This window comes from Nerophis ophidion, linkage group LG06 (genome assembly GCF_033978795.1).
Source record: "Nerophis ophidion isolate RoL-2023_Sa linkage group LG06, RoL_Noph_v1.0, whole genome shotgun sequence".
NCBI lineage: Eukaryota > Metazoa > Chordata > Actinopteri > Syngnathiformes > Syngnathidae > Nerophis > Nerophis ophidion.
Window position 1 is genome coordinate 35,162,391 of NC_084616.1, and position 72,089 is coordinate 35,234,479.

A 72,089-nucleotide genomic window follows, 5' to 3' on the forward strand; every position below is an offset into this window, starting at 1 on the left:
AATTAACACGTTAATGCATGTCTTTATTCACAGAAAAACATCTCATTCATCAGGTATAAATGCAGACTAACTAAAACAAAAATGGGTATCTATAATGACATGTGTTTCAAAATATTGTTTTGTTTTGTTTTTAGTTAATTTAAGTAATTCATGTAATTCCATCCATCCATTTCTACCGCTAATTCCCTTTGGGGTCACGGGGGGCGCTGGAGCTCTCAGCTACAATCGGGCGGAAGGCGGGGTACACACTGGACAAGTCGCCACCTCATCACAGGGCCAACACAGATAGACAGACAACATTCACAGTCACATTCACACACTAGGGCCAATTTAGTGTTACCAATCAACCTATCCCCAGGTGCATGTTTTTGGAGGTGGGAGGAAGCCGGGGTACCCGGAGGGAAACCACTCAGTCACGGGGAAAATTTGCAAACTCCACACAGAAAAATCCAGAGCCCGGGATTGAACCCAGGACTACTCAGGACCTTTGTATTGTGAGGCACATGCACTAACCCCTGTACTACCGTGCTGCCCAATTCATGTAATTGACTTTGGTTAATCAAAATTGTGATTAATCTTGTTTGTTTCATCAATTTTTCTTTCTACAAATTCTATTAACACTATTACACTTTTGTGTAAGATTACACTTTACAAAATTCATAATCTGGCACATGGGGTACCAAGACCATGGGAGACCGGCTCCACTCGCAGCCACCTGACTCTACCAAGCAAGCTGCCTTTTAACTTCTTGTACAGCCTTGTACCATCTGGAATCCCTAATACCCAAGCGGTACAGGCGGTCATGATCCCTCATGATTGTTTGGCCTGGGTTATTACTTACCTGTGTTTTGTGATCGTTTCCTTGTCAGTGCTCCTTCCTCCCTTGTTTCCCACTTTCTTTTGGAGCGCTGATTCTGCACACCTGTCCTGGCTTGGAGATTAGACTAAGGCTAATTACCATATTTCCTTGAATTGCCGCTGGTTATATATTATGCGCCTGCCTAGAATTACTGCCGGGTCAAACTCGTTTCGCAAAATAATTAGCGCATGCTTAGCATTACCACCGGCTCAGGATTAACACCGGGTCAAACTCGTTTTGCAAAATATTATTTTTATTAGCGCATGTCTAGAATTTCCGCCGGGTCAAACTCGTTTCGCCAAATTTTAACATATGCCTAGAATTTCCGCCGGGTCAAACTCGTCACGTCACGAGTGTCAGGACTTGGACTATGACTTCGATTGTTTCTCCGATGCAAAGGAAAATTGGCACGAGCGAGATGTGAATGAAAGTACATTTTTATTTAATACTCTAATAAACTACAAAAAGGCAAACAAATGGCGCGCACAATGGCGGAGAACAAACTTGACTACTGAAAACAAAAAACACTAGCACGAAGGCATGACTATGAACGAAAGAACAAAAAATACTAACTGTGGCATAAAACAAACCAAAAACTTACGTGGCATGGACAGAATAATAAACAGCATAGCATGGCATGAAGGCAATTAAGGAATATGTAAAGTCGCCAGACTGACTTCCTGGCAACTTCCGGTTTAAATGATAGCTATGATGATTACAAACAGGTGTGAGAACTGAGGACAGAGACTTGACATGAGGGCAAGGTGAAAATTAATGAGTTGGCATGGTAACGAAGAAAACAAGGAAGTGCAAGAACAGGAACTGAGTTTCCAAAAAATAAAACCAAACATGACAAAAACAAAACATGATCCCATGGGCGTGACAACGAGTGACACTTCACCTGTCATCATTTTCAAAATGGAGGAGGCTAATTTCAATCATTTGAAATCACATAAAGGGAAGACGATTAAGAGCTAATCAGTAGGATTTAAGGTCCAAGCTATTGAATATGCTAAAAAGAACAGTAAGCAGCTATGTTTTAATAATATACCGTAGTGCGTGTGTCAAATATGAGTCATTTAATGACTACCTCCTCCTGGTGGTAGAGGGCGCTAGTGATCCTTCTTGCGACTACTCGGCTGCAGAAAAGTGACAGCAAGCAGTAGGAGTGAGCAGCGATCTTTTATTTTTTCCTCTCGCTTGCACTTTTAACATGGAGGATTACATATCCAAAATAAAACAGTTTTCTAAGCTGAGATAGGCACCAGCGCCCCCCGCCACCCCAAAAGGAATAAGCGGTAGAAAATGGATGGATGGATAAACTGGACTTTCAATCGAAGCAGGAGGTAATAAAGGAAGATCTCCATCGAGACAGAGAGACTTTTAAAACTGAAGAAAGATAAGGAAGACTTCTATAAACAAGTTATCGATGCTTTTGATCAGAAGTAGCTGAGGATGGACTTCATTTATAAGTAAAGGTAAGACCATAATAAAGTTGTTTTTATTAAATATGCTTTTCATGGTGGTATCCTTACATCACACTCAAATTTGTAAGCACAGGCCTAAATTTACCGCATGCCTTTGGTAAGCGCTGGAGTAAGAAAAGGTTTTAAAATAATTAGCGCATGCTTGCCTTTACCGCATGCCTTCGGTAAACGCCGAAGTAAGAAGAAGTTTTAAATTAATTAGCGCCCCGGCGGTAATTCAAGGAAATACGGTACTGTTATGCCTGCACACATATGATGTTTAGTTCCAGTATCTTCTGTATGCCACAGTGTTACGTTTGTATTGCCTGAGTTCCTACACAACCTACATTATCGTATACTGCCTTGTACCTAATTACCTAATGACCTTCTTGTCTGCACTTCCCCCACCGTCTGTCTCTGCATCCTGGAGTCACGCAAACAGCCGCAATGTGCCGCCATTAAAATTACATTTTAAACACGGAAAGTAATTGCTGAGACATGGAAATGGGCTCAAATAGGCTCTTCTTCTCGTAAGCTTTTCAGACATGTTAAATTGTGCAAGAGTCATAAACATGTAGTGTACTTCACTGTATTATTTGTTAAACATTTTCGAAATGAACTAAAGTACCAATGATTGTCACACACACACTAGTTGTGGCAAAATTATTCCCTGCATTTGACCCATCACCCTTGATCATCCCCTGGTAGGTGAGGGGAGCAGTGGGCAACAGCGGTGGCCGCGCCCGGGAATCATTTTTGGTGATTTAACACCCAATTCCAACTCTTGATGCTGAGTGCCAAGCAGGGAGGTAATGGGTCCCATTTTTATAGTCTTTGGTATGACTCGGCCGGGATTTGAACTCACAACCTACCGATCTTAGGGCGGACACTGTAGCCACTCCCATTAGCTCAGTGGCCTTGTGGTTAGAGTGTCCGCCCTGAGACTGGGAAGTTGTGAGTTCAAACCCCGGTTGAGTCCTACCAAAGACAACAAGAATAGGACCCATTGCCTCCCTGCTTGGCACTAAGCATCAGATGTTGGAATTGGGGGTCAAATCACCAAATGATTCCCGAGCGTGGCGCACGCTGCTGCTCACTGCTTCCCTCACTTCCAAGGGGGTGAACATGGGGATGGGTCAAATGCAGAGGTCATATTTCACCACACCTAGTGTGTGTGTGTGACAATCATTGGAACTTTAACTTTTAATGATGAGGAATACTTCAAAACTCAAGAATGAGCACACTATAAACACCAATGTGAAAAAAGTTGCTGCAAATATACTGCAAAGTAAGTTCCCAGAACCCAGGATGTGACATACAAACTGGGCTAATATTGGCTCCACATCAAACACTGGCGTGTGTGTGTGTAAGTGCATGGTCACTGTGTCCTACCGCAGTCATTATTAAAATTTAAGAAAAACAGCACTGCTGAGGATGCAAGCCAATGACCCACAACAGCTATGGCGGACAGGAAGTGATTTTGTTCTTAAGAAGTGCTTACAACAAACTAACACTTTACTTTTATAGTGTGGTTGTAACATTAAATCATGCAAGTCACTCATTTACTGCATGAACAAAGTGAGGGCGAATTAGGAGAATGTATGTGGGGAGAATGCAGTACTAAAACTTCTGCATCCATGTAGTACATCAGGCAAATCAAAATTGAGAAAAACAACTTTTTCTATGACGTACGTGTCTTTACAGTTTTATGGTTGCTTAATCATATGCATTCTACCCACATACATTTTGAGGAAGTCACTCCTCTGCTATGATATTCTCCAGCTCAGTGATGACGCAGTTGGCCTCGTCTTGAGTGTGTTTTAGGAAGAATGTCGCGCAATAGTGTAGTGTGTCTTTTTCTGTCTTTTTTTTTTACCCCAGACATGTTTTGGGGAGAAAAAAGATTTCAAAGCCAGATGAATTGTGGTATTTTTTTTTTTACATTTGTGGAGCCGTCTTCATTAAGTCTTTGACGCCACGTACAATCTGGGGCAGATGTTTTTAAAGCAGGCCTGGAGATCCTGCGTGGAGCCACATATAAACAGAAATAGCCTTAAATAGTATAACAACTGTGTTGAATTAAATATAAATTACACGGGATGCTTGTGTGACCAACATGTGTAAAATCTGAGTATGTAAGTCATAAAATTCATGATGTACAAATATGCGCGGTAAAGTGCATTTTAATTTGGGTAAAGGATGTATTTATCTGGAAACTAAACAAGAGTGTGTCAAAAGACTGTTGTATGAAGTAATAGTCAATCAAAAATAAATATTGTATGTTCTTATTGTTTTACCTTTCTGACAAAATGTCTATAATTTTCATAACTTTTCTCAATGAAAGCAATGTTTCATAGAAATTTAGAATGTTTTAGGGCAGCGGTTTTGTGATATGTGATTGTAAGGGAGTCATTACAACTTAAGAAATCTAAAGAATACCTTTTTTCAACCTGCTAAAGCTAAATTCATAATATAGCAAAGGCTATATTATTTTCTCAAGGGTACACTCACTGTTCCATAGTTTTACCTCCCAGGTTCTATAGATCATGCTAGATGTTTACCATTGGTGCAAAAATATTTTTATAGAACTTACCAAACTGAATTGTTTGCCACTTGCCAAGATTCAAAATGTTTTTTTTTCGAGAAATCTCCCATTTCATAAGTGAGCTATTTTCACTTATGTTTAGTCATTGACTTTACATCATAATCTTGATTTGGCATCCATCCATCCATCTTCTTCCGCTTATCCGAGGTCGGGTCGCGGGGGAAACAGCCTAAGCAGGGAAACCCAGACTTCCCTTTCCCCAGCCACTTCGTCTAGCTCTTCCCGGGGGATCCGGAGGCCTTCCGAGGCCAGCCGGGAGACATAGTCTTCCCAACGTGTCCTGGGTCTTCCCCGTGGCCTCCTACCGGTTGGACGTGCCCTAAACACCTCCCTAGGGAGGCGTTCGGGTGGCATCCTGACCAGATGCCCGAACCACCTCATCTGGCTCCTCTCGATGTGAAGGAGCAGCGGCTTTACTTTGAGTTCCTCTAAGGGAGAGCCCCGCCACACGGCGGAGGAAACTCATTTCGGCCGCTTGTACCCGTGATCTTATCCTTTCAGTCATGACCCAAAGCTCATGACCATAGGTGAGGATGGGAACGTAGATCGACCGGTAAATTGAGAGCTTTGCCTTCCGGCTCAGCTCCTTCTTCACCACAACGGATCGGTACAACGTCCGCATTACTGAAAACGCCGCACCGATCCGCCTGTCGATCTCACGATCCACTCTTCCCTCACTCGAGAACAAGACTGCGAGGTACTTAAACTCCTCCACTTGGGGCAGGGTCTCCTCCCCAACCTGGAGATTGCATTCCACCCTTTTCCGGGCGAGAACCATGGACTCGGACTTGGAGGTGCTGATTCTCATTCCGGTCACTTCACACTCGGCTGCAAACCGATCCAGTGAGAGCTGAAGATCCCGGTCAGATGAAGCCATCAGGACCACATCATCTGCAAAAAGCAGATACCTAATCCTGCGGTCACCAAACCGGAACCCCTCAACGCCTTAACTGCGCCTAGAAATTCTGTCCATAAAAGTTATGAACAGAATCTGTGACAAATGACAGCCTTGGCGGAGTCCAACCCTCACTGGAAATGTGTTCGACTTACTGCCGGCAATGCGGGCCAAGCTCTGGCACTGATCGTACAGGGAGCGGACCGCCACAATAAGACAGTCCGATACCCCATACTCTCTGAGCACTCCCCACAGGACTTCCCGAGGGACACGGTCGAATGCCTTCTCCAAGTCCACAAAGCACATATAGACTGGTTGGGCAAACTCCCATGCACCCTCAAGAACCCTGCCGAGAGTATAGAGCTGGTCCACAGTTCCACGACCAGGATGAAAACCACACTGTTCTCCCTGAATCTGAGGTTCGACTATCCGGCATAGCCTCCTCTCCAGTACACCTGAATAAACCTTACCGGGAAGGCTGAGGAATGTGATCCCACGATAGTTGGAACACACCCTCCGGTCCCCCTTCATAAAGAGAGGAACCACCACCCCGGTCTGCCAATCCAGAGGTACCGCCCCCGATGTCCACGCGATGCTGCAGAGTCTTGTCAACCAAGACAGCCCCACAGCATCCAGAGCCTTGAGGAACGCCGGGCGGATCTCGTCCACCCCCGGGGCGGATCTCGTCCACCCCCGCCCGGGGCCTTGCCACCAAGGAGCTTTTTAACTACCTCAGCGACCTCAGCCCCAGAAATAGGACAGTCCACCACAGATCCCCCAGGCACTGCTTCCTCATAGGAAGACGTGTTGGTGGGATTGAGGAGGTCTTCGAAGTATTCCTTCCACCTATCCACAACATCCGCAGTTGAGGTCAGCAGAACACCATCCGCACCATACACGGTGTTGATAGTGCACTGCTTCCCCTTCCTGAGGCGGCGGACGGTGGTCCAGAATCGCTTCGAAGCCGTCCGGAAGTCGTTTTCCATGGCTTCTCCGAACTCCTCCCATGTCCGAGTTTTTGCCTCAGCGACCGCTGAAGCCGCACACCGCTTGGCCTGTCGGTACCTGTCCACTGCCTCCGGAGTCCTATGAGCCAAAAGGACCCGATAGGACTCCTTCTTCAGCTTGACGGCATCCCTCACCGCTGGTGTCCACCAAGGGGTTTTAGGATTGCCGCCCCGACAGGCACCAACTACCTTGTGGCCACAGCTCCGATCAGCCGCCTCGACAATAGAGGTGCGGAACATGGTCCACTCGGACTCAATGTGACATGTTCGAAGCTCTTCCGGAGGTGGGAATTGAAACTTTCTCTGACAGGAAACTGCCAGACGTTCCCAGCAGACCCTCACAATGCGTTTGGGCCTGCTAGGTCTGTCCGGCATCCTCCCCAACCATCGCAGCCAACTCCCCACCAGGTGGTGATCGGTAGAAAGCTCCGCCCCTCTCTTCATCCGAGTGTCCAGAACATGAGGCCGCAAATCCGATGAAACAACTAGAAAGTCGATCATGGAACTGCGGCCTAGGGTATCCTGGTGCCAAGTGCACATATGGACACCCTTATGTTTGAACATGGTGCCTGTAATGGACAAACGGTGACGAGCACAAAAGTCCAAAAACAAAACACCACTCGGGTTTAGATCCGGGCGGCCATTCTTCCCAATCACGCCTCTCCAGGTTTCACTGTCGTTGCCAACATGAGCGTTGAAGTCCCCCAGTAGGACAAGGGAATCACCCGTGGGAGCACTGTCCAGTACTCCCTCGAGTGTACCCAAAATGGGTGGGTACTCTGAACTGCTGTTTGGTGCGTGAATAATCATATTTTGCCTATTCTAGTTTATAAATACACTCCCTTTTTAGATCAGTTGATCTGCCGTTTCTTTTCTTTTTCTCCTATGTCCCACTTTCCCTTGTGGAGGGGGTCCGGTCCGATCCGGTGGCCATGGATGACGTACTGGCTGTCCAGAGTCGGGACCCAGGATGGACCGCTCGTCCAGAGTCGGGACCCAGGATGGACCGCTTGCCTGTGTATCGGCTTGGGACATCCCTGCGCTGCTGATCCGCCTCCGCTTGGGATGGTTTCCTGCTGGCTCCGCTGTGAACGGGACTCTCGCTGCTGTGTTGGATCCGCTTTGGACTGGACTCTCGCGGCTGTGTTGGATACATTATGGATTGAACTTTCACAGTATCATGTTAGACCCGCTCGACATCCATTGCTTTCGTCCTCTCCAAGATTCTCATAGTCATCATTGGGTCATCATTGTCACCGATGTCCCACTGGGTGTGAGTTTTCCTTGCCCTTATGTGGGCCTACCAAGGATGTCGTAGTGGTTTGTGTTGTGGTTTGTGCAGCCCTTTGAGACACTAGTGATTTAGGGCTATATAAGTAAATATTGATTGATTGATTGATAAATCCATTCATCCATCCAATGTTGAAATTGAGAAAATAACTATTCAAATAAGATACTTTGGTTTTCCCTACATAGAAAACATTGTTTGAAAATTCTGCAACATCCCGAGGATGCTTTAAGAATTGCAAGTTAAATAATGCTTCTTTTCATAATACAATACTTATCTCTATCTTAAAAGTTCTAATGATTTCTAGATATAAACATCTTAATTTAGAATGTCTCATCATTAAAATTAACTGGCTGCATGGACAGATAATTTCACTTAGTTTTTGTATTAGTCCCATAAAAATCTAATATTTTCCTTTTACATTTTGTCAGCTCCTTTTTGCACTGCACTTTCTTGTGTCACTTCCAGCTCAAGTGCACCTATTTGAAAAATAAAGATTCTCCCTAACTCAAAGTGTAACTGAATTTTGGAATAAGAGTAAGCACATTCAACCATTGCTAGTCAAATCATAATGCAAATGCAACTAAAGTGTATGCTTGTGTGTGCATGGAGATTGTATACATTTCTCACATACGACATTAGTACATGCGTAAACAAATTTACTTAAAATGAACTGACAGTTGAGCAAAGTGTATCACAATGGAGAAGTACTGAGCAAGTCAAGATGACAACATTTCTCAGACATATCAAAAAAAAGTGAGCAAATGAATGACGTCCCACACAATGTGTCAAAATGAATGATACATCAACCACATCAGGAAATTGAACTATGAGGAAGGATATCTCCCTCATCCAACCACATCTCCAAATCATCAAGCCTCCCCTGTCTTAAGACAGTGCAGGTGAATTTGCTTTACCATATAAGGTCAATTGCAAAGAACCAGGATGTGCTGTCAGGTTTTCAAATCAAGTGGATCTTTCACAATGAAATGTTCTATTTCACTTGCTTTGTAAGACAGCAAGACGCAGAAGATCATTAACCAAGAAAGAGCTTCCTGAACTTGTTGTTGACCTCACATAGAAATGCAGTGAAAGAACTAAACTAAACATGTTTGCACAGAAATAAAAGACGTCAGCAGTGCACTCAATTAAAAAAGCTCTCCGTCTGCAGCTTTGGCAGTAAAACTGGGAACACCGAGTGAGTCAAACATGGGATTCTGATACTCTCATATCAACAAACTAACACACACGCATGAGCATAAACACAAGTGTTAACATTAGGTCTATCAAAGTCAAGTTAACTCATACAATTAATCACAAAAATTATTGTATGAATCATGTTCATACCCATATTAATCGCCAATGTATTTTGACCGTACAAATGTCACTCCAAAATAAAGTCCAACAGGACTTTACATGAAACTGTTACCAGGTTTTGAGCAAGTAAATGTGTTGAAGTTAAACACGATGAAATTCCTGTACTGTGCAATCTACAAATAAAAGTTTAAATCAATCAGACTTTCTGATGGTAAAATTGCATTTTTGTCCAAAAATTGTAGTCTTTTTGAGTTCATTTCAATCATGCAAAGCCAGTAATAACCCGTGTAATCATCCATCAATCCATTATTCTACCGCTTCTCCCTCTTGGAGTCGCGGAGCTGGCTAGAGCCTATCCCAGCTGCATTTGTGTGGAAGGCGAGTACAACCTGGATGAGTCACGACCTTTGTAATTATTATTAGTCTTAATTCAAAAGTGTGATTAATTTGAATTAATTAATTGTTTGAATGAGTCAATATTTAGGTACACTAAAATTATTGTTTGTTGTGTAATGATATGTTCATGATACTCATTACCAGATATGAGGCAAGTTTATTGTAATGCCTTGTGTCATCTGGAGATGAAGCCAGAGACGACGTTGCATCAGTGATGATGAAGTTTGTATTTCCGAATAATATTTCTTCAAATTACAAAGGACGAGGAGTAAATATTAAATTTCAAGACGCATATTAAACAACAAAAGGAATATTCAAACCTATCTCATGAAAATAAAATAACAAGAGGGTTTTTTTCATATAAGTTCAGTCCCTTGATTTTGGTTTGACCTAATTCTGGATTTTTTTTTTAGATCCAACTTTAGATGTGGAAGAAATTCACATCTATTTATGAAAAAAGTGAAGTAAATAAAATAAAGACTGACTTGTGATCCGGCTGAGTCCCATGACGCGTATGTCCTCAACAGTGGGATGAAAATACTTTTATGAGCAGCAATATTGTTATTTGAAGTGGCAATTTGCACCTTGCATTAGTCCAGTCCTTCTCAAATAATGGGGCACCGCACGATGCCAGGGAGGGGAACGTATGACATTGGGGAACATGCTTTTTTTTTCCTGTACCAGAATATAATGAAGCCTACGTAGCACTTGGCTTCACAAGGAAATACCTATATGTTATTTCCTACAATGTTACTAAGCTTACAATGTTAAGCAGAGGTATAGTTATAACAATATTATAGACCCAATATACAATATTTATATTCACTGTGGAGAGTGGGGGGGCACAACATATTTTAATATATATATATATATATATATATATATATATATATATATATATATATATATATATGTATATATATATATATATATATATATACATATTTATATATTAGTTCTGACTAAAAAGCCAATAAACCAGATTAAAAGTTTACATAGTGTCTACAATGTGAACAATTCTCTTTGAATACATAAAAATATGACATCGAAGGGCCCTGCGATGAGACGGCGACTTGTCCAGGGTGTACCCCGCCTTCCGCCCGATTGTAGCTGAGATAGGCGCCAGCGCCCCCCGCGACCCCAAAAGGGAATAAGCGGTAGAAAATGGATGGATGGATGACATCGAAGGGACCACTTGCACTTCCATGCAAAAGTTTGAATGGAGACACCTCCTCCTGCTGTTGTTTGTGTTTAAACTTTTGACTGGTACTATTATTTTCTGCATCCACAGTTTGTGCTCACATATTTTATTTAGACCACACATTTGTTGTTGGGTCAAGTTGTGGATATTTTGGAAATTCCCAGAGTCCACTGAACTGATACCATGTGTTGAGATCAGAGGGGGAGGGTTGAGGTTGGTAGAGGGCGGGGATGAGGTTAAGTGACTAAGACTTCAAATTGCATAAAAAGGTCTGCAAGTCTCAGCAAGGGCACATCTTCCAAGTAGACAACAAGAGACAGATTTCAAGTTTGAAATTTTTTTCACGGAGGAGTTCTTTTATTTTGTCCCTGTTGCCCGACGGACAGGTTCAGTAATGAGATCTTGCGCTTTACTTGTGTGTCTCCTTTGGGGGGTTAGCATGCAGGGTGGATGGAGCCTTCCTCTGAAGTCAGTCCATGTCACGTTTCCAGGAGACATCATCAAAAACATGACTGATATGCAGTTGGCTGAAGTGAGTATAGCAGATGGTACATTTATTAAATTCTGAAAGCACTGTGCAGTCAAGCCGCCTAGGGAAATAATTGCCTGATGTCTAAAGGAGATAGCTTGAGTCCCAGATCGGAGTGGCGATGTGATATTATTCTCTTTTCAAACAAAATAATTTTAAGAGATGATTGGAAAGCACAACTGATTGATTATCTTCTATTTTTCTGTGCAGATTTACCTGAATAAGTTTGGATACATGAACACCTTCCGACGCAGCGGCTTCCAATCACTGGTGTCCACCTCCAATGCTCTGAAGAAGATGCAGAAGCAGATGGGTTTGAAGGAAACTGGTCAGCTGGATTCTGCAACTTTGGAGGTCATGAAGCGGCCTCGCTGTGGCCTGCCTGACGTGGCCAACTACAAAACATTTGACGGAGACCTTAAATGGGATCATAATGATGTCACATACAGGTGAGTGAAGATGCGTGTGTGCAGAAATGTTATTTGTTGGCAAAAAAAGATTTACCGAGGGTACGTTGCTCTTCTCCTCCACAGGATTGTCAACTACTCTCCAGACTTGGACATCGCTCTGACTGACGATGCTTTTGCCAGAGCGTTCAAGGTGTGGAGTGATGTGACTCCTTTGACGTTTACCCGCCTCTTTGAAGGGACAGCCGACATCATGGTATCATTTGGAAAAGGAGGTATGTGTTTGCAGAAAGTCATTTACTTCACGTTTGATCACACTGATGGCATAATGACATGGACGTAATTTGGATGGGGAGCGAGGAGGGGAAATGTCCCTTGCACTTTTTCAACAATCAGTTTTTGACCCTTGCATTTTTTAACGTCCAAAAAGGAAAGTTACGCTATTAAATGGAGACAGGTCAAACACCAGCGCCTGGCGGAAAACTTGTCCCTTTAGATTGCCCACAAACTCATTGATTGGCTTTCTGGGGACTGCCGTCTTGCCAACGTGACAATGATTGACAGCACGCAATTGCTGACCCATCAGGAGTCAGATGCAAGATAAGAGCGAGCTGGCCTCCACACGGCAATATGAATTATGAACAAGTACAACAAATTAAAAAATCCAAACAAGAGGAGTCTAGTGCGCCACTCAAAGGTAGTTATGTTGTTGACTAAGACTTGGGCTAAGGGAATGAAAACTCAAATTGTAGCTAAGGTACTTGCAATCCGTGGTAGTGCAAAAGTTTAAGTGCCAAGTGTTTTATTCCAGCAGACATGGTTAAATTCCCAGGTAATTAAAATTCAAACTCAATGCAGTATTCAAAAACCCCCAAAATAGTTATTTTATTATATTATTGTGTTATTTCGTAAAAAAATATTATTATTGAATAATTATTTTTCATTCATATTACTCCAAAACTATTGGTACGCCAAAGAATTACCTGATTCAAGAACTGTTTTATTTTCCTATATGAAAACACAGTATTACTGTTCAAACCATGTGTGATGTTACATTGGACAAAAATATGAAACATACTTCTTAAGGAAAACATCCGTCCTGTTTTTAATGAATATTTCAGGCCTACTACGCCACTGTTTTTTATGTTGGTCGTTATTGCGGTACTTGGAGAAGCAAGTGTTTTCTGAGGTGGTACTTTATGCAAAATGTTTGTGAAGCACTGCTCCAAAACATGCATGCAGGTTATGGCCCCCCTGCGTGGCTTCACTGTTATTAACTCTGCCTCATCATCATGGCCTTTTTTTAGATCACGGAGACCCCTACCCCTTTGATGGAAAAGATGGCCTCCTGGCCCATGCGTATCCCCCTGGTGAGGGTGTGCAAGGGGACGCCCACTTTGATGATGATGAAAACTGGACACTGGGAAAAGGACCAGGTAGTGCATTCATTCAGTTGTTTGTCTCCCTCTGCTGCTCATTTCAACCATTTGCAGCAAGGCATTGTTTTAACTCCTCTTGTGGCCGACAGTTGTGAAGACTCGATTCGGTAATGCGGAGGGTGCTGTTTGCCACTTTCCCTTCACTTTTGAGGGCAAATCGTACACAACGTGCACCTCTGATGGCCGTTCAGATAACCTCCCATGGTGCTCCACCACAGCTGACTTCAACAGAGACAGAAAATTTGGCTTCTGCCCAAGTGAACGTAAGTATTCTTGAGGAAATCGCGGGCAAACAAACAGTCAACCATACAACTTATCCGTCTATATCCAACAGTGCTATACACTTTTGGAGGAAATGCCGACGCAGCCCCTTGCGTCTTCCCATTTAAGTTCCTGGGGACAGAGTACAACGGCTGTACCACAGAGGGCCGCAATGACGGCTACCGCTGGTGTTCCACGACAGACAACTTTGACAAGGACAAGAAATATGGATTCTGTCCTAGTAGAGGTGCGTGACAGGGAATACAATGCATGCATATGAAGTGAAATTAATTAACTCATATTATGCTCTACATATGGTGAATGCACATATTCATTATGGAGAAATGCAAACCTTCAAGTTTGAGTACACGGTGGTATTTCAGTTTAAGCATGTGATAAGATAAGGCCCCTTAGTTTGATATTCGCAGGTGAATTTGATAACTTCACATAGGAAGGAGGCCCTAATTGGGACTTTGGAACGCATAAATGACAGCCAAATCCTTGAGAGGAGACTACCTGTCAAGTTCAAACACCAACCTTCAAGATATGACTTAAAGGAGTTGTTTTCCAGACACTTACAAACAAAAATCTCCTTTTATGGTCAGGTGGGGCTGTTTAGACTTAGCGTACACCCTCACAGACAAAGAAGGAATACATAAACTGATGGTTTGGCTTCTCCAGTTAGGAATCCTCAATTTTTTGACTAAGATTCCTCCGGGTAGTGCAGTCCTGTTTAAATGACGCTCGCTTGTAATAAAGCAACTTTTGGTTCAGGAAAGCGTTTCCGACGTCTCTTTTGATCATCTTCTCTCGACCCGGGAGGGGACGACAAGACCAGATATACAAAGAGATGATAATCCTTATTTTCTTACCGGTTAGACACTGCTGTATCTGGTGGAAATTCCGAGGGAGAGCCGTGTCACTTTCCCTTCACATTCCTGGGTCAGCAGTACGACACGTGCACCAGCGAGGGGCGCAGTGACGGAAAACTGTGGTGCGCTACAACCGGCAGCTACGACGAGGACACGAAATGGGGCTTCTGTCGCGATGCCGGTGAGAAATTAAACACAAAACAGAACCTTCAGTTATTTTACCTGCTTTGTTAATGAATTATCCCCGATGTGATGCAGGATATAGCCTCTTTCTAGTGGCCGCCCATGAGTTTGGACATGCCCTCGGTCTGGATCACTCCAGTATTCGGGATGCACTTATGTATCCCATGTACAGCTATGTGGAAAACTTCTCCCTGCATAGAGACGATATTCAAGGCATTCAGTATCTATATGGTATGACAGCAAAAAAATCCCTCATATTTATCATGCCCATTTTTGTATTTTCTCTGAAGCTGTATATTTTGTTCAGGACGCAGAGAACGCCCAGACCCTACACCTCCTATGCCTCACACCCCAACCACGGCCACGACCCCATCTGAACCCACTACCACCACCCCAAAACCTGTTGATCCAACCAAAAATGCCTGCAAAATTACCAAATTTGACACCATCACTGTTATCAGAAACAATCTACATTTCTTTAGTGACGGGTAAGAAATAAAAATGTCAACAGATTTAGGATGCGAGAAAATTAAATATTATTTTCTGTCAATAGATATTACTGGAAGAAATCCATCAGAGATAATGGGGACGTCAAAGGTGCATTCAGAATTGCTGAGGAGTGGTCAGCTCTGCCTGCAGTCATCGATGCTGCCTTTGAAGACGTTGTCACCAAGAAATTATACTTCTTCTCTGGTAAGAAAGCGCTGTGCATTATTCAAGGCACATCCAAACAACCGACAACCTACAAGCAATGGTGTGTCTTTCCAGGGCGCCAATTCTGGGTTTACAGCGGAAAAAATGTTCTTGGCCCCCGCAGCATAGAGAAACTTGGCCTCCCTAGTAGCCTGCAGAAGGTGGAGGGAGCATTGCAGAGGGGGAAAAACAAAGTTCTGCTCTTCAGCGGGGATAAATACTGGAGGTGAGTTCAATTTCTTGAGAAAGGTTTTAACATCGGAACATTGGCAATTACACTAATCACGTCTTTAATATTGGATTATTTTCTATGTACAGATTTGATGTGAAGACCCAAACCGTTGAAAAAGGTTACTCCCGATACACACACACTGTTTTCGGTGGTGTTCCCAACACGCCCCAGGATGTGTTCCAGTTGAAAGGTAAATGGTATTTATTGCCGGTAACAGTTGATATATTAACAGGACCTGACAAAGTTCTTAATGATTGAAATGTATGTTTCTGCTTTAGGGCACGTCTACTTCTACTGGGACCAATTCTACTGGCGCATGAACACCCGCCGGCAGGTGGATCGTGTTGGTTATGTCAAATACGACATCCTCAAGTGCTCGGATTCTTGAACTAGTCCCTTGTGAGGAGATCTTTTGTGGATGTGATGACACACTTATGTTCTGCCTGTGCAGGAAATCGGGGAGAGCCTAAGTCAGTGTTTATGCCTGATGAGTTAGTGCTCTCTGGATTGTTCATAAGGCATTATTAATGTGACAAACACATTGGCCTCTCTAGCGTGTCAACGCCACAAAATGTAACCCACCTGGATCAAATTCCAGATTATCTGAATAATTTATACATTTAAGTGTCTGACCGGTGCAGACTTTTAACAGTATTTGATTGTTTTGCCATCTGTAGTATTTATGTGTCTTTACCATGTGTATACATAATGCTTTGTATGTCTTTCTGGAAAATGGCTTCTAAGCCAGTACTTGCACTGGAATACAACGCATGGCTGTTACATTTTAAATTATTTAAAAGTGCAATGAGTTTTCTGAGTCTTAAATTTTCATTGCAATAAACATTCACTCCAAAAAAAACGTCCTCGATTGTCATTTTTTGAATGCTTGTATTATTATTATCATTATTAGTCCATAACATAATCAATCAATCAAAGTTTATTTATAAAGCCCTAAATCATGAGTGTCTCAAAGGGCTGCACAAGACACAACAACATCCTCGGTAGAGCCCACATAAATGGTAAATGGGTTGTACTTGTATAGCGCTTTTCTACCCCTTTTTAGGGAGCCCAAAGCGCTTTGACAGTATTTCCACATTCACCCATTCACACACTGACAGCGGGAGCTGCCATGCAAGGCGCTCACCAGGACCCATCAGGAGCAAGCGTGAGGTGTCTTGCCCAAGGACACAACGGACGTGACTAGGATGGTAGAACCAGTAACCCTCAGATTGCTGGCACAGTCACTCTACCAACTTCGCCACGCCGTCCGCCATAAGGGCAAGGAAAACTCACCCCAGTGGGACATCGTTGACAGTGACAATGATGACTATGAGAAACCTTGGAGAGTCCTTTGAACACAGATTTCTTACCGGGACATATGGTACAATACAATTGGCAAGATAGGCTGGAGCTACACCATGTAGTATTTTATACATAAGTAGTAAAACTTTAAAGTCACATCTTAAGTGCACAGGAAGCCAGTGCAGGTGAGCCAGTATAGGCGTAATATGTTCAAACTTTCATGTTCTTGTCAAAAGTCTAGCAGCCGCATTTTGTACCAACTGTAATCGTTTAATGCTAGACATGGGTCCCGAAAATAATACGTTACAGTAATCGAGACGAAACGTAACAAACGCATGTATCAGATTTTAGGTGGGTTTATTTTGTACTTTTCGCGTTCATATTTCAGTTTGTTGGATTTTTGTTGCGTTTTACTTGATTGTAAAATATGTCGATTGAAAGGGGGAATGACGTACATGTGTTGTCAATATTCAATGTTTTATCGTTCGTAGAAAAATGTAAACTTCCATTACATTTTTCAGGGCGGTCTGTCATAACGTTTATAGCAGGGGTCACCAACGCGGTGTCCCCGGGCACCAGGTAGTCCGTGAGGACCAGATGAGTAGCCCGCTGGCCTGTTCTAAAAATAGCTCAAATAGCAGCACTTACCAGTGAGCTGCCTCTATTTTTAAAATTCTATTTATTTACTAGCAAGCTGGTCTTGCTTTGCTCGAAATTTTTAATTCTAAGAGAGACAAAACTCAAATAGAATTTGAAAATTCAAGAAAATATTTTAAAGACTTAGTCTTCACTTGTTCGAATGAATGTATTTATTTTTTTACTTTGCTTCTTATAACTTTCAGAAAGACAATTTTAGAGAATAAATACAACCTTAAAAATGATTTGGGGATTTTTAAACACATATACCTTTTTACCTTTTAAATTCCTTCCTCTTCTTTCCTCATAATTTAAATCAATGTTCAAATATTTGTTTTTTTTATTGTAAAGAATATTAAATACATTTTAATTTAATTCTTAATTTTAGCTTCTGTTTTTTCGACGAAGAATATTTGTGAAATATTTCTTCAAACTTATGACTAAATTCAAAAAAAATATTCTGGCAAATCTAAAAAATCTGTAGAATCAAATTTAAATCTTATTTCAAAGTCTTTTGAATTTCTTTCAAAATGTTTGTTCTGGAAAATCTAGAAGAAATAATGCTCTGTCTTTGTTAGACATATAGCTTAATTTTTTCAAAAATATTTAAAATAGCTAGTTTTTCTCTTCATTTTTTTCGGTTGAATTTTGAATTTTAAAGAGTCGAAATTGAAGACAAACTATGTTTCAAATTTTTATTTTTTTCGTGTTTTCCCCTCTTTTAAACTGTTCAATTAAGTTTTTTCATCATTTATTCTCTACAAAAAAAAACTTCCGTAAAAGGAAAAAATATGTACGACGGAATGACACATAAATACCCTTTATATATATATATATATATATATATATATATATATATTTATATATTTATTAGAGGTAAATGAGCAAATTGGCTATTTTTGGCAATTTATTTAAGTGTGTATCAAACTGGTAGCCCTTTGCATTAATCAGTACCCAAGAAGTAGCTCTTGGTTTCAAAAAGGTTGGTGACCCCTGGTTTATAGCATACAATCAGACATTATTGTGAGGTATTAGTGTTCTTAAAAATCAGATATACCGGCCCCCTGACACATTCTTTTTCTCTAAATAATTGCCCAGGCCTGGGCTAGTGTATACAAATGAGTCTTAAGATTGGACGTAAATGCTTCTACTGAGGTAGCATCTCTAACTGTTACCGAGAGGGCATTCAAGGTACTGGGGCCCAACTAGAAAATATTGACTGCAAAAAAGGATATATTCATAATGTAGCAAAATCTAAATAAACACATAACGGATGTAAGTAGTTCACATAAACGACATCTTGAGAACATTAAACATATATTTTTTCTAAAATTAGACCTTTGACGGCTGTCCTGTAGGTTAGTCTGTAAATATTCCTCCGCACTAACATGTGTGATACGCCTTCCACTGAAGACTGAGACAAATATAGTCCATTCAGTTATTCCACATATCACGACAAATACTGAAAAAAAGTTGCATAGAACGTCATATTATAAACATTCGAGAAATGTCAGAATTTGAAAGCATGGCCGTGTCGGGTATTCTGGCCAGATTAGGCAAAACAATAAATAAGACCCGGCCAGACGAAAAGGAAGCAAGGAGATTCTCATGGCGCCCGACTAGAATGAAGCTACATTTACCTCCTACCAATGCCAGCGCTATTCGACATCAATACGCTTAAGCACACGCTTCTACTCGCAAACAGAAGGTAAGAAAAAAATACCGGACACTCGCAAGACGGTTATGAGTTTTTATTTTCTTCAGGGAGATCATAAGGGCGGTCTGGCGCAACCAGAGGCCCTCGAGGTCCCCAGTAGAGCTTTGAGAATGCCTGATGTAAAAGAGGTCCGCCTGTTGAAAATGGCGACGCAGCGCAGGCAGGATCAAGGGCAGCTAGGCCCCAAGATGCTACATGCTAATGCTAAGATACGCGTTGTTTTGAAGTTTGCTGCTACGTTTATGCTGAATTGGATTAGTTCCGTCAATTATGTGAAACTTACACGCATGATTGTGATTTCAAATCGGACCTAGCTCCTTTATTTATTACAGTCGACAGCAATGGCAGTTAATGCTGTACACCGTTGTTGCTAAGTATAAACGGGCAAGCGGTGTTTACAATGTTCATGAACGTGTAGCGTTTTAGGCAACAAAACACTGCCTATTTTATATGGATAAACATTAAAGTTGCAAATTGTTGTCACGTATTATTTCTATCCTGTATAAACATAAACGTTGCACATTGTTGTGTCCATATTGCCACTTATTTACGTAGAAATCACAACATCCCTGACAAGACAGAAATATTGTAGAAACAAATCCAGACCAGGGCTATCCAAACTTCTGCATACTTACAATAGTTGAAAGATGCAAGGGAACCTATTTCAATATTGTTATATTTTGTAAAAACAAAAAATATTTAAATACAACATTTAATTTTTTATTAGTTTCAACATTTCAGTATTTTGTTTTAATTAACGACCTGTGATGAGATGGCGACTTGTCCAGGGTGTACATGCCTTCCTCCCGATTATAGCTGAGCTGGGCACCAGCACCCCCGCGACCCCAAAAGGAATAAGCGGTAGAAAATGGATGGATGTTTTAATTACCATTGTGTGTTTTTGCGCTTATGTTGCTCTTTTGGCTTTTTTTGTTTAATTTTTTCAGGCTATCCTTAGAGAAGCAACTCCTGATCAAGACTGGCGTCCATATAATAGGGTAGGATAGACTTAAGTATCCCACAATGTGGAAATTATATAAAAACAAAAGAGAAACATCAAAGATAAAAAAACAGACATTAAAGACGTTAAACGAACATAGAGCTGATGCAACCAGCGGCACTATTTCTACATACATCTACATAAGAGAAACGACAACAAACTAAAAAAATGACATTAAATAATACGTATTGCGCACACATGCTTGCACCGTGCATAGACATGCAGATACATGCAGAAGTGGAATGCAAATAGATGGACTTATTTTTACCCCACTGGAAAGAGTATTCAAGAGAACTGGCATAACCCGAAACCCGCATCATAGCCCTTTGCACAATGTAATGAGGTTAAATACACAAATCTAACCAAATTATGCTTTTACGAAATTAATAATGCAATATATATATATATATATATATATATATATATATATATATATATATATATATATATATATATATATATATATATATATTAGGAGGCAGTTGAAATTGTACTGTATCAATCAAAATAGTAGAGCTTTTGTAAAGGGCAGCACGGTGAAACAGGAGTTAGCGCATGTGCCTCACAATGAGTAGTTCTGAGTTCAATCCCGGGCTCGGGATCTTTCTGTGTGGACTTTGCATGTTCTCCCCGTGACTGTTCCCTCCGGGTACTCCGGCTTCCTCCCACCTCCAAAGACATGCACCTGGATATAGTTTGATTGGCAACACTAAATTGGTCCTAGTGTGTGAATGTGAGTGTGAATGTTGTCTGTCTATCTGTGTTGGCCCTGCAATGATGTGGCAACTTGTCCACGGTGTACTCTGCCTTCCGCCCATGTGCAGCTGAGATAAGCTTCAGCAGCCCTCGCGACCCTGAAAGGGACAAGCGGTAGAAAATGGATGGATGGACGGATGGATCTTTTGTAAAGTCCTACCATTTGATACAACCCCTGCAGTGGATCATATTGTGCAAGTGTGTTAAATGGTAAATGGGTTGTACTTGTATAGCGCTTTTCTACCTTCAAGGTACTCAAATCGCTTTGACACTACTTCCACATTCACCCATTCACACACACATTCACACGCTGATGGAGGGAGCTGCCATGCAAGGCGCTAACCAGCACCCATAAGGAGCAAGGGTGAAGTGTCTTGCTCAGGACACAACGGACGTGACGAGGTTGGTACTACGTGGGGATTGAACCAGGGACCCTCGGGTTGCGCACGGCCACTCTTCCAACTGCGTCACGCCGTCCCTTGTTTTGTATACATTGTTGAAATAAAGCATATGTATACATTAATTATTTTTACAAGAACAACATAACTAACATAAAATCTCCAAAAATAAAAAATATATTCACGAGTTGCCTTCTTTCCTTGTCCTTGTTGCTAGGAATTAATTTAAAACACTGGGCTGATCGTTAACTTAGTTTCTTGACTTTTTCTTTATGAGCAGTCATGGATTCAGAGGAGAATGAGGTGGAAAGCAGCAGTGATGCAGGACCCTCTGGGATGGAGGAGCCGTCTGAAAGCGGCATGGGCATGGAATCATCTGAGGCCATGTCTGCAGACAGCAGTGATGCTGCCTCCTCTCATGCACAAGCACCAGACTCCGACTGTCAAGTAGGACAGAGCTCAGAGGGACTTGTAGTAAGATTTGTCGAATGATATCAACAAATGCAAAAAGAAAACCGTTACGCCTCATTAACGATTCATACTTTTCACTGCCTCTTTAGGTCTTCATCCCAGAGACCAGCTCGAGTACAGATGTCAGAGTGTCATCAGTTCACCTTCCAGACTCGTCCTCAGTGGCCCAGTCCACCAGTGTGTCCAGCGTGTCCACAGTGACTCAGTCAGTGCTGGTATCGGAGTCAGCCCAAGTAATCGTCCACTCCAGTGCTGTGTCAGAGGGAGCTATGATGGTTTCAGACTCGACTGCCTCTACCTCATCAGACCTTGGCTCTGCCATAGACAAGATCATTGAGTCCACCATCGGTCCTGACATCATGAATGGTATCTATTTGGACATCCTATTTTTAATTTTCCTGAGGGACCTCTCCTGAAGGAACCAACAAAGTACTATCTATCTATCTATCTATCTATCTATCTATCTATCTATCTATCTATCTATCTATCTATCTATCTATCTATCCTATTCTTGCACCGATAGAGCAGATTCATTATGATTGCTTGTAAAAAAAAAAAAAGATCTTATCTGCTCTTTTTTCGCAATAGGTTGCATCGCAGTGACTAGTGCAGAAGATAGGGATGCAGAACCGACCCAATATCTCATACTACAAGGTCCAGATGATGGTATGTGTTGTGAACATTAACTCATCAAATGTATCCCATCCATCCATCCATCCATCCATTTTGTATCGCTTCTCCCTTCTTGGGATACCAAAATATGAAATGTATTTGCTGTTGCTTCACTATAAATATTTGTGTGAATGTAACAAGGAATTTTTGGAATATTTATATGAAGCATTACATGATGACATGGATTCAATTCTGACTAATCTGTGACCATTTTTGTTAGTTACTGGATTGACATTGTAATGTATTAGTATCCCCTGTATGTATTGCAAAAGAACATCCAGAAACTATCTAGAGCATTACTTTTGTGTTTCACTAGTTGTGATAGTTCTGTTTTCAGTGCATTTTCACATATATGTTCCAACAATGCTATTCCCAACTGCATTCATTTACTTAGATGGGGTTTGTGATGATTACAATCTACATTTTAAACATTGCATTGTGGTCTACATCCGTTTGTGCTTAACCAAGAGGCATGTTGTTCATGTTGCACCACGAGCGCTCCCTATAACGCCACCAAAAATATGTTTTTCTGCTGTGGTCCATCTGGGCCGCAGCAGCACTTAGTTGTGATACACTTTTCCACCACTTGTGGCAGTAATTACAATATCAAACAAACAGAAGAAGTCTGTAGCTTAAGTCATAGAGAAGTTTCTTCATCGCCAAAAATATGACTAAAGGGGTATAGTTGTATTTCTACAAAACCCCATTTCCATATGAGTTGGGAAATTGTGTTAGATGTAAATATAAACGAAATACAATGATTTGCGAATCATTTTCAACCCATATTCCATTGAATATGCTACGAAGACAACATATTTGATGTTTAAACTGATAAACATTTTTTTTTTGCAAATAATCATTAACTTTAGAATTTGAAGGCAGCAACACGTGACAAAGAAGTTGGGCAAGGTGGCAATATATACTGATAAAGTTGAGGAATGCTTATCAAACACTTATATGGAACATCCCACAGGTGTGCAGGCTAATTGGGAACAGGTGGGTGCCATGATTGGGTATAAAAGCAGTTTCCATGAAATGCTAAGTAATTCACAAACAAGGATGGGGTGAGGGTCACCACTTTGTAAGCAAATTGTCGAACAGTTTTAGAACAATATTTCTCAACGAGCTATTGCAAGGAATTTAGGGATTTTACCATCTATGGTCCGTAAAATCATCAAAATTTCAGAGACTCTGGAGAAATCACTGCACGTAAGCGATGACATTAAAGACTTTTGATCCCCCAGGCGGTACTGCATCAAAAACTGACATCAGTGTGTAAAAGATATCACCACATGGGCTCAGGAACACTTCATAAAACCACTGTCAGTAACTATAGTTGGTCGCTACATCTGTAAGTGCAAGTTAAAACTCTATTATGCAAAGCCAAACCCATTTATCAACAATACCCTGAAACACCGCTGGCTTGGCTGGGCCCGAGCTCACCTAAAATGGACTGATGCAAAGTGGAAAGGTGTACTGTGGTCTGACGAGTCCACATTTCAAATTATATTTGGAAACAGAGGACGTGTAATCTTCCAGAACAAAGAGGAAAATAACCATTTGGATTGTTATAGGCGCAAAGTTCAAAAGCTAGCATCTGTGATGGTATGGGGGTGTATTAGTGCCCAAGGCATGGGTAACGTACACATCTGTGAAGGCACCATTAATACTGAAAGGGCCATACAGGTTTTAGAGCAACATATGATGTCATCCAAGCAACGTTATCATAGACACCCCTGTTTATTTCAGCAAGACAATGCCAAGCCACGTGTTACAACAGCGTGGCTTCGTAAAAAAAGAGTGCGGGTACTTTCCTGGCCCGCTTGCAGTCCAGACCTGTCTCTCATCGAATATGTGTGGCCCATTATGAAGCGTAAAATACAACAGCGGAGACCCCAGACTGTTGAACGACCTAAGCTCGACATAAAACAAGAATGGGAAAGAATTCCACTTTGAAAGCTTCATCAATTAGTTTCCTCAGTTCCCAAACGTTTATTGAGTGTTGTTAAAAGAAAAGGTGATGTATCACAGTGGTGAAGATGCCCTTTCCCAACTACTTTGGCACGTCTTGCAGCCATGAAATTCTAAGTTAATTATTATTTGCGAAAGAAAAATAAAGTTTATGAGTTTGAAGATCAAATATCGTGTCTTTGTAGTGCATTCAAATGAATATGGACTGAAAAGGATATGCAAATCATTGTATTCCATATATATATATATATACATCTAACACAATTTTCCAACTCATATGGAAACGGGGTTTGTAATTTCGCTTTAATTTTAATTGAGAGTTTAGATAAATGCATTTATGTTAGCAATGTGTAATTGTATGTGAATTAAACGAATATATAAAATGTAAAATATTTTTCACCATGAGTCTTGTTTTGGTAGTATATTTGATTTAATTTATATTTTTGTAATTGGCCTGATCTAAGCCTTAATAATATATTTTTTTAATTAACGCTTGCTTTCATATCATTTGACAAGGTTTTTCGTGTTAAACTATAAGTAAATATTTAATAAATTTTAATAGCAATATTACTAATTCAGCGTTAATATTTCAGTGGGCCCCGGCCCCTCTATAGTAAAAAAAGTGGGCCCCAAGGTGAAAAAAATTAAGAACCCCCTGATTTTATATTTTGTGTAAATTTCGCTCTACAGTCACATTTATAACCCACTTTTTGATGTTCGTTTGTGGAAGCGTTAATGATTGTGAATGAAACCACGGCGCACCCTGCTTTTGGCATGGTTTATGCTGCACATATGTGTTGTTGTGCACATGCCTGGATCAGATGAAAATAATTATTTGTTTTACCTCTTTGTGTGTTTCCACACCGCCTGTGGTTGAGGGGGAAGACTTAATTTTCCTCTGGCTCAGCTAATTGTCCAAATGTGACGTTATGATGTAGACTGTCTACAAAACCCCGTGAACAGAGGCATGCAAAATGCATGAACTTAATGATGTTATATGCATTGTGTAACACTAGTATCCAACATTTTCACAACATTTAAGAGTCAGAAAAGACAAAAAATAATCATCTGTGTGTCGACTCCTAAACACGCTTGAAAATGTGTACAATCTGTTAATGTGTGTCTCTGTTTTAGGTGCTCCCATGGTAGCCCACATGTCATCCTCAGCCTTGTCCAATCGCATAACCATAGAAGCACTCTCTGAGGGTCCCACATCCACCTGCCGGGACCAGGGAGACCTGCAGAGTAACTTGGAGCCCGACCAACCTGACGATCAGCCTGGACACTCCGGTTACCCAGAGGACAGCGGCAATCAGCCTGATCAGCCCCAACACTCTCACCCCTCCCAGTATATGGACTGCAGTGCAGATGGCCCAGACCAAACAGGGGAGTCCTCATCATCCTATGTGGAGTGTTCAGGTGAAGAACCTGACCAGACGCGCTCACAGTCAGGCTTCCCGGACTACAGTGGAGAGAACAGTGACCAAGACCTGCCTGGATACGTAGAATGTAGCAGGGCGGATTCAAACCCCACCAGCCAGGGGCACTGTGTGGTGGAGTGCAGTGCTGGGTATCTATGTGCTGTGGACGATGAAGAGCTGCCACATAATTCACGCGCCTACATCGACAGCAGTGCAGATCACGGGACCCAGTCAAGCCGGCAGTATTCAGTTGAATATAGCGGCGAGTGTGTTGCAGCTGCCGACTCCGAGCAACCTGGGTGTTCGCAGTATCAAGCAAGGAATGGTGGGGATGACGACGAAGATGATGATCGTAACCAAGTTCCCGATCAGCCGCAGCACTCCCAACAGCAGCCCCAGCATTCTTGTTACACCGAGAACAGCAATGGCCCTGATGCATCTCTCTATACCGATGACAGCTCCTCGTCAGACCACCCTGTGGTTGACACCGCAGATTCAGGGGGGGTCCCCGAGGCATTGGACTGCAGCGAGAGCCAGCCAGGTCCATACATCAGCAGTAGTGGCACCTATATCGCCATCCCAGAACCCGGGGTGGCCCCGCATTGCTCGGATGAGCCTCAGGGTTCCCGGCAGCCTCAGGAGGAAGCTGCAGCAGGCCAGGAAATGGAGACATCGGCAGTGGCAGAAGGCCCTGGAAACCGTCCGCCCAACCTGGCTGAGTTGGAGGAGTTGATGGAAGTCGTGATTGTGCAACAGTTCAAGTGCAAGATGTGTCCGTATAAGAGTGTCTCTAAAGATACGCTCATTAACCACATGAGGGACAAGCACTTTAAACCTACAAGTATGTTTGTATGGTCAACTGGGACTAATGATTGTGTCAATTTATTATTCGTATTTATCTTGTATATTTTTAACTCTAAGGGGATTTGCAAACAAAGCGTAAACGTGGACGACCTCCCAAAAGTGCTGCACCGGCCCGTCAAGCTGCGGAGAAGAAGGCAACACCGGCGTCCGGGTCTGCTAAAGCAGAGGAGGAGGAAGATGACGTACCTGATGCCGGTGCTCTTGATGATTCTGAAGGTCTGTGTGGAACTCTTACTAGCTCTTTTGTGATTACTTACAAGTACATCAATTATGTTCATCATGTCTTCCTAAAATCGACTGTAAGTACAAGATTCTTATGTGTAGACAAAAAAGTTTTATAAGTAAGTGATGCCTTTTATCTGCTGACAGTTTCGGCTTTTGCCAGGGTTGCCGTAGCTTCAAGATGTGACTTGTTTAAATCAAACAAAAAAAATCATAATGAAGTTACCCGGAGCAGCCATATATGTATGCGCCTCCCCCAATCCTAGTTGTTGGTGCTAGCTCCTTGCCTCATGATTTCCATTGCACCTTTTTTCAATCTCTTGTATTTGTTGGTTTCTGATAAAAACATATTTTTCCTGGATGTTGGAGGAAGCACAGACATAACATGCGAGTTCCTCATAAAGATACACCTACTCAGTTGCCTAGTGGGTAGAGTGTCCGCCCTGAGATCGGTAGGTTGAGAGTTCAATCCCCGGCCGAGTCATACTAAAGACTATAAAAATGGAATCCATTACCTCCCTGCTTGGCACTCAGCATCAAGGGTTGGAATTTGGGGTTGAATCACCAAAATGATTCCCGGGCATGGAATCGCTTCTGCCCACTGCTCCCCTCACCTCCAAGGGGGTGATCAAGGGTGATGGGTCAAATGCAGAGGATAATTTTGCCACACCTAGTGTGTGTGACAATCATTGGTACTTAAACTTTAAGAATTAAAGCCGTACTTGACAATGCTCATGTGTTCCTCAGTGGATAGTGACTACAAACCGATGGAAGAGGACTGCGAAGTTAAACTCTCATCCAGTTTGAAACAAAAAACTCCTCCTATCTCGTCCTCCTCGCAATCTCGTCCAAGACGTAAAATTGGCCGCCCGAGGAAATACATCCTTCTGGAAGAAGAGGACAGCAGCAAAGGTGGGTCGTCAATTTTTAAAAGATCAGCAGAGCAGCCACCAACCTGCTTAAGAAAGCTTTGACTGTGTATTGTTTGTCATAGAGGCAGAGAGTTTAACAAAGAATGCCGATCCAAGTGCTGCTGATGAGGCGAGCTCCTCTGGCCTAGACAATGACAGCCCTGCTCTGGGGACTGATGGGGACACAGCAGAGGCAGCAGTAAGCCAATCGGACTCTGAGAACAAAGACCCATCGTCCAACCCGCAGCCAGAAGAGTTTTTTGAGAGAAAACGTGGTCGTCCCTCCAAGTGCTTTCTTCGCAAGAAGTACAGGAAGCATTTGAATCGAAAGTAAATATCAACTGACTTGTTCTGTTCTCGAATCTTTTTAACATACAAAAGTATCATCTTTGTGTAACAACTACTGTCTTAAACTATTTAATTAAGCATTTTTTTCTTCTTTTAGTCAGTACTACAAATCTCTCAAACCGCTCCTGAGACCTCACAGTTGCTGTATCTGCGGCTCTCGCTTCCTCACGCAAGATGATCTGCGCTTCCACGTGAATTCCCACGAGGGCAACGACCCAGAACTTTTCAAATGCCTCCAGTGCAATTATCGCTGCAAGCGCTGGTCCTCTCTCAAGGTATTTTTTTTTAAATAAAAACTCATTGTACGCTCACCTGAACTTATACAGTATGTAAATCTTGCGTGTTTCTTTGCAGGAGCACATGTTCAATCATGAAGGTACAAAACCTTTCAAGTGTGAGACGTGCGATTATTCAAGTGTCTACAGAAAAGATGTTGTTCGTCACTCAGCAGTTCATAGCAAAGACAAGTAGGTCCTGTTGTAACTACACATGCAGACCTTAAAACATTTCAAGAGGTCTTAAAGGTTTTACAAATTGTATCATTTATTGTCATCCATTAGGAAAAAGAAGAAAATAATGGTAAGTTTTGTTTTGTTATTTCATTGTCCGTTGACAAGAATGTTAAAGTAACAATTCCAATATGTACCTTCATGCTTAAGTACAATGGTCGCAGTGTGTTTGGTTATTTTCTAATATATTTATATTTAATTTTTTCTTATATTTTATATTCTTTTTTTAGGTTACGTTAATTTTGATGTTAATATTAATATAATTATATTATTATATTAATGAATGAGTTTTTCTCCAAAGTGGACTTTTCCATAGGTGGGTTTTTTCCTCAGTTCTGTGTGTGTGTGTCGAGCGCAATTTTTTTGTGTGTATGACTTTCTGTCCAAATGTTGCAGGTGATGACAATGTCCGAGTTTCCATGTCCTGTTTGTCACAAGGTTTACCCCATGCAAAAGAGGCTCACCCAGCATTTAAAGACCCATAGTGCAGAGAAACCACATATGTGTGACAAGGTCTGACAACTAGAAACAACATCATTTCATTTTAAGATGGTTTTAAGCATTTTTTTCTTGTTCACTGTCCAGTTGTTTGTGCCTCCTTTTTTGGCTTAAAATAGATTTAACTTTAAGTACAAGAAGGTAGTCTCCTCTGAATGTATCCTAATCTTTTTCTTTTATTTCAGTGTGGTAAATCCTTCAAGAAGCGGTACACGTTCAAAATGCACCTCCTTACCCACATTCAGACTCTGGGAGACAGCAAGTTAGTAATGCATCCTTTTGGTTTTTTTATGTATAGACATCTTCACTGCATAATGTTGTCACAGTCATCTCTAAAAAGTTGCTATCAAGCAATGTAGCCAAAATCTGCATTGAATGTGTAACCCAGTCTATGCATTTGTCAGGTTCAAGTGTGAGTTTTGTGATTACACTTGTGACAATAAGAAGCTGCTGCTGAATCATCAACTATCCCACACTATCGACAGACCCTTCAAGTGTGATTACTGTAAATACTCTACTTCCAAAGAAGAGTTCCTAGTGTCCCACCTGGCCATTAAACACACAGGTTTGTTGTTGCTTTTAAAACTGTTTTGAGTAAGGTTCGGCTGGAGCTCTCAATGTGACTTCTTTGTAGGAGAGAAGCCTTTCTGCTGCAACATGTGTCACTTTGTGACAAAGCACAGGAAAAACCTGCGATTACACGTGCAGTGTCGCCATCCGGAAGCTTTTGATGAGTGGTCCATCTCTCACCCCACGGAACCCACAAAGAGACGACGCAAGCCTTTTTTCACCTTGCAGCAAATGGAGGAGCTTAAGGAGCAACATGAAGAAGGAACGCAAGTCTTGCCCAACACCATTGTGAGTCTACATGGTCTTTTACAATAGATAATAATTAGCAACCTGATCATGATGGTAACAGGTAAGAATGATTTCCTTCTTTTCTCACATGTCAGGTTTCAGTGGATCCTGTAGCTCTTCAGGCCATTCAGAGGATGGGTAATGCCTCCGTGTCTCAAGATGCGCATGGAAACACCACCATCATCTATGAACAAGGTATTTTGGAAACATATTTGTTTTACACGTGTAACTATAAAGTAACTTTGAAGGTTCCAAGACAAACACTGAAAATTATATTCTTGGTCTGCCTACCAGGTGAATCTGGTAATCTCTCCTCCCAGAATGCCCTGAGCCTGCTGCTGAATATGAGCAATGCTCGAGAATTGGTTGGAAACTCCCTACAAGTGTGTGCAACTGCCAGTATACTTATTTAGTTTTTTGTAAAATTTTACAAGGCTCTACAACCACCATCACTGATTGTGCTCCTCAGGTGGCGGTGCTGAAGTCAGATGGCAGTGCTGAAGTTGAAGGTTTGGAGAAGGGAAAGTGGAGTGCGGTCTCCGCAGCCCCGGGCCAGGCCCAGAAGGTCGTGACCGTCCACGTGTCCGAGAACGGAGAGACCGTTCTGCAAGAGGACTATGAGGAAACCGCCTCTGGGACAGGAGATCTGGCTCAGTTTTCTATAGAAACCTACGAGGACGAAGGGGTGTACAATGTGGTGGAGCAGGTGACAGAAGAAGTCCAAAGCTCTGAATGCAGGTGAGGGACTGCTAACTGTGCATACAATATTTTAATTATTCAAATCATTCAGCAAAGTATACTTTCTCATGTGACCCTTACTAGCCTCAACTCTCAAACTTCTTGCAGTAAAGAGACAAACGAGTCTTCTCATGCTGCAGAGGAGCCCGAAGCACAGAACCTGAAAAATGACAAGTTCTACCTTGCTACCGGACTGCCTGATGGTGTTCTGCAACAGGTGGAGGTAATCACATAAGATATTTATTTTTCTTTTCAAGAATGGAAATTGAAAAACACAAAAGTACTAGTTTATTTGAAACAAATTTTAAAATGCAAAGAAGAGGAATAGCAACATCCAAAAAATGTAATGTTTCATATAAAAGTGTGAATTCTACTTGACAGAAATGGAAAAACAGACCAAACCAGATGCTTTTTATTTTTTTTATTCAAACACCTGAGCTAGAATTAAAAGACATGACCACGGACTGGCCTGTAAGAAAAAAATACTCTCCAATAGTGTTTTATTGTGCGTGAACAAATGCCTTTTCTCCTCCACTTTTGTGTTATATGTGCCTGGAGATTTCTGTAGCTGTTAGTCGTTGTTTTGTTTTTTTAAACATTTCTTTGTAGGGCTCCAAAGACATTTTATCCAGAGGCACACGGCTACCTTAGTACGGTAATCATCCTTGCTTTTACTTTGAAAATTAAAACAATCCGATTTTAGAATATCAAGAATCATCCGTTTTAGTCATTTTTTTTCCTTTTCTGTTTACTAGGGATTACATTTTTGCTAAATGAAAATGAAATCGTTTTTAGACATAGTCATTGCTTTTCGACACCAAAAACGAATAACGCTTTATTTTTCAATTGTATTTTTTGTCATTTAAAATGAAATAAAAATGTAAAAAACACACATCAATCCATTTTCTTCCGCTTATTCCCTTTGGGGTCGCGGGGGTCCCTGGTGCCTATTTATGCTACAATCGGGCAGAAGGCGGGGTACAGTATGTCTGATTTTGATCTGATAATGGAACGCTTCTTTTTCTAATTATTTTTTTTGCATTTTAAAGTGAAATTCTAATGAACCAATTTTTTTTTCTTTTTCAGTTTCTATTGATGAAAAGAAAATCCAATGACCAAAAAATAAACTGACCTGCATGTCTCACATATCCTCTTTAATGTTGTTTTTCTTTACTTTTAGCTGAGTAGTGAAGCTCCCTCCTCTCCCCCTGCCATGAGCTCCCCTAGTGTCAGCACCAAGCGGTTCTCCTGCCGCATATGCTTGGAATCTTTCCACGGCCGTTCTGACATGGAGAACCACAAGAGGGCGCACCTGGATTCCAACACCTTCAAGTGCCCTGACTGTGATTTCATCTCAAGCTCTTGGCCTGATGTTAAGGTCTGTTGAACCAAGGATTTTTGTAACGCAAAGCTTTAAGGAATAAAACACACATCAAACATAATGTCTTCTGTAATCTTTGCTTTAGGTTCACATGGAGCTGCATTCCTACTTGCGGCCTCACAAGTGTTCCTTTTGCAGCTTTGCCTCCAAGAACAAGAAAGACCTGCGCAGACACTTGCTGACCCACACCAAGGAAAAGCCATTTTCTTGCAAACTTTGTGGGCAAAGGTAGGAACAAGGATTTTCAATGTCAAATATTGGATAGCCTTTCAAAACCTTATGCGGTGCCCATTACCCCTTTTAACAAAATCAATGAAAGCTATGATCCCCCTTTCGCAGAAAATATTCACATAATCACGCATTTATACTCAATTTGCATTATGTATTTTATCAACATTTTATTTTGGGGTTACATTTATGGATTAGTTTAGTACAGGGGTGTCAAACGTACGGTCCGCGGGCAGGATCAGGCCCGTAAAACAGGTTTCCTCTGGCTCGCAGGATGAGTTTGCTGAATATGGTTAGTGTCCACCCTGAGATCGGTAGGTCTTGAGTTCGAACCCCGGCCGAGTCATACCACAGACTATAAAAATGGGACCGATTACCTTCCTGCTTGGCACTCAGCATCAAGTGTTGCTGCACATTGCTCCCCTCACCTCCCAGGGGTTGAGGGGAATGGGTCAAATGCAGAGGATAATCTCACCACACCTAGTCTGTGTGTGATAATCAATGGTACTTAATTTAAAAAAAAGGGCCAACATTTTTGAATGAAAGAAACTGCTGTTCTAAATGTGTCCACTAGATGTCGCAATAGCAATTATTTTTATCTTTGTAGATTTTGCTACGTACGTAAAACTAAATAAACCACATGATGTTAGGGCACCAATCGAGGAAAATGAGCAAACTACCGTACATCAATAGCATACTGTAATTTTATTTTGATATTATTTTTTTATATTGATGGATAACCCTAAGCCCCCCGCGACCCCAAAAGGGAATAAGCGGTATAAAATGGATGGGTGGATGAAAATTAACACCAGTGAGTTGACTGATGTCTTTGAAAGTGGGAGGAAGCCAGAGTACCTGGAGGGAACCCACGCATTCACGGGGAGGACATGCAAACTCCACACAAAAAGATCCCGAGCCCTGGGGATAGGTTGATTGGCAACACTAAATTGGCCCCAGTGTGTGAATGTGAGTGTGAATGTTGTTAGTCTATCTGTGTTGGCCCTGCGATGAGGTAGCGGCTTGTCCAAGGTGTACACCGCCTTCTGCCCGATTGTAGCTGAGATAGGCACCAGCGACCACAAAGGGAATAAGCGGTAGATAATGGATGGATGGAGTTGACTGATGAACATTATCACACAATTTATTTAGAAAGTGTAAACAACGACACATAATGATGAAATATTATTAATTGCAACATGCAAGTGTAAAAAAAATAAAAACAACAACATTATAATTTGTAAACAAAGAAAACAATCTGAAGTTGTCTTTATTTTTAAGTTATCGTGCTGTGATTTTACCAGTCCGGCCCACTGGGAGTAGATTTTTCTCCATGTGGCCCCCAATCTAAAATGAGTTTAACACCCTTGCTTTAGTAAGTGAGAAATCCATCCATCAATTTGTTCGGGTAATCGAATAAAACACTTCATAGCCCTAATGTGTCTTTTATGTCAAATGGCTTGAATAAACAATGATTTTTCTGATAAACCTTATTCTTTCTTCTTATAAATGTAGATAACAAAAAATTGCACTTTTACCATGTGATCAAAGCTATAGATTAGCTATATATTTTTTTTAAAGTACAAAAATACTTCCTGATAAAATATGATACAGTAGCTGTGTCTCAATTCGGGGGCTGCAACAATCCAAGGACCCAGCCCATGTTGTGGACAAAGTGTGGGTCGTTCTAAAAATGTTATTCCTAATTATTAGTTAATGATAAATTTATCTGTATAATTGTAAATGCTTGATGTAGTGGGACATGTACCTTTTAAAAACACAGACAGTCCAGAAGATGTCCCAGAAAGAGTCCTCATGGTCGGTCTATCCATACAGCAACAACACACAATCCTATTTATCAATTGTTTTATTAATATGTAATTCACAATTGGTGTACTTTTCTAATCTTGTCAATTTGGTTACATTATAGCCAGTAATAGTAAATATTTGGGTAGCATATTGCAGCTAAGATAGGCTCCAGCACCCCCCGCAAGCCTGAAAGGGACAACCGGTAGAAGATGGATGGTTGGATTATTATTATTATTATTATTATTATTATTATTATTATTATATAGAGAGAGAAATGAATCACAACAACTACAGGTTCAGCACATGAGTTTACTAGTTTGGACACTGCAAAAAATCAGTGTTCAAAAACAAGAAAAAAAATACAAAAATTAGGGTTATTTTCTTTGAACTAAACAAAATTATCTGCCAATAGAACAAGAAAATTTGGCTTTTCAAGACTTTCCAAAACAAGTAAAGTTAGCTAACCTCAAAGAACCCAATACTACCTTTAAAATAAGAATATTCTCACTAATAACAAGTGTACTACTATATGAGTAGGTGTTTTCTATTGTTTCATTGAAAATAAAACAGCAAAGTCCATTTGGCTGTCATCTGTTTTGATATGAGACACAATTGTGTCAAAGTAATTTTCTTCATGCTTGAAATAAGAAATTATCACTTTCAAAAAAGTAGTTTTATACCTGTGAGTGTTGATGACACAGCTTTGCAACCTTTGATATTCTAGTTTCAAGCATGTTTTACTCTGTATAGGTCATAAAATCTCAGCAACAAGCTGTAATATCTTACTGAGATCATTGAGAACCAAAACACTTAAAACAAGTAAAACACTTTAACATAAAATCTGCTTAGGGAGAAGAAGTATCTTATCAGACAGAAAATAAGCAAATATCACCCATATTTGAGATATTATATCTTACTTAGATTTCAGTTTTTGCAGTGTATATGTCAAGGGTCATCAACCTTTTTGAAACCAAAGGCTACTTTTTGGGTACTGATTAATGCGAAGGGCTACCAGTTTGATACACACTTAAATAAATTGCCAGAAATAGCCAATTTGCTCAATTTACCTTTAACTCTATGTTATTATTAATAATTAATGATATTTATCTTTGTGGAAACACTGATCATCTTAATGATTAATCACAATAAATGTATATATTTTGATGACATGTTTTAAATATGTTAAAATCCAATCTGGACTTTGTTAGAATATATAACAAATTGGACAGAGCTATATTTCTAACAAAAACAAATCATTATTTCTTCTTGATTTTCCAGAACAAAAATTTTAAAAGAAATTCAAAATACTTTGAAATATGATTTAAATTTGATTCTACAGATTTTCTAGATTTGCCAGAATAATTTTTTGGAATTTTAATCATAATAAATTTGAAGAAATATTTCACAAATATTCTTCGTCGAAAAAACAGAAGCTAAAATTCAGAATTAAATTAAAATGTATTTATTATTTTTTACAATAAAAAAATAAATTTACTTGATCATTGATTTAAATTGTCAGGAAAGAAGAGGAAGGAATTTAAAAGGTAAAAAGGTATATGTGTTTAAAAATCCTAAAATCATTTTTAAGGTTGTATTTTTGTCTTTTTGAAAGTTGTAAGAAGCAAAGTAAAAAAAATAAATGAATTTATTTAAACAAGTGAAGACCAAGTCTTTAAAATATTTTCTTGGATTTTCAAATTCTATTTGAGTTTTGTCTCTCTTAGAATTAAAAATGTCGAGCAAAGCGAGACCAGCTTGCTAGTAAATAAATACAATTTAAAAAATAAAGGCATCTCACTGGTAAGTGCTGCTATCTGAGCTATTTTTAGAACAGGCTAACGGGCGACTTATCTGGGCCTTACGGTCTACCTGGTGCCCGCGGGCACCGCGTTCGTGACCCTTGGTATATGTTATGAAAATACTTTGTTTTTAATGATCATCCAAACTGGTGTATGGGTGTTTTGCGTCATTTCTCTTTGCTCTGTTGTTGTTGTCCAACTCCTACTCCTTGATTATTCTGCACAGCAACAAACAACAGAAAAGTTAAACACACGCTCACAATAATAATAGAAGTAAACATGTTCAAATACATGCACATGTACACAAAAAACAGCAACAACTAATATCGGTACATTGATGGATACACTTACAATACTTCATTATTCCGGCCTCACATTAATAAAACATAATTAAGTCAAGTTATTGCTGTCTAAAAAAGTCAATTAACAGATGTCAGGATTTACTTTCAAACGTTGAAAAAAAAGCTCCGGGCACCAAGCTGTCTACAATGGCCGTATATATAGCTGTCCCTGGAGCAAAGAGCAGGGAGGTTACTCAACATTACAATAGTCAAGGTCTCGTATTTGAACACAAATGTATACTGTGACACCACAGCTTGACATGTCTGCTTTTAGCTGTTTTAAATGAATAAATAAAGCTATACTTTGCATTTTAGAGCCGCTCTTTCCGCTTTGCATAGAGTCGTCATGTTGAAAATAGTTTTGGATATCGGGATATGAAAGGACGTGAAGTCTATAGTCATGAACTGATTAACGTGGACCCCGACTTAAACAATTTGAAAAACTTATTCGGGTGTTACCATTTAGTGGTCAATTGTACGGAATATATACTGTATTGTGCAATCTACTAATACAAGTTTCATTCAATCATTAAATGCAACCTTTCTGCTAATGGGAGAAAAGAACACTTGGAACTTTTTTGAATTGGGACAGCCTTCGGGCACCGCGATGACGTCAGCACCCCACAAATGTGCACTGCAAAGACTGTATTTAAGAATTCAACACATACAAATGTGTAAAGGTAAAGTGGGAATTGATTTTTTGGACGAACAACCTGTTCACTTTAACATACAAACGGGTCCTCACATGTTTGAATAAAACATTCGTTATGCAGTTAAAACATTTAAGATGGCGTTTGCTGCCAAAAAAGTATTTTACAGTTTGTACTTTTTTTGTTTTCGGCTCTTAAATATGAATGATGCTTTCTCAGTACGTGTTGCATCATTGATGTTGTGCCATTTAGAAATTGTTCGCTTAAAAGTTCACACATTTCACCACTGTGTGTTTTTTTCCACTTTTAAATGATTATAAAACCTTTTAGAGAGCTTCTCTTGTCTTTTTTGGGCCCTTTGCTCTCTTTTCCTCTTCTTTGAGCCAACTCCATTGGCATTCTGCTATACACACTACACAAACACACACACAGGCCACATCACCGTCGGTGCACAGCTCTCATGTGAAGCAAAAATAATACAAATCAAAGCTTTTTTTTTTAATTAAATAATCGATTCAATTGAATTTTTACAGCTTTATTCCCATTGAAAATAATTTTTTTTATTTTAAAGCAAAAGCTCGGTCAACTGATTACAATGTTGGATTTGGTGACCAGTCCAAAGTGCATCTTGTAAAAAGCTCCCCTGACAATACTTAGTTGTAGAAAATAAATCAATTGGTTGTACTGGGGTGTGGTGTTAAACTACTAACATTTAGGTTATTTTATTACACAGTGAAAATCATTCTTGTGATGCATATATGTACAGTGTGTGAGTTGCTACCTTTTTAGCTAACTTTGTATGTTCAAACCAAAACAAAAATCATGATTTTTGATACATGGCGCCATCTTGGAAGTTTGTTTGTCTTATCATAGCATGCTAATGTTTTATGCTAGCTATTTATTTTTGTTGTTTTTTTAAGCTATTTTGGTATGTTTACACCCACAAATACTGCATTTTGGTATTTCGCTTTTCCAGTCTCGTCCTGGCATGCTGTCGTTAGCATGTTAACATTTTTTGCCAGCTTTTTAGCCAATTTTGTATGTTTTACCCTAAAAATCATAGTTTTTGATACTTGGTACCATTTTGGAAGTATGCTAATGTCTCATATTTTAGCATGATAATGTTAGCATGTTAACGTTTAGGCTAATTTTTCAGTTAATTTTGTATGTTTACACCAAAAAATAGTTCATTTTAATACTTCTCACCATTTAACTTGTTCTTTTCATGCTAGCTTTTTAACAAATTTTGCTTGTTTAAAACTAAAAATCATGGATTTTGATGCTTGGTGCTATCTTTTAAGTATGCTAATGTCTCTTACAATGTTTTAGCAGACAAATTTTAGCATGCTAATGTAATACGGTACCTTTTTAGCCAATTTTTGTTTGTTTGTACCTTTTTATAATTACAGATTAAAATAGATAGTATTTTATTTTTTACCCAGCTTCAACCGCAACGGCCACCTAAAGTTCCACATGGAGCGTCTCCACAACCAGGAACACCCCACTAAAAAAAGCCGCACCGTCACATCCCAGCAGACTATCATAGTCAACAGTGATGAAGAGGCTCTTGCTACATTACAGTGTAAGAAACTCAAATCTGAAATAACGAAGAGAACACATTTGCAGTAAAGCCAAAGAGTAACAACTCTTGTGTTTTGCAGCCCTGCAGGCCCATCAGACAGTCATCAGTCCAGATCAACTGCAGTCTCTTGGCCAGGAGCACATCATTGTAGCCCAAGATCAGTCTCTACCAGACCAGGTGAGAGCCTTTTTATTTCCAATACGTCTAGAACCTTGAGTAGGCAAGACTATTTATACAGAGCTGTTGGTACACAAGGCAATGTGCAAAGTGCTTTGCAGATGCATAAAAACCAAAATGAAATCATCATAAATATAATAATTCAGTTGAAATCAAAAAGTGTAGGGAACATTTTTTCAATTGTCATATGCACAGTTGAATAAAGGTGTTTTTAGCCTGAATTTGAACAGTTTTATTCAGATTCATAGTACAGCGCATTCTATACTTTTATTATGTTGTAGAAAGGGTTTGACCGCTTACAAATAGTCAAAGAACAATAGTAGGTATGAGAACACTTAACCATATGAATGGTCATTTATTTTTTCCGGCGACACTTTGTGGTTATATTATTGATGATCCAGACATGTTTGTTACTGAATACTTTCTAATACGTGTCTGCTTTAAAGACTTTGTATCTAAGTAATATGCAACTATAAAGATTGTAATAATTGTTTCTATTGACAAATGTTGAGTTTTAGACTGCAATATTGTTTATATTGACCTGCTCATTGGCCTTGTGGTTGGAGTGTCCACCCTGAGACTGAAAGGCTGTGAGTTCAAACCTCGGCCGAGTCATACCAGACTATAAAAATGGGACCCATTGACCCAGAGGACAATTTCACCACACCTAGTGTGTGTGTGTGACTATTGTTGGGACTTTAACTTTAAATTAGGGACATCTATTAGCTGTGTCTAGCGTTTGTGTTATTATGTGCTTAGCTGTTGTTTAGCTGCTAACTCTAAGTAAAGTACCCTTTTGCCTATCATGTTTAACTTTTTATAAATTATTTCACAAAAATACAAGAAAAAAAATCACATGTGTCATTGGAGGACATTTTGATGTTAACTGGCTGTCCAGCTTTGCACAAATAAACACACTGCAGTACTGCTTTTATTGGCGCTTATATAGCAGATTTTACATGCAGGCTAAAATCATGCGATACTTGTTTTTTAGCTGATATTGGACCTGTATGTCATGACCTTCCATAGAATGTCAGATTTAGTATATTATTTCCCTGTGTTTTGTGTTTGTTTCTTCATCAGTTTTTTTTTAATTTTTTATTCCTGTCTGTTTCCACTGCTATGTATGCCTGTCTGATTAACTTACCTGTACTTGTTTCTTAGACAAGTGTTTTTCAAACTTTTGTGAGTCAAGTCACATTCTTTTTCATTGAAAAAATCCAGAGACACACCACCAGCAGAAAACATAAAAAAATTAAATTCAGTAGCCTATATTGACAGTTAAAAGTCGTGTTTGCAACTGTTGTATACGACTTTAAACCATAACCAACCATGCATCACTGTAGCTTTTGTCTCAAAGTTGGTGTACTGTCACTACCTGTCACATCACGCCGTGACTTATTCGGAGTTTTTTTGGTGTTTTCGTGTGTGTAGTGTTTTAGTTTTTGTCTTGCGCTCCTATTTTGGTGGGTTGTCCTATAGTACAAACCCTGTTTCCATATGAGTTGGGAAATTGTGTTTGATGTCAATATAAACCGAATACAATGATTTGCAAATAATTTTCAACCCATATTCAGTTGAATATGCTACAATGACAACATATTTGATGTTCAAACTGATAAACTTTTTTTTTTTGCAAATATTCATTAACTTTAGAATTTGATGCCAGCAACACGTGACAAAGACGTTGGCAAAGGTGGCAATAAATACTGATAAAGTTGAGGAATGCTCATCAAACACTTATTTGGAACATCCTACAGGTGTGCAGGCTAATCGGGAACAGGTGGGTGCCATGATTGTGTATAAAAACAGCTTCCCAAAAAATGCTCAGTCTTTCACAAGACAGGATGGGGCGAGGTACACCTCTTTGTCCACAACTGCGTGAGCAAAAAGTCAAACAGTTTAAAAACAAAGTTTCTCAAAGTGCAATGGCGAGAAATTTAGGGATTTCAACAGCTACGGTCCATAATATAATCAAAAGGTTCAGAGAATCTGGAGAAATCACTCAACGTGAGCGGCATGGCCGGAAATCAACATTGAATGACCGTGACCTTCGATCCCCCAGACAGCACTGCATCAAAAACCGACATCAAATGCTTAAGGATATCACCACATGGGCTCAGGAACACTTCAGAAAACCACTGTCACTAAATACAGTTCGTCGCTACATCTTTAAGTGCAAGTTAAAGCTCTACTATGCAAGCGAAAGCCATTTTTCAACAACATCCAGAAACACAGCCGGCTTCTCTGGGCCCGAGATCATCTAAGATGGACTGCTGCAAAGTGGAAAAGTGTTCTGTGGTCTGACGAGTCCACATTTCAAATTATTTTTGGAAATATTTGACATCATGTCATCCAGACCAAAGGAGAAGCAAACCATCAAGACTGTTATCAACGCAAAGTTCAAAAGCCAGCATCTGTGATGGTGTGGGGGTGCATTAGTGCCCTAGGCATGAGTAACTTACACATCTGTGAAGGCACCATTAATGCTGAAAGCAACATACGGGTTTTGGAAGTACATATGCTGCCATCTAAGCGCCGTCTTTTTGATGGATGCCCCTGCTTATTTCAGCAAGACAATGCCAAGCCGCATTCAGCACGTGTTACAACAGCGTGTCTTCGTAAAAAAAGAGTGCGAGTACTTTCCTGGCCCGCCTGCAGTCCAGACCTGTCTCTCATCAAAAATGGGTGGTGCATTATAAGCGTAAAATACAACAGGGGAGACCCCGGACTATGGAACAACTGAAGATCTACATAAAACAAGAATGGGAAATAAATCCACTTTCAAAGCTTCAACAATTAGTTTCCTCAGTTCCCAAACGTTTATTGAGTGTTGTTAAAAGAAAAGGTGATGTAACACAGTGGAGAACATGCCATTTCCTAACTACTTTGGCACGTGTTGCAGCCATAAAATTCTAAATTAATTATTATTTGGAAAAAAAAAAAAAAGTTTATGAGTTTGAACATCAAATATCTTGTCTGTGTAGTGCATTCAATTGAATATGGGTTGAAAAGGATTTGCAAATCATTGCATTCCGTTTATATTTACTTCTAACACAATTTCCCAACTCATATAGAAACGGGGTTTGTAGTTTCAAGTCCTCCTTTAAGCGCTAATCCTCGCACCTGCTTTGTGTTAGAAATCAAGACTATTTAAGTTGTTTAAGATGTACTTTGTGGACGCCATCTCAGCACCACACACTGTAAAATGTTGCTGTCTTCCAGCAATATGTTTTTATTTACATTGCAGCCACTTCAGTTCCAGTTTTGTTTTGCATAGCCTTCCCTAAGCTTAAATGCGTTTTCTTATTGGCACTCCCCTTTTGTTTACTTTTGGTTTAAGCATTACATACCTTTTTACCTGCACACTGCTGTCGTCTGCATATTGTGATCACGACAACAAAACATGTTCCCGACATCTGCAAAGCAATTAGCTACCTACTGATATGGAAGAGTATAACGTGGTTACTCTGCTGCACTCTAGACAGCACCGACACTCAACTACGGCACAATATTTGCGGATTATAATTATTTGATTGCAAAAAATATTTTTAACCCAATTAAGTGAAATTACATAATCTCAGATGGCACACCAGACTGTATTTCACAGTGTGTGCCATGACACAGTGGTTGAAAAACAGTCTTAGACAGCACTGGTGCATTGTTGAGTTCACAGTTTAGTTAATGTTTCATTTCTTCTCCTGTTTATGGCTATCTTTTGCGTTGTCACCCACTGTTGACTGCTCGTCCTACGCCGGTGCTTGTGGTTTTTGATACTCATACCTATGGTACGTACGTACGTATGGTACCTATCAAAGGGACCATACACACTGCCTACCTTCTTTGCATCGTGGGGTCACGCCCACATGCGCCACTGTGACACTAGATATTATATCAAAATTGTATCGGGACACCCCTTCAATTTACCTTAAGAATATCAATCTACATATTTACTGTTTGACACGATCAATGCTTGCATCTATCAGGAAGAGGGGACGTACATCCAGCAAATAACCACCATAGATGGACAGACGGTCCAGCACCTTATGACAGGAGAAAACCAGGTCACGGAGGTTAGGAGCCTTTCTGTAATTCTACCACCTCCCTAGTGATTGTTGTCTGAGTTACTGACTCACAATGAACACCTGTGTTCAGGTCCAGTATATCATCTCCCAGGACGGAGTGCAGCACTTGATCCCACAGGAGTATGTTGTAGTAGCAGATGGCAATCACATACAGGTGAGTGTGTAACACTTGTCACTGGAGCTGAAAGATGAATGAGAGGCTGATGGGGGGATATATTAAATGTCACTCAGATGCAAGATGGACACATCATCCAGTATGAGCACGAAGGAGTCTTCCTGCAGGAGCAACAGGTGATATACCTAAAACACAACAAGTGTTAGAACGTGAGGTGTTTGCGTGTGTGTGTGTGAGAACTTGTTTCACTTATTTTGTGGTTTCAGATCGCAGTAAGCCATGACAGTCAGATCCAGTACTTGCCTGCCAGTTCGGACGAGCAAGATATGGAGGCCGCCGCCCACTCTGCTGTCACAGGTCTGCTCTCCTTTTGGATTTTTGGCAAGATTGTGTTCTCTGCTTCACTCTTGACTTGACTTACAGTTACTATAAAATACCCTGCTGTTGTTTTGCCCCTCCCAATGCTATTTGGCTTAGGTTAGAACTTTGGCCATCTTTTCACTTCCCTGTAAAGTCCGTAAAAATGTTTGGTTTTGATTTGAAGAATTAACAAAAACCTGTTAAGCAAATATTTAGGTGGTCAAAATGTGGGACAATCCTATTATTTTGATATTTGTTGTGGATTTAGTTTAACAATTAATCTTAGAATCCAAAAGTGACAGAATTACATTTTTTTTACTTTCAATGCTTGAAATATTTTAATAACTTAATATATATCTGTTTGTACTTTATCATTATTATTTATTTATTTGATCTTTTTTGTATGGCCTTTTTGTCGAAAAAAAAAATCAAAATAGGAAAATGCAGAACATGCAATATTTGTAAAAATATACATACAGTATAAGTTGCAGAATGGAATATTTGAGTTGGGGTAATTAAAGCCTTAAATAGGTCCAAAAAAATCATAAAAACATTGGTTTTGGTACAGTCGACAAAAAGAATATTTTCTATCGTCTAATGAGCTAAAATTAGAAAGAAAGCAGCACTTAGTTGAGTTTGTGGGGTCTAGACAGATCTTTTATATAATGCTGCCATGATAAATGACTGCGCAAGATCATTTTCATTGTATTTCAGCAGTTTAATGGCAGTTTAACCCACGCTCACCCAAGCTCTGAGAATTATTCATTATCCAAAATTATATTTTCTTTTTTTAAAATCGGCAAAAATGTGCTAGTTTTTGGTTTTCATTTAAAAAGCATAATATACATAATACATTATGTATATTGAGTTGAATTTCAAAGTTGACCAACTTCTTGGTTTTTGGCAACTTTCTAGGATACAAGCGAGAGACAGGATTTATAATCCAGAATTAACTTTTACCAACTCAGTGGCTATGCAGCAGCTCACCGACTCAGTTTGCTAACAGCTGCCTAATCACGCTGTGATCAATGCGATGTCAGCCCTTATAATAACATTATCGCTAATACTTGGTTAATATGCAAGTCACAACATGTAAATGGAATATTGCTGCCGTTAATGTATATTACAAATTAGAATGCGTATTACATAGTGATTTTGAATGACAGTCAAAATTTCCCCAAAAGTGCAGTGTGTGTGTGTGTGTGTACTTAATTTGTATATCCTATTCTAACAACATTGAAATCATGCAATGACCAAATTTTAGACCGCTTACCTTCAAACTGAACAGTCATATCATATAAGGAACACACGTAATTCCTGTTTTGGACCCTAGGGTTGCACATGGGTTTACATTTTATTGACATAATTCACACATTTTCCACAAGCTCAACAAACTAGTGTCTATCTCTATTTTTAGCAGTAGCAGACACAGCGATGGCACAGGCTCAAGCCGTCTACACGGAAGCAACACCTGAGCAGTTGGAGCAACTTCAGCAGCAGGGCATCCACTACGACGTCATTACCTTCACAGAAGAGTAGACGGCAACCATTTGCGAAAAAATACAATATGTACAAACCACTACAAAAAAGGAGCATGACTTCAGCTTGTGTTGTGCATTCAACTTATGGTCTATTTACTGCAACTCTCGTTCGCTCTTTTTTTTTTGCACTTCTTTTCTTCATCCTGCAGTTCATGGACGTGCAGTTTAAACCCTCTTCTTCTCTTTTATCGGCTTAGAGCGCCTCAGCTGTTTTGATTTGCAAGACAATGTTGTCGGGGGCTGGGGGTTGGGGGGGTTAATTTATCATGTTTTGAAAATTCTACACAGCGTTTACGAATGTTTTAATTTGTGAGAATAGCGAGAATATGTTTATTGAGAATGAATATGTACATATGTACCTTTTTTGCATTTGTCCTCTGGTGAATCTGAAGTGTTAAATAAGCTAAAGGCTAACACCAAATAAAAACACTTTGTTTAGATTCCTCACTTTGTTTTTCAATGTACATGTTGAAGGTCATGGGTTCGATCCTGCGCTCGAGATCTTTCTGTGTGGAGTTTGCATGTTCTCCCCGTGACTGTGTGGGTTCCTCCCACCTCCAAAGACATGCACCTGGGGATAGGTTGATTGGCAACACTAAATTGGTCCTAGTGTGTGAACGTGAGTGTGAATGTTGTCTGTCTATCTGTGTTGGCCCTGTGATGAAGTGGCGACTTATCCAGGGTGTACCCCACCTTCCGCCCGATTGTAGCTGAGATAGGCTCCAGAGCCCCTTGCAACCCCAAAGGGAATAAGCGGTAGAAATGGATGGATAGATTGATGTTTGAGATACACTTTATTGCCAAAAGTATTTGGCCACCGGCCTTGACTCACACATGAACTTCAAGCGTCATCCCATTCATAACCCATAGGGTTCAATATAATATTGGTCCACCTTTTGCAGCTATTACAGATTCATCTCTTCTGGGAACGCTGTCCACATGGTTGTGGAGTGTGTTTATAGGAATTTTCCACCATTCTTCCAGCACATTGGTGAGGTCACACACTGATGTTGGTCGAGAAGGCCTGGCTCTCAATCTTCGTTGTAATTCATCACAAAGATGTTCTATCGGGTTCAGGTCAGGACTCTGTGCAGGCCAGTCAAGTTCATCCACACCAGACTCTGTCATCCATGTCTTTATGGACTTTTGTGCACTGGTGCACAGTCATGTTGGAAGAAAAAGAGGCCCATTTCATGAAACTCTCTGCCTACTGTACGTGGGCTAATTGTGAATCACATGAAGTTTGGAGCTCTGTAGCAACTAACTGCAGAAAGTCGGCGACCTCTTTGCACTAAGCGCTTCAGCATCCGCTGACCCCTCTCTATCAGTTTATGTGGCCAACCACTTCGTGGCTGAGTTGATGTTGTTCTCAAATGCTTCCATTTTCTTATAATAAAGCTGACAGTTAACGTTGGATTATTTAGGAGCGAGGAAATTTAATTACTGGATTTGTTGCACAGGTGGCATCCTATGACAGTACCATGCTGGAAATCACTGAGCTCCTGAGAGCGACCCATTCTTTTACAAATTTTTGTAGGAGCAGAGTCCATGCCTAAGTACTTGATTTTATACACACTCCTCGCCCCCGACCCACCCTGCCCACCCCAAACACCCAAAAAATGTGATGTTACTAGAACCTAATTCCATCTGTCGAAGTCGCTTCCTAACGGTTCCACTGACTTACACGTCACAACAGCCAGGCGTGCCAAGTTGACAAAGTTTTAATGTTTTTTGACAAGATCTTTCCAAAAGGCTTTCCAGCATGTTGTGACTTTGCAGTCACTACCAATCCTCTCTCCTCCTCCGCTCCCGGCTGCTTACTGTTAAAGACAACAAATGATTAGATTAACACGTACCACCTGTGAAATCTTATCACTTGCCAGCTGTGTCTCGCCGTCATCACATGCCTGCCCAGGTGCCCAGGTGCATCCCTGCCTGCTAGTGCTCATCGTCAGTACCATGGACAGCGGCGGTACATTTTTCTCCAACAGGCACTGACCACACCTCCCCCTATACCATCCATTTTCTACCACTTGTCCTTTATGGGGTCGCGGGGGTGCTGGAGCCTATCCCAGCTGCACATGGTCGGAAGGCGGGGTACACCCTGGTCAAGTCGCCACCTCATCGCAGGGCTAACACAGATAGACAGACAACATTCACACTCACATCCACACACTAGGGCCAATTTAGTCTTGCCAATCAACCTATCCCCAGGTGCATGTCTTTGGAGGTGGGAGGAAGCCGGAGTATCCGAAGGGAACCCACGCAGTCACGGGGAGAACATGCAAACCCCACACAGAAAGATCCCGAGCCCAGGATCGAACTCAGGACCTTCATATTGTGAGGCACACGTACCAACCCATTTTCACCGTGCTGCCCTAGAACCTAATTATTGTCGACAAATGTCCTTCACGCAATGTTAACAATGCAATGTAGGTTTAAGTTAACGTGAAAAGGGAAGTTATGGCATTATTTCTGATGACAAACGTGCAAGAAGGATCACATTTCCCGGGCACCATGCTGCTAAATTTACACCTTCCTCTTTTGTTTGCAAGGACGCGTCTAAAAAGAGAATAAGACGTTCAAAACTAGTCATCTACCTTGAAAAATACTTTCAGAATGAAGTTGTCCTTCGTCTTCCTTCTTTTGTTAGGTAAGCTACAAAAAAAAAGGCATTACTATCTGCCTGTTTTGATGGGCTAAGACCTGGCTTTTGTTTTTCAGAGATCGCTGGGTCAAGAGCGATGCAGACGGTTGAGGAGTTTGGCAACATTTTTCTGAGACTTGACTTCCCATCGTTTTATAATGCAAATATCAAGTCGTGCTGTAAGGTTTATCCAAGTGGATGTCATGCCCTTCTGGACAGTTCAGGATACACCCATCAGTTTTTGAGAGGAAGAGTCACCAAGTTTGAAACAGACAGTTGGATTGTGTTCAAAATATCAAAGGTTGGGATTCTTGACGGAGGCCACTACAGATGTGCGGTGATGAGCGCTCCAAACTACATGTACACAGATTATGTTTTTCAGGTGTCTGGTAAGTCTACTTATTCACTTGCAATATTACACGGCCCTTTGCTTAAGCACTGTCAGGTAAAAAAATATTTTGACTTGATTATGACTTGTGATATTGCCATGGCAACCCAGGATGTCCGGGCTTAGACTCTAAGTGGACCACCCTGGACAGCGTGTTGCTTGTATTAATGTTCAGAGAGGAGTGCTAACTAATGCTGTAAAAGCAATTACATTTTAATCAGATTAATCACACTTTTTGCAGTTTGATTAATCGGGATTAAATACTTGCGAGCATGGGTTGTACTTGCATAGCGCTTTTCTACCTTTTTTTAAGGAACTCAAAGCGTTTTGACACTATTTCCACATTCACCCATTCACACACACACACACACACACACTCATACATTCACGCACTGATGGCGGGAGCTGCCATGCACGGCACTAACCAGGACTCATCAGGAGCAAGGGTGAAGTGTCTTGCTCAAGGACACAATGGACGTGACTAGGCTGGTAGAAGGTGAGGATTGAACCAGTAACCCTCAGATTGCTGGCACGGCCACTCTCTTAACTTTGCCACGACGTCCCCCGCATGATTATTATAATTTTTTAATACATCCCAATATATTGACACAAATCTATTTTTTGTCTCCAAATATCACTCGCAAAAAAGATATTTTCTGATTTTAGAGGTCCTGGGTTCAGATCCCGGACGAGCCCCCAATTATCACTACCTGATTAAAGGGCCGTCAAACCTGAAATAGGGAAACTTTGAAAAATGTACAACAAGGGGGCACAACACAGGAAGTCTCACTCAACAGGGTTTATTAAGTTTTCGATGAGTGAGTGGAGTGTGTATGCTACTATGTGTTTGCATGCAAGATTATGTGCAGGAATTAACAAGATACTATTTACCAGGAGTTTGTTGTTAGTGTGTGTTGGTTGTAGAGTCGAACAAGTCCAAAGCGAGGGAAGTCGAGGATCGAGGGAGGTAGTCAGGGTCCAGAGGGAGATCCAGAGAAGTGAGGCGCACAGCACACTTCTAATGCGACGGAAAATACTGCGATTACAGGGAAATGACAGGGACAAGTCAGCACAAGGAGCGAGGGAACAAGGAGAGCAGACATAGGAGAGGAGCCAGAAACACAAAGCTTACTGTGAATAGAGAACTACGTTCCGGCGCTGGATCGTCTGTTGCGTTGGTCTTTATGCTGCTGAGGCTCATCAGAACCAGGTGCGCTGAGTGCAGAATGACCTAACGGCCGTGGTCGCGGAGCGTGTCCGGCAGCTCTCTCAGCGGAACTTCTTGCTGCACCAGCAGCACAGGAAATGACTGTATGGGCATGCGCCGTACTATATTTAATATAAGAGAGAGCGGGAAAGAGAGAGCGAATTATCCAGCCACCCATTTTCTCCCGGGGTTGCGGGTTGGCTGGAGCCTATCCCAGCTCCACTAGGACATAACTCAATCAAGCTCAGTCAAGTGTCTCCATGGCAACCTGAGAAAAAGCAGACGTCATTCAATGTGACACAGCCTAGGGTCCCAAGCATCGGGTGATGGGTAAGCAGGGCCATCACAAGCGCACGGCATTGTTCAAAACCTTCGAATCTTATTGTCTCAAGTCAGGTCGGGTTGTATTTTGAAGTGCAATTTGCCGGCAAAATAAATTGTTAAAGTTAAGTTAAAGTACAAATGATGGTCACACACACTAGGTGTAGTGAAATTTGACCTCTGGATCTGGCCCACCCCCTTGATCACCCCCTGGGAGGTGAGGGGAGCAGTGAGCAGCAGCGGTGCTGCGCCCGGGAATTTGGTGATTTAACACCCAATTCCAACCCTTGATGCTGAGTGCCAAGCAGGGAGGTAATGGGTCCCATGTTTATAGTCTTTGGTAGGACTCGGCCGAGGTTTGAACTCACATCCTACCGATCTCAGGGGGGGACACTCTAACCACTAGGCCACTGAGTAGGTCAAAATTTTACTTTTTTACATGATTATTACGATAATGTTTTGCGACTAATTCCATGAGTACTGCCCTAGTGCTAAACCACTATAATAATTAGTTGGGCAATGTTTATTTGTTTTACTGCTGTTAAATAATTAGTTTTGAAATAGATTAATCCAATTTTCGAATTTTGATTAATTGTGAAAAATTGTGGAAATTCAATACTTGCTTGCAAAGTGAGCACACCAGTCAGAGTCTCCTCACTCGTCTTTGCACTGATGTACGCATTAACCTGATCACTGACCGTTTAACAACCCTCAGGTAACAACAATCTCTTTCAGGTAGCCATTCGAAGGTAAAGGAGCCTGTACGGTAAAAATTAATCGGGCGATTAATCTGTATATATACATGATTAAGAACATGAGTTAACACCGATGAACAACATAACCTAAAGTATTGTTTAGTGTGACCTAATGCTTTCAATGTGCAGAAGCTTCAGTTGACCACAACCAGTCTAAGGACACGCTGTTCAAAACCGCTCAAGACCCCGTCATGCCGAGCACAAGTCCAGAGTCGACTGGTACACAAGTAGCTCGGGAGCACAGCGAGCCTCCCACGTACTGGTTTCACTCTAACGCACATTACTGGCAGCTTGGTGATGCTTGAACACAATGGTGATCCTTGTCTGCTTTCCAGGACTGTCTGGACGTTTGGTCCACTGGTAGCTCTCGTTGTGTCCGTGAGTTTCATCATTGCTGTCTCCTCTTTGATTGGAGCCGTTTTCTTTGGACTCAAGATTAAATCCAAACAGTTAGGTAAGCATTGAGGTGTGTGTTTGTGTGCATTTTGCAAAATCCGCAAAATCTTAAACATTTTGTGGATTGTGCAATTTTCCAAAATGGAATCATTGCCTATTTCTTTCTAGACAAGTATGGAAACTGTCTGCATGAGTCACCCAAACAAGAGGCCACAGTAGGTGTTTAAAAAGGAAACATGAGACCTCAGTGACTCACGTTTGTCACACTTCTGTTTTAAACACAAGGACCATGTTTGGTGACAGTGTTTTTTTTTTTTGCCTCTAGGAGACGGCCGCAGTGATCTACACTACCGTGGACTTCAGTCCTCAGGATGGACCCGCCGAGCTGTATGCCAACGTGAATGTGCACAAGACGCGCAGAGGATGCTCTCTCCCCCCTGGGGGGGCTGAGCCGGATGGCGGCGTGGAGTACTCCATACTTGCAATGCACCAATGAAAGTGGAACGTTGTGTGATAACACCTCACCATGGGCAGGAGGCAAATGTTTTTGTTATCACGGTTTTGCGGTGGACAGTGTATTCTTTTGGCCTGATTTACTAGCGTGTGCAATCTCTAAAAAAGCACGTACCGTATTTTTTGGAGTATAAGCCGCTCCGGAGTATAAGTCGTACCTGCCGAAAATGCATAATAAAGAAGGAAAAAAACATATATAAGTCTCATTTTTTGGGGAAATGTATTTGATAAAACCTAACGCCGAGAATAGAGATTTGAAAGGCAATTTAAAATAAATAAAGAATAGTGAACAATAGGGTGAGTAAGTGTACGTTATATGACGCATAAATAATCAACTGAGAAGGTGCCTGGTATGTTAACGTAACATATTATGGTAAGAGTCATTCAAATAACGATAACATATAGAACATGCTATATGTTTACCAAACAATCTGTCACTCCTAATCGATAAATCCCATGAAATCTTATATGTCTAGTCTCTTACGTGAATGAGCTAAATAATATTATTTGATATTTTACGGCAGGGGTGTCAAACTCAAATACAGAGTGGGCCAAAATTTAAAACTGAACAAAGCCGCGTGCCGAGGTTGAACAAATTAACCTTTTAATATGGACCCAAACCAGTTTTGCAATGAATTTTGAACAAGAAAGGCTTAAATAGGGCAGCACGGTGGAACAGGGGTTAGTGCATCTGCCTGAAAATACGAAGGTCCTGAGTAATCCTGTTTCAATCCCGGGCTCGGGATCTTTCTGTGTGGAGTTTGCATGTTCTCCCTGGGACTGCGTGGGTTCCCTCAGGGTATTTGGGCTTCCTCCCATGGAACAAGCAGAGCTTATGTAACGTAATAGTGAAAAATCAACTTTCAAAAAACATCAGTGGTATATTAAATCAAATGTAATTAAAAAAAATAATTCCTCTTTTCTATTTGGAGCTTTCTGAGGTAAATATCAACATTAACTTTTTCCACAGGCTAATAAATTCAAAAATAAAATAAAAATGGGGTGGGCGGGGTTTGGTAGTAGCGGTGGGTGTATATTGTAGCTTTCCAGAAGAGTTAGTGCTGCAAGGGGTTCTGGGTATTTGTTCTGTTGTGTTTATGTTGTGTTACGGTGCGGGAGTTTTCCCGAAATGTGTTTTGTCATTCTTGTTTGGTGTGGGTTCACAGTGTGGCACACATTTGTAACAGTGTTAAAGTTTTTTATTCGGCCACCCTCAGTGTGACCTCTATGGCTGTTGACCAAGTATGTGTTTGTGAAAGCCGCATATATTATGTGACTTGGCCAGTACGCTGTTTATATGGAGGAAAAGAGGACGTGACGACATGTTGTAGAGGACGCTAATGGCAGTGCCTTTAAGGCACGCTCCCAATATTGTTGTCCGGGTGGAAATCGAGAGAATGGTTGCACAGGGAGATTTTCGGGAAGGGGACTAAACTTCGGGAGTCTCCTGGGAAAATCGGAAGGGTTGGGAAGTATGAGTATTAGCGGTGAATGTGGTGTTACCGGCAGGCCAGCCCTAATGTTAATTTGATATTGCCTCAAGGGCCAAATTAAATTAAACGGCGGGCCATATCTGGCCCGCGAGCCAGAGTTTGACACCCATGTTTTACGGTAATGTGTTAATAATTTCACACATAGGTCGCTCCTGAGTATAAATCGCACCCCAAGCCAAACTATGAAAAAACTATGACTTATAGTCCAAAAAATACGGTACTATTAGTTGGCGTGTTGCAAGTGATTTACTAAGACTGTGTGTGCAATTGTTAAAGGGGGAACTGAAGTTTTTGGGGAATTTTGTCTATCGTTCACAATCATTCTTAGAGACTAGAACACACATGCCTTTTTTGGGGGGTTTTTAAAGATAAAAAACGCTTGGAAGATGTGGCTAAATGGAGTCACTGTTGTTGACTTCAAAACCCTCTCAAACAACTTCAAAACCCTCCACCAACGTTTTGTATACACACTGCAAGTCTATATATGATGTAGTTTTTATTGATTGAGGTTTTTATTAGTAGATTGCACAGTACAGTACATATTCCGTACAATTGACCACTAAATGGTAACACCCGAATAAGTTTTTCAACTTGTTTAAGTCAGATTCAGAAGTAGGGGAAATTAAGATTTTCAGCACAATGAAATTCAAGATCAGACAAACATTACAGGGAGACAGAACAGGATCGCTGACAGGTCTGCCAACTTTCGGTGCTCCTTACAAAAAAGGTGAGAAACAGGTAAACACTTTGGGGACGGGGAGGGGTGTGTAAGAGGGAAACATCAAAGAACACAAAGGATATTAAGGCCATGTCAACACTAAGTCATTTAACCCCTTTAACGAATAATCATTTAGCCTAAACCCCGTTTAGGCCACACTAAATCAGCGTTTAAGGTCCCCCTCCTCGGACAAACTTTTACACGGGTAAGTCAGCCGTGTAATTCTTGAATCTCCAGCACTTAGCTTTGTATGGACTCATTGATTGTTTACAAAGTGAGTTCGGAGAGGAAGTGACGCCAGAAAGACCGTATCCACACCACAGGAAGTGACACCAGAAACAATGCGCCAGAGCCAACTTCATAACAAAGATAGAGGCGGATCGTGCAGACATGCCCGTGTTTCTCCTTCTTCTACGTGTACAGTTGCTTTTGGAAATCACACATGAATACCTTAAAAGAAGGCAACGGGCGATTGCAGCTATTTCGGATACAACACTTCTCAGACGGAAAGAGAACTTTCAAACTTTCGAACAGTCAGCTGTGATTCTACTTACCAGAAACCTTGGTCCTTCCCTACCGTGGATGTGATCGTGACAGGCAGTGTGTGACTACAAATATTGCTTTATGAATGTGACTTTAAAATGGCCAGGCAGTGTGCATGATGCCCGCATCTTCGCTAACTCCGCCATTAGCGCGCAGCCGAAAGATGGAACCATCCCCTCGAGTCCCAAACAGTTTATCGCGTTGTCTACTTTCTCATGTCGATTAAAGATTTTATTAATTTATGATGGCTCAGGTGTCAATCAATCAATCAATCAATGTTTATTTATATAGCCCCAAATCACAAATGTCTCAAAGGACTGCACAAATCATTACGACTACAACATCCTCGGAAGAACCCCCAAAAGGGCAAGGAAAACTCACACCCAGTGGGCAGAGAGAATTCACATCCAGTGGGACGCCAGTGACAATGCTGACTATGAGAAACCTTGGAGAGGACCTCAGATGTGGGCAACCCCCCCTCTCTAGGGGACCGAAAGCAATGGATGTCGAGTGGGTCTAACATGATACTGTGAAAGTTCAATCCATAGTGGCTCCAACACAGCCGCGAGAGTTCAGTTCAAGCGGATCCAAGACAGCAGCGAGAGTCCCGTCCACAGGAAACCATCTCAAGTGGATCAGCAGCGTAGAGATGTCCCCAACCGATACAGGCGAGCGGTCCATCCTGGGTCCTGACGAGCGGTCCATCCTGGGTCTCGACTCTGGACAGCCAGTACTTCATCCATGGTCATCGGACCGGACCCCCTCCACAAGGGAGGGGGGGGACATAGGAGAAAGAAAAGATGCGGCAGATCAACTGGTCTAAAAAGGAGGTCTATTTAAAGGCTAGAGTATACAAATGAGATTTAAGGTGAGACTTAAATGCTTCTACTGAGGTAGCATCTCGAACTGTTACCGGGAGGGCATTCCAGAGTACTGGAGCCCGAACGGAAAACGCTCTATAGCCCGCAGACTTTTTTTGGGCTTTAGGAATCACTAATAAGCCGGAGTCTTTTGAACGCAGATTTCTTGCCGGGACATACGGTACAATACAATCGGCAAGATAGGCTGGAGCTAGACCGTGTAGTATTTTATACGTAAGTAGTAAAACCTTAAAGTCACATCTTAAGTGCACAGGAAGCCAGTGCAGGTGAGCCAGTACAGGCGTAATATGATCAAACTTTCTTGTTCTTGTCAAAAGTCTAGCACCCGCATTTTGTACCAGCTGTAATCTTTTAATGCTAGACATGGGGAGACCCGAAAATAATACGTTACAGTAATCGAGACGAGACGTAACAAACGCATGGATAATGATCTCGGGGTCTTTAGTGGACAAAATGGAGCGAATTTTAGCGATATTACGGAGATGAAAGAAGGCCGTTTTAGTAACGCTTTTAATGTGTGACTCAAAGGAGAGAGTTGGGTTGAAGATAATACCCAGATTTTTTACAGAGTCACCTTGTTTTATTATTTGGTTGTCAAATGTTTAAGTTGTATTATTAAATAGAGGTCGGTGTCTAGCAGGACCGATAATCAGCATTTCCGTTTTTTTGGCGTTAAGTTGCAAAAAGTTAGCGGACATCCATTGTTTAATTTCATTAAGACACGCTTCCAACTGACTACAGTCCGGCGTGTTGGTCAGCTTTAGGGGCATGTAGAGTTGGGTGTCATCAGCATAACAGTGAAAGCTAATACCGTATTTGCGTATGACGTCACCCAGCGGCAGCATGTAAATGCTGAAGAGTACAGGGCCAAGGACCGAACCCTGGGGAACTCCACACGTTACCTTAACATAGTCCGAGGTCACACTGTTATGGGAGACGCACTGCATCCTATCAGTAAGATAAGAGTTAAACCATGACAGGTCTGAGTCTGACATACCAATTCGTGTTTTGATACGCTCTAATAAAATATTATGATCGACGGTATCGAAAGCAGCGCTAAGATCGAGGAGCAGCAACATAGATGACGCATCAGAGTCCATCGTTAGCAATAGATCATTAGTCAATTTTGCGAGGGCTGTCTCAGTCGAGTGATTTGCCCTGAAACCGGATTGAAAGGTTTCACATAGATTGTTAAACGCTAAGTGTTCATTTAGCTGCTCTGCAACAATTTTTTCGAGGATTTTCGAAATAAAGGGAAGGTGAGACACCGGTCGGTAGTTTACCATGAGGTCAGGATCGAGGTTAGGTCTTTTAAGGAGAGGATGACTAACCGCTTTTTTGAATGCAAGGGGAACAGTGCCCGAGGAAAGTGATAAGTTTATAATATTTAGGTGTGATTCACTACATTAGGGCCCCACAGCACACTGGATTCTAGCTAACTGAAATACCAAAACACTGGATATTGTTCAATAGAGATACATTTTAATTTAAAAACTTACACACAAAACACAGCAAAAAAAATGTGAAATGCACAGCAAAGTATTTGCAACATAGCTCTTTTAAAAAACTTCACAGTCAAGTAAAGTCATCGACTGGAGACCTTGGAGCCGATGGACGCTTTTCTTTATTTTTTTTTTGCGCGTGCATATGAGGTCGCGTTGCGCCGGCGGACATAGAGGGGCGGGGGTCTTAAAAGGTGGCATTCTTGTGTGTGGACACGGATAGGTGTGATTTACCCTGGATAACCTTATCCGGCTTAGTGTAACCGGGGCTTAAAAGAGCACAGCTGATGCATCCTTCTGCCACCCCAGCAGTGCCACTTCTACACATAGCCTAAAAAGTAAAACAACAAAAAATTATTAACCAATAATGTTTATTGTGCACACACGATTGCACCATGCACAAGCAACCAAACAAAAACGTACTTTCAACACCCACACATGGTGTTCCATGTCATCGTCTGCTGAGGTGAGAGGAGCATGGCCAGAGACAGGAGCAGACCCAACCAAGCAACCAAGAGAGTCGACTCAACCCTCGACGGCCCAACAACTCTCAGCCAGTGTCTAGTCCGCATGAATGAGCGAAGATGCGTCCAAGGAGAGCGAGGTGTCCGAAACACGCTCATTCAGCCAAGACACCGTTAAGCCCGCCCGTCCCTGCACCCAGCACCAGCACCGCAGCCTTGTCTCTTCATCTGCAGTTCCTCTCCTCCAGTCCCTCCAAACTGGCAGAGACCCAGCATTTGGTCTCCATGGCCAAAAGGCTCCTGGGAGGCAGATCCAGAATCCCACAAAAAAGCACTGCAGAAGTCATGAAAGTGCCACCACTTGTCGCAGAGCCTCAAAGGTTCCCGAACCAAAAGGCAAGAAAAAGAAAACACTCATGAAAACAAGAGGGAAACACCAGAAACACATAAGGAAGACGCAAGAGCTCAGAGCTCCTGCCTCCACCAGTCAAAACAGAGGCGCCATCCAGACATGCGCTGCTATACAAACGGAAATAAATGTGCCGAATAATCAGTTGCAGCAAGGACTTTGGTAATTTTAATCATTGCTCAAACTAAATATTCGGCGCATTTATTTTCGTTTCCATAGCAGCGCACTTCTGGCAACAGGCCATTCCGGATACAAACAAGCGTGTGTGCTCTAAACATGGCAGATTCGGTAACAAACAACAAAGATGACTATTTTTGGACAAATGAGGATTCACAACTGTATATGTTTTAATCTGAATTTAGGGAGGATGAAATACTGCTTCTAGAAGCGAGCACGAAGGAAGCGTGAGATGTTGGCGCCGACGGAAGCGGTGAAAGTGAATCAAAGCTGCAACTTTTTGAACTTGAAGCCAAGCTATTTCGACATAAATAGAGTGCTTACCCATAATTAATCAGGAAAAAAGGTCCCTGACCAGCTGGACCAAACTGACAACTGTCCATCAGGTGACTCACACTTCATATTGATCATGTTCAGTGTTGGGTTAGTTACTGAAAACAGTAACTAGTTACAGTTACTTTATTTAAAAAGTAACTCAGGTACTTACACCAAAAAGTAATGCGTTACTGTGAAAAGTAGCTATTTAGTTACAATTTTTTTTTTTTTTTTTTTTTAAAGCTCCCGTTAATGCCTTTTTAGCCTTCATTTCAGTACTGTTACTGCACTGGAGAATAATACAATCCGTTGATCAACTTGACATACATTTGCACCACTGAACTCTGCTAAGCAATGTGGTCTACAAACAACACACAAAGACAAACATATGTTTCAAAGGGCCAATTTATTTAGGGCCAGAACAAATTGATACAACTATTTTAAATAACTGCAACATAACATACGTAAGTAATAAAACGCATAATAAGCGCATGTCACAACATGTCACAACATAGCTGTAAACCTGGTTTCACCCAAGGAAGGCACACATGACATGATTATGTCATGTCACTATATACAGCACACAAACTGCTAAACACACACTTCACCAGGCTTTTTTTCTCTCAAGGAATTGTGAAATAAAATCATGTCTTCAGGAGATCAACACTATACTGAAGCCCAGAACACTACGCATTTCCCCAGTTTTAGTTTAGAGAAAAAGAAAGATTGGAATGGCCCACTAGAATCCCTCTTTATGTTTGTGAATTTTATAGGCTATACATTTAGAGTGATGTGATAATCAAACACTCAAGAAGTCTAGAATGAAAGAGTATATGAGAATTGACAGAGTGTGTACCTTCAGTGCTGAATGATGAGCAGAGGCAAAGTTTGGATGGTCATCTTTAGCTTGCTTTCCATGTTTATGAGCTCACTGTCCGCTGTGTCCAGGAACTTGGAAAATGTTTCCGTGCCATTTGCCATTTGACGCCCACTATCATGCTAATTAGCTGCCTGAAATCGGGTGACTTCACTGTAGAAATAGCCTGCATGTCTTTTAGCACATACGCTGCAGTGGCTCTATCAATGTTGTCCTGGCTAGCAGTGCCACGGTTAAAATCCAGCCGCTGTTGAAGGTGGAGGTGAAGTGTGTCTCTCTTTACTAGCTTTGTTAGAAAGGTTCCCAAACTCTTTGCTACCTTAAGAGACTATTATGAGCAGTCCACCTTAAGAGCACAAGGCATTGTGGGGTGCACTTATTCATTCTAACCCAAACAGAGCACAGAGTGGTGAATACCAGTCATTTACCTTTGCTGCCTGTATATATATCTACAACTTGTGCCTTGTTTACAGCATCTAGACAATGTATTTCATGTACCAGTCCTTTATCTCTTCAAAGAGAGCATTTCGGACATTTTGTGCCTTTGAACATGTAAGCGAGCACCTTATCCTGCACGGCATGTCACAAGCACCACGTTTACGTGCCTTCTGTAGCGTACAGTGACACATTGTGGTCTAGTTAAGACATTTAAGTTCAGTTAAATGTTGGGATGATGCTATTTGAGTGTTTGGTTTGATGCTATCCTGTAGTGTGTATGGCAGGGCTTACTGTTTACTGGCGAAGCTAATGTGTACTAAATGCCAATTATTACCGGTATATGCTATATTTTGTATCCATGATATATTATTGCACTAAGGTGATATGTACTATTACTACGTATTCTATACTAATTGGTTATGATGTTCTTATCTGTTTACTGCAGAACCACTAATACTTACCAGTGTTGTACCATTCAGCCAATCCAATGTAACCTGCCATGCCTGTCAACCTGCCTACTAAACAAGTAAACTGCCATATGCCAAACGAACTGTCCTTTCCATTGTGTCCTGACCGATGCCCCGGGGGCGAATGAGACTACCTTTATAGAACCATACAGTCCTTTATAACTCTCCACAACAAGCTTTGTCGAACAAGCTTTGTCGAAGCGTGTTGCTTTTGTTGGTGTTTCAGCAGATTTGAATTGCTGTTTCGGGCAGTAGATGGGATCCAAGACACAACTTCCATTCAACTAAAATATCTCCATGTACAAGCTTTGTCGAAGCGTGTTGCTTTTGTTGGTGTTTCAGCAGATTTGAATTGCTGTTTCGGGCAGTAGATGGGATCCAAGACACAACTTCCATTCAACTAAAATATCTCCATGTTAAGGAACTCGACTGCGGCTGCGCCATGATGTCTTGTTAGTAAATACAGTTTGAGAACCACGGTCATACTTTATATTACGGTAGTTAATTATCTCTAATTCATATATTAATAACACCTGTTTTAGTTTTAAAAGCTTTAGATTAGCTTGCCAGAAGATTTCCACACATTCACGTTCTGTCTGCTTTCCTTGCACTTTTAAGACCTTTCAGCATGTCACTTCCATTCAAAGGTTGAAATAGCGTTTCTGCAATCAGTTAATGCCATCTTTTGTTGTATCAGTGTTTGTCCTTTCAAGCCGTTATCTAGATTAAAGCTTCACAGGAAGTCGACCTCGGCTGTGGCATCTGTTCAGGGATCCGCTCGATATTTTATTTTTAGTCGACTTTTTTTCTCGGGTGAAAATCTTCTACAAATGATGAAATATCTCCCAAGAGCAGGCGGGTGAACTGACAGGACTGAGTGGCATATCGGAGCAACAATGAGGTGAAGATGAAGATAAAATGAGATGGTGCTGAGTAATGTTTTTAGCTTCAGATCGTTTGTTTGACTACAATTGAAGTCATTTTCCTTTTTGTGATGTGCTAGAAAACAAAGTAATAAGTGACGTTTGATAGAATATGCAGTGGTGAACTGCACTGCATACTCTAGAGCAGGCCTGGGCAATTATTTTGACTCGGGGGCCACATTTAGAGAACAAAATTTGTCTGGGGACCGGTATATCTATTTTTATGAAAACTTCAAATAATGTCTGATTGAATGCTAAAAACGTTATGACAGACCGACTTAAAAAAACATAAAGGAATTTTACATTTTTATATGAAGGATAAAACACTGAATATTGACAAAATATGAACGTCACACCCCCTTTCGATCGACACATTTCACAATCAAGTGAAACGCAACAAAAATGCAACAAACAGTGAAATATCAACGTAAGGGGTACAAAATAAACCCACCTACAATCTGATATATCTGATACATCACTAAGCTTTACAACTTTGTTGTGAAAATCTCCTTCCGCTTCTGTGGAAACGCTCCCCACCCACACTGCTTGGTGCCTCGTCTGAGATGCTGTGATTTATATTACCATAGTAATTAATTAGATGACCATAGTAACTAATTACAAACCCCATTTCCATATGAGTTGGGAAATTGTGTTAGATGTTAAATATAAACGGAATACAATGATTTGCAAATCATTTTCAACCCACATTTAGTTGAATATGCTACAGAGACAACATATGTGATGTTTAAACTGAAAAACATTTTTTTTTTGCAAATAATCATTGTCTTTAGAATATGATGCCAGCAACACGTGACAAAGAAGTTGGGAAAGGTGTCAATAAATACTGATAAAGTTGAGGAATACTCATAAAACACTTATTTGGAACATCCCACAGGTGTGCAGGCTAATTGCGAATAGGTGGGTGCCATGATTGGGTATAAAAGCAGCTTCCGTAAAATGCTCAGTCATTCACAAACAAGGACTGGGAAACGGTCACCACTTTTTGAACAAATGTGTGAGCAAATAGTCAAACAGTTTAAAAACAATATTTCTCAACGGGCTATTGCAAGGAATTTAGGGAATTTCACCATCTATGGTCCGTTATACCATCAAAAGGTTCAGAGAATCTGGAAAAATCACTGGACGTAAGCGATGATATAACAGACCTTCGTTCCCTCAGGCGGTACTGCATCAAAAAGCGACATCAATGTGTAAAGGATATCACCACATGGGCTCAGGAACACTTCAGAAAACCGCTGTCAGTAACTACAGTTTGTTGCTACATCTGTAAGTGCAAGTTAAAAATACTATGCAAAGCCAAAGTCATTTAGCAATGACACCCAGAAACACCGCCAGCTTCGCTGGGCCCGAGCTCAGCTAAGATGGACTGATGCAAAGTGGAAAAGTGTTTTGTGGTCTGACGAGTCCACATTTCAAATTGTTTTTTGGAAACGGTGAAAGTTGTGTCCTCCGGACCAAAGAGGAAAATAACCATCCGGACTGTTCTAGGTGCAAAGTTGAAAAGCCAGCATCTGTGATGGTATAGGGGTGTACTAATAGCCAAGGCATGGGTAACTTACACATCTGTGAAGGCACCATTAATGCTGAAAGGTACATACGGCTTTTGGAGCAACATATGAGCAACGCTATCATGGACGCCATTGCTTATTTCAGCAATACAATGAATGCCAAGTCACTTGTTACAATAGCATGGATTCATAGTAAAACAGTGCGGGTACTAGACTGGCTTGCCTGTAGTCCAGACCTGTCTCCCATTGAGAATGTGTGGTGCATTATGAAGCCTAAAATACCACAACGGAGACCCCAGACTGTTGAACAACTTAAACTGTACATAAAACAAGAATGGGAAAGAATTCCACCTGAAAAGCTTAAAAAAATTCTCTCCTCAGTTCCCAAAGGTTTATTTAGTGTTGTTAAAAGAAAAGGTGATTAACACAGTGGTGAACATACCCTTTCCCAACTACTTTGGCACGTGTTGCAGCCATGAAATTCTAAGTTAATTATCATTTGCACAAAAAAAAGTTTATGAGTTTGAACATCAAATATCTTGTCTTTGTACTGCATTCAATTGAATATGGGTTGAAATGGATTGACAAATCATTGTATTCCGTTTATATTTACATCCAACACAATTTCCCAACTCATATGGAAACGGGGTTTGTAGATGACCATTGTAACTGGTATATCATACATATGTGCAGATTCCAACCATTGAAATAGTTTGCATCGTGAAGACTTACGGTCATTAGAAAACATCACTGAACATCATGATGGCAGCTACACTTTACATCTTAAGGATCTAAAAAAATTATTTGGTAATGTTCGGCGGGCCAAATTGAAAAGCCGCATGTGGACCCCGGGCCTTAATTTGCCCAGGTCTGCTCTAGAGAGCTGTGGCTTCCTTTCATGCAGGTTGCGTGTGGCCCTGAACAAAATTTTGTTTGTGGCCACATTTTGGTCTGTAATATCACCTATGTAATAATATCTTTCTCACTGGCACTCATCGAGGGCGGACACTCCCCTTTCCTCTCCCTTATCTCTCCTGCTTGCTTCCTTGTCTTCTCTTCTGTTAACTTTCTTGCTGCCTCTTTTTGCACTGCTCTCCAAATCTATACATTGGAACTATTTAACTGGCCTCAACGAAATTGACATTGTGTATTTGTTTCGTAGGCTATAGTGCTGCATGAGTCCTCCCAGTGTGAAACACAAGCAGATGCAGGGCCAGTGGGAGAAATGCTCTTACACGCCCAGGTGAAGATTGTATGTTTTACAGGTTTGCAGCTAACGTAAACACGCCCCATTGCTTTTATTTGGGGGGAGTTGACGTCAAAGAAGTCTATTTGTGTTTGCCCTGGGTTCGGAATAAGGGGAAAATACGCGCCATGTGCAATGCAGTGAGATCATGACTCACCTCTATGTACTGGTTGGCTTAGCCTCCAAACCAGGCGTTTATATTGTAGATTTCATTGGCTGGGCCAACCATCCAGACTCAATGAAGGGTTTGCAGGCAGTAAGGGTGCACACACTTGGACCATTTATGGCGGGATAGCAGCTGCAGCAGACTTTGCGGAACATTTAAAAAATAAATATTTAGTTTGTTGTTGGGTGTTGCTGCAATTGTACAGCTTTTCTGTCTTTCACCTACAGCAGTGTTTTTTAAACAGTGCCGTGGCACACTAGTGTAATGTGAGATATTTTTTGGTGTGCCGTGGGAGGTTATGTAATTTTACCTAATCCATCCATCCATTTTCTACCGCTTATTCCCTTTTGGGGTGGGTTAAAAATATTTTTGTAAACCAGTAATTATAACCCGCAAATGTGCCGTTGTTGAGTGTCTGTGCTGTCTAGAGCTCGGCAGAGTAACCATGTAATACTCTTCCATATCAGTAGGTGGCAGCAGGTAGCTAATTCCTTTGTAGATGTCGGGAACTAGACGATGGTTTGCAGGTAAAAAGGTATCTAACGCTTAAATCAAAAATTAAACAAAAGGTGAGTGCGGCTAAGAAAAGGCATTGAAGCTGAGGGATGGCTATGCAAAACAAAGCTAAAACAAAATCTGGCTGCAAAGTAAGCAAAAACAGAATTCTGGACGACAGCAAAGACTTACAGCGTGTGGAATAGCCGGCGTTCACAAAGTACATCCGTACATGCCATGACAGTCAACACTAAAATATGAGCGCAAGACAAGAACTAAAACACTACGCACAGGGAAACACCAAAAATTCATAATAAGTCACCGCATGATGTTACAGGTCGTGACAGTACACCCTTAAGACAAAAACTTTAATGATGCATGGTTAGTTATGGTTTGAATTCATATCCAACAATTCGAGAACGACTTTTTACTGTCAATATCGGCTGCTGAGTTTCATTTTTTAATGTTGTCTGATGGTGGTGTGCTTCGGGATATTTTCAATGCAAAAAATGTGCCTTGGGTCAGAAAAGGTTGAAAAACACTGACCTACAAGGTGCAAAAGTCGGATTGAACCAGGTGATTTTGTAGATTACCAAAACGGTCCATCACAGATACCGCAACTTCAGAATGGGTAATGCACCGACCGAGTTTACTGATTTTTGGGGTCAACACTTGACTTTATGAATGTGTCCCCATAAGGTCGTGAATAACAGAAACACATACACACACACACACCAATCCCTAGTGTTCATCGTTATAGCTCAAGGGAGAGAAAAATCTCTCCCTTGAGCACTAATGATGACACCAATCCAAGCTTGGCAGTATTGACACAGACAGGAGTGGAGGGCCAACAGCAGGTTACCATCACACGGCGGTAGCTATGAAAGGAGGCTTTTGAATCCAACGGCGCACACTTTCAGCCCGCATACGTAAAGCAGATGTCAGTCTCATTTCAACAGACAAGGGGGAAAGTCATCATGACTTAGCTCCTTATTCGGGGATTTTTGGTTACCTCAGCAGTGTCATGCTGAGGTGGATGATTTCTGACTATTTTACCTTGTGTTAGGATGTGTGGATTTATATTACTGCTGTCAAAAATCAGATCAGTCATTTTTGAATTTGCATTCACAACAATTGATCACAGTTTCTACAAAAATATTGATTAAAGGCGACATAAGATCATTTCTTTCTGAATTATAATTGTAGTTACAATGTTAGATATTTTTGTCAAACAATGCCAAAGTGTCAAACAATAAGGTTCATGCATTTGGCTGGAGCTTGCACGCAGTTTTGAATGCCTCTGACGGCTGGGATTGGCAGTCTTTTTTTAACAGTGGGCATCACAGTGAGGTGGATATACTTATGTGGGCATTTCTAATAAATGCTGTCAACCAGCCCTTCCCCCCTCTGCTCCAAGCTTTGAGACGGTTGGCCGATGCCTGGAGCCTTCTGTGTTTCTCCTTCTTGTTTCTTGCCCTCCCACCTGCACTGATATCTGTGAAATAAATACTTCAAATTTAATCTGTTAGTGATATTTTACACGGTGCTGTTTTGTCTACAAAGTTTAATTACTTGCTAAACTCCAACAACAAAGACAACGCCATTCTGACATTTCAATTTGGTTTAAACCCAACAGAAAAAGTAAGAAAAAAATATTGTTTTTATCTAATCTTGGCAGGTAATAACACTGACGTGTGGCATGCGGTGACATAGATGCTGGTAAAAGCAACTTTTACCAGCCAGCTTTAACCATTGTGTGATATAGAGGGTGTATTGATTGATTGACTGAAACTTTTATTAGTAAATTGCACAGTTCAGTACATATTCCGTACAATTGACCACTAAATGGTAACACCCGAATAAGTTTTTCAACTTGTTTAAGTCGGGGTCCACGTAAATCAACTCATGTACCTATTGTTGTGACCAGTGATCTATACAATGCCTATGAAGTTGATTTTTGACTATATCTGGAAATAATTATAGAGGTGATGTTTGTCTTCAAGATATACATTGTATATATATTTAAACAGTGTACATTTTCAAAAGATCAATTCTGACACTTTTGAATAAGGTGTGGCATGGTTTCATTTGTGATTAAAGTCTACATACCCAATATTAAGTATCCAAACAACAATTAGGTGTTTTATATATATATATATATATATATATATATACATATTTAAATATAGATGTATACATATAGATTACAATCCTAATATTTCTTCTTCAATCACCTGTATATATATATATATATATATATATATATATATATATATATATATATATATATATATATATATATATATTAATAGAAATACAATGATTTTCGAATCATTTTCAACCCATATTCAGTTGAATATGCTACAAAGACAACATTTTTGATGTTCAAACTGATAAAAAAAAATGTTTTGGCAAATAATCATTAACTTTAGTTTTGGCAAATAATCATTAACTTTAGAATGTGATGCCAGCAACACGTGACAAGGACGTTGGGAAAGGTGGCAATCAATACCGATAAAGTTCAGGAATGCTCATCAAACACTTATTTGGAGCATCCCACAGGTGTGCAGGCTAATTGGGAACAGGTGGGTGCCATGATTGGGTATAAAAGCAGCTTCCATGAAATGCTAAGTATTTCACAAAGAAGGATGGGGTGAGGGTCACCACTTTGTAAGAAAATTGTCAAACGGTTTTAGAATAACACTTCTCAACGAGTTAATGCAAGGAATTTAGAGATTTTACCATCTACGGTCCGTAAAATCATCAAAAGGTTCAGAGAATCTGGAAAAATCACTGCACGTAAGCGATGATATTACAGACCTTTGATGCCTCAGTCGGTACTGCATCAAAAACTGACCTCAGTGTGTAATGGATATCACCACATGGGCTCAGGACCACTTCATGAAACCACTGTCAGTAACTACAGTTGGTCGCTACATCTGTAAGTTCAAGTTAAAACTCTACGATGCAAAGCCAAACCCATTTATTAACAACACCCTGAAAAGCCGCCGGCTTGGCTGTGCCCGAGATCCTCTATGATGGACTGATGCAAAGTGGAAAGGTGTTCTGTGTTCTGACGAAGTCCACATTTCAAGTTATATTTGGAAACACAGGACGGGGGGCATCCAGAACAAAGACGAAAATAACCATTCTGATTGTTATAGGCGCAAAGTTGAAAAGCCAGCATCTGTGATGGTATGGGGTAACTTACACATCTGTGAAGACACCATTGATGCTGAAAGGTCCATACAGGTTTTGGAACAACATATGTTGTCATCCCAGCAACGTTATCATGGACGCCCCTGCTTATTTCAGCAAGACAATGCCAAACCACGTGTTACAACAGCGTGGCTTTGTAGTAAAAGAGTGCGGGTACATTCCTGGCCCGCCTGCAGTCCAGACCTGTCTCCCATGGAAATTGTGTGGCGCATTATGAAGCGTAAAATATGACAGTGGAGACGCCGGACTGTTGAACGACTGAAGCTCTACATAAAACAAGAATGGGAAAGAATTCCACTTTCAAAGCTTCAACAATTAGTTTCCTCAGTTCCCAAACGTTTATTGAGTGTTGTTAAAAGAAAAGGTGATGTAACACAGTGGTGAACATGCCCTTTCCCAACTACTTTGGCACGTGTTGCAGCCATTAAATTCTAAGTTAATTATTATTTGCAAAAAAAAAAAGGTTATGAGTTTGAACATCAAATATCTTGTCTTTGTAGTGCATTCAATTGAATATGGGTTGAAAAGGATTTGCAAATCATTGTATCCCGTTTATATTTACATCTAACACAATTTCCCAACTCATATGGAAACGGGGTTTATATATATATATGAATATATATATATATACATATATATATATATATATATATATACACGTGTGTGTGTGTGTGTGTGTGTGTGTGTGTGTGTGTGTGTGTTTACAGCATATACCGTATATATGTATGTATGTTGAGAGAGAGAGAGATAGAAAGCAGGCGATAATTGGAAAGGTAATATTATTTCCGAAATGTGACAACTCATTATATATGACAAGATCTTTAAAGATATGGAGTGCATAATAAAACTGAAAGAATGATCATTTATTAACAAGTATATTACACAACACAGCAGCAACAGAACCAATGCTGTGATAGACGTGAGTCGCAAACGGTTCATTCAGCATTTATTAAGTTAGTGTAAACAAATCTACTGTTCGACTTTCACACTAACGGATAATTAGTGCAAGAAAAATAAGCAAATATTTGGGGAGTTATAGACGCCACACCTGGCTATTTTGTAGGTTGGAAGATTGTTTATAGATATAATGATACAACGTAAATTGAGCGTGACTACTTTACAGTTTTTTCAAATTTGCAAATGATCAATTGAGCATGGAAATCAAACAGCAAATACATTTATGGTTCACAAAATCATCGAACAATCATCCTGTTTAGTACAAAGTGCATTACGTCCTCCATGGCTCGTTTGTTGTACTTCTTAATCCCTCCCTGATGTGTGCGTGAATACATTCAACACAGTATTGCGCAACTGAATTACGTGAGGAAACACAAGAATACAAGAGGAAACATGTGTTGTTGCGACGCAAACTGTGCAAGTCTTTACAGTGAAATGTCGGCCATGATTTGCACGCATGGCCGTTTATTTGAAGTCCATGTTTTTGTAGTCGTCAGTGCATCTGTACTTGTTTGCAGAGACTCTGGTGCACACCAATTGCGGCAAACAGGGACAGGTGTGGTGCTGCCTCTTTCCTGCGTAAGGTACCTGAACGTGGTGAGAAGAGGAGGGTCAGTGTGACATAATTCTTCACTTTATATACAACTCATTAAAACTCCTCTTATTGGGCCACATTCAACAATAAGTTCCTGACTTTTCTTCTTATCTTTCTGCCTAAGTGATTTCCTAAGAGGAGCCCATTCAAATTTAGGACGTGTTCTTAAATGCCCAAATTGTTCCCACCTGCTGTTCTTAAGTTGCTGAAAGCCAAATGGTTAGCACATGCGTGTCTATTATAATTTGCATATAAACATGCCCTTATTTCCCCAATATGCATACGTAAACACCCTTATTTCCGTAATTTGCATAGGTAAACACCCTTAATTCCCCAAAATAAGGGCACAGCCGAAGATCAAACACACAGAGAACACATCCATTTATCTATCTATCTATACATCTATCCATCCATCTATCTATCTATCTATCTATCTATCTATCTATCTATCCATCTATGATATCAATGTAATACTAGACAATCGAAGTAAGGGAATTTGTCACACTTAAGAACAAATTGGCCACGCTAAGAGTGCTCTGGAGCACTTGTAGATTTTGTTCTTACCTACGAATAAATCCCAGCTAAGAAAACATTGGTGAATACAAAAATCTCCTTAAAAACTTTGCAAGCGGGCCTAAGAACAAAATGTGTTCTTAAGAACGATCACTGAATGGTGCCCAATAAGTCCTAATTCAGAGGTGGAAGTAATCTGGGCAAATATTTGAGGATCATCTAAACCAGTGGTTCTCAATCTTTTCTCAGTGATATGCCCCCCCGTGAACATTTTTTAAATTCAAGAACTCCCTAATCAGAGCAAAGCGTTTTTGGTTGAAAAAAAGAGATGAAGAAGTAAAATACAGCACTATGTCATCAGTTTCTGATTTATTAAATTGTATAACAGTGCAAAATCTTGCTCATTTGTAGTAGTCTTTCTTGAACTATTTGGAAAAATAGATATAAAAATAATTGAAAACGTATTGAAAAATAAACAAGTGAGTCAATTATAAATAAAGATTTCTACACATGGAAGTAATCATCAACTTAAAGTGTCCTCTTTGGGGATTGTAACAGAGATCAATCTGGATTCATCAACTTAATTCTAAACATCAATATTTATGGAATATGTCCACAAAAAATCTAGCTGTCAACACTGAATATTGCATTGTTGCATTTCTTTTCACAGTTTATGAACTTACAACCATGTTTTGTTGAAGTATTATTCAATAAATATATTTATAAAGGATTTTTGAATTGTTGCTATTTTTACAATATTTTTTTTTAAATCTCACGTACCCCTTGGCATACCTTCAAGTACCCCCAGGGGTACGCGTACCCCCATTTGAGAACCACTGATCTAAATGATGTGTGGCCCTGCTGCACGGTGTAGAAGATCAATAGCTTGTGACGTTATCAGCAGCATTTTTAAAGACTTCTGTCAGCTTCCTAGTACTAGCCAGAGAGAATTATAGAGCGTAATGCAGTGAGGATTAAATATCTCATTTGTTGTGCACCTTGTGGCTCAGCGGATGGCATTCATCCCCTTCCATGCCTCTGGGGACGCATATCCTCAGACCCCTCAGCCATAGACTGACTGCACAGCACGTACCAAAATCACACTGTATGTCTCTCTGACAAGCCTGCAGGAGAAAGAGTCAACCAGATTTAAAGAACAGTCAGATGAGACGTTATTGATGCCAATAAATCCATACTGTGTTAGCACAAATGACCATATAACCTGCTTTGGTTGAATTGTATTTTTGCTTCCATGCACCCACGTACATTTGTCCTGTCAAGTCATCTCCTTAATCTATTTATGAATGAGTATCAATCACAGGAATGATATAATTTCCACTTGTGTTTCCAGTGGACGTGAATGAGGAGGCGGAGGAGGAGGATGTGGTCTTCATGCTGTCATGTGTAATTACATTCGACTTCATTTATCAAGAAAAGTGACTGTGCTTTTTGGATTTATTGCACATTCAAGTGTATGCATTTTGATTGTATTGATACTGAAGCTCAGAAGCTCACATGAATACAGTAAAAAAAATGGCATTGTTAAATCATAGCAAACTGATGGATAATAATTGCTTTCCTTTACAGTACACTGCAAATTAGTTGCCACTCATCAAGATAAAAAAAAAAATCTAGACTTTTCCCCTGTTTTAAGAGCTATTTTCTTATTTTTAATCAATGACCTATTATCATATTTTTAATTTTAGCATGAATAATTTTTTTCTAGTTTAAACATGTTAAAATTAAGAAAAAAAACTATTCAAATTAAAATATTTTGGTTTTCCCCACATATAAATCTTGTTTAAAGATTCTGTAAAATCCCATGGATACTTAATTTAAGAATTTCAAGATGAATAATTTTTGTTTTCAGAATAAAAAACGTATTTCTATCTTAAAAGTTCTGCTAATGTATAGATATACAAATCTCAATGTAAGCTGTTCTATGAAGTAAAATTAACTGGCTGCATGTACGGATCATTTCACTAATAATAATAATAATAATAATATGGTAATTTTAATAATAATACTTACTTACTAATGTTAGTGTTTTTATCTTATATTTTGTCAGCTCTTTTTTGCAGTGTAACATTTACAGTAATCTACTGTGAAATAACTTTAGAGCAATTTACTGTAACTGCAGAGATGTTATTTAACAGTTAGTTACAATAAAGTTACAACTAAATGCTGCAACTTTACATTTGTTCTTTTATAATTAAATATAATAGAATTACAAGTATATCCCCGGGCTCGGGGTCTTTACGCGTGTAGTCTGCATGTAACTGCATGGGTACTCCGGCTTCCTCCCACTTCCAAAGACATGCACCTAGAGATAGGTTGACTGGCAACACTGAATTGGCCCTAGTGTGTGAATATGAGTGTGAATGTTGTCTGTCTATCTGTGTTGGTCCTGCGATGAGGTGGTGACTTGTCCAGGGTGTACATAGCCTTCCGCCCGAATGCAGCTGGGATAGGCTCTAGTGCCCTCTTACCCAGAGAGAGACAAGCGGTAGAAAATGGAAGGATGGATGCTGTAACTTCAAAATGAATTTGTTTTTTTTTTGATTACTTTCTTATTTTAACAGCATAAGAGTGTACAACGTAGTCTATGGAACCCTTTAAGAGGCCAATCAGTTTGAATTTACCGTAATTTGTTGTGATATTACAGAGGACCATCATTACAGCATTTCACTGTGAAATAGAAGGGAATTGTTCTAAAATATGAGGCCGTCGTAATTTGTACAGTCATTCGATGTAATGCGACATTACATTTTGATTACCGTATTTTACTATGAAAAAATAGTGGTAAATCCTGTGAATTCCTGGTATCTTTTGTTTTTACAGTGTATATGATCAACAGGTAGATATGTTTCAAGAATATATAACCATTTGCAAATTCATCAATGTAAAAAACAATTGTAATTGATGTAT

At 40.5% G+C, this 72,089-nt stretch overlaps 2 protein-coding genes across 2 annotated transcripts in view; one reads left to right on the forward strand and one right to left on the reverse strand.

Annotated features, from left to right (window-relative positions):
- The first annotated feature begins 11,302 nt into the window (after positions 1–11,302).
- LOC133554571 (uncharacterized) lies at positions 11,303–54,230 on the forward strand. Its single transcript, XM_061903494.1, has 47 exons — positions 11,303–11,566; positions 11,774–12,012; positions 12,097–12,245; positions 13,278–13,406; positions 13,499–13,672; positions 13,744–13,917; positions 14,550–14,723; positions 14,801–14,956; positions 15,033–15,213; positions 15,279–15,418; positions 15,494–15,644; positions 15,737–15,840; positions 15,929–16,032; positions 16,102–16,120; positions 21,740–21,933; positions 22,020–22,296; positions 22,519–22,596; positions 25,708–26,835; positions 26,916–27,074; positions 27,828–27,992; positions 28,075–28,321; positions 28,437–28,614; positions 28,694–28,806; positions 28,900–28,918; positions 29,245–29,361; positions 29,532–29,608; positions 29,751–29,911; positions 29,981–30,204; positions 30,300–30,399; positions 30,499–30,587; positions 30,674–30,942; positions 31,051–31,165; positions 32,123–32,320; positions 32,409–32,551; positions 38,590–38,729; positions 38,809–38,906; positions 42,893–42,979; positions 43,062–43,145; positions 43,223–43,282; positions 43,373–43,463; positions 44,884–45,002; positions 47,464–47,660; positions 47,712–48,043; positions 50,455–50,581; positions 50,661–50,779; positions 50,890–50,936; positions 51,047–54,230. Exons 1-47 carry the CDS (start codon positions 11,429–11,431, stop codon positions 51,215–51,217), a joined length of 7,755 nt encoding a protein of 2,584 aa, XP_061759478.1. The 5' UTR covers positions 11,303–11,428; the 3' UTR covers positions 51,218–54,230.
- A 13,774-nt stretch (positions 54,231–68,004) lies between these two features.
- The window catches only part of prok1 (prokineticin 1), a 4,639-nt gene continuing 554 nt past the window's right edge, over positions 68,005–72,089 (reverse strand). Inside the window, exons 2-3 of the mRNA XM_061902262.1 lie at positions 70,160–70,285; positions 68,005–68,641 (exon numbers count right to left, since the gene is read on the reverse strand). Coding sequence (XP_061758246.1) covers positions 68,519–68,641; positions 70,160–70,285 — 249 coding nt within the window. The 3' untranslated portion in view covers positions 68,005–68,518. The remainder of the gene's footprint in view (positions 68,642–70,159; positions 70,286–72,089) is intronic.

Bases quoted from the DNA above. Each gene is read 5' to 3' on its own strand.
- LOC133554571 (XM_061903494.1), top strand. From the start codon at position 11,429: ATGAGATCTTGCGCTTTACTTGTGTGTCTCCTTTGGGGGGTTAGCATG. The intron at 15,645-15,736 runs GTGAGTTCAATT...TTCTATGTACAG, and splicing joins AGCGGGGATAAATACTGGAG to ATTTGATGTGAAGACCCAAA. The intron at 31,166-32,122 runs GTAATCACATAA...CTTTACTTTTAG, and splicing joins GTGTTCTGCAACAGGTGGAG to CTGAGTAGTGAAGCTCCCTC.